The sequence below is a fragment of the Mixophyes fleayi genome, chromosome 3, assembly GCF_038048845.1.
Source record: "Mixophyes fleayi isolate aMixFle1 chromosome 3, aMixFle1.hap1, whole genome shotgun sequence".
NCBI classification, from domain to species: domain Eukaryota; kingdom Metazoa; phylum Chordata; class Amphibia; order Anura; family Limnodynastidae; genus Mixophyes; species Mixophyes fleayi.
In genome coordinates this window covers 72,472,581-72,544,669 of record NC_134404.1, presented here as the reverse complement: position 1 = coordinate 72,544,669, position 72,089 = coordinate 72,472,581, and the positions used below count along the sequence as shown (strand labels likewise).

Sequence of the window (72,089 nt, the reverse complement as noted above, 5' to 3'; positions counted from 1 at the left end):
CCCCTGGGAGCCGCGGCGTACACTTTGGGAACTGCTGCCTTACATTGTAACATGGTTTTGTCCAGGAGACTACTGACAAAATTTTTTACTTAACTTTCCTTAACGAATCAGGACCATAGTTTACAAGTAATTATAGGTGTATTTTTTTAAAGTATTGGATTGTTTTATCTTTATCAGCCACTCTTTTCCCCAAGAAGAGGTACAGAGGGTGTTGGGAGGGAGGAACCTCTTCTTGGGGTCAAGAGTGTGCAAACCACTGTCCTGAACACCATATAGTTTTAGGTGAAGACAGATAGTCGAAATATGTTTATTTTTTTTCTTTTATACTGCTATTTAGATAATATAGAGCCACTGGGAAATGTCAGTGGATTCAACCACAGAAAGAGTAATTGATTTTACTCTGATTAGGCTGTATGCAACAACAAATGAATTCTCAGATTTCATTTGCTGTATTTGCGGGCTCCAAATTCTGTCAGTATTGAGGTAGCGTTCATCGACTCCTGACCTGTACTGTGGTTCCTTGCGCTGCCCTTCTCATGCTGTGATCTGTGTGCCACCTCTTGTCCGTGCAGAGGTTCTTTAGCTGCATTTTGTTTTTGTTAAGGATCTGGGTTGCATCTGCTGTCAATGCAGTGATTCTGTGCACCACATCCTGTCCAGACTTAGAGACCGGTCGCCTCCACTTGTCCATGCTTGCGTTCCGTCAGCCATCTCTTGTCTGTGCTTGGCTTTTGGCTACCGCCATCTGTCCATGCTGAATTTTTGGCTGCTGCCTTCTGCCCATACGGAATCATATACCACTCCATTTGCAGAGTTCTTTGGGAAGGAGTTTGATGGGTACTGGAAGAAGAATGAAGATGGTAAATGATGATGACAGAGGAGGTAGGAGTATATTTCATGTATTCCATCGCAATGTCTCTAAGATCCTCAATTTAATGTATATCTTTGTTTAGTGCAAGTCACATTTCTATTTAATACAGTGAATTGACTGCATTGTCTTACCTCCAATACATTGTACATAGCGCATTCAAGGTAGCATTTTTGTTTAATTGGAACCAAAAACATCTGTTGAACTGTTGCTGATATTGGGCCTGACTCATTAAGGAACTTAGGCAAGAATTTGAATAAGTTTTCTTACTTAAGTTTTCTGGACAAATCCATGTTACAAAGCAAAGGAGTGTAAATTACTTTATTATTTTGCACATTTGCACCATATAGTTTTAGGTAAAGACAGATAGTCGAAATATGTTTATTTTTTTTCTCTTATACTGCTATTTAGAAAATAGAACTCTGGGAAATTGTTAGTGAATGCAACTACAGAAAGAGTAATTGATTTTACTCTGATTAGGCTGTATGCAACAACAAATGAATTCTCAGATTTCATTTGCTCTATTTGTGGGCTCCAAATTCTGTCAGTATTGAGGTAGCGTTCATCGACTCCTGACCTGTACTGTGGTTCCTTGCGCTGCCCTTCTCATGCTGCGGTTCTGTGTGCCACCTCTTTTCCGTGCAGAGGTTCTTTAGCTGCATTTTGTTTTTGTTAAGGTTCTGGGTTGCATCTTCTGTCAATGCAGTGATTCTGTGCACCACATCCTGTCCAGGCTTAGAGACCGGTCGCCTCCACTTGTCCATGCTTGCGTTCCATCAGCCATCTTTTGTCTGTGCTTGGCTTTTGGCTACCGCCATCTGTCTGTGCTGATTTTTTGGCTGCCACCTTCTGCCCATGTGGAATCATATACCACTCCATTTGCAGAGTTCTTTGGGAAGGAGTTTGATGGTTACTGGAAGAAGAATGAAGATTGTAAATGATGATGACAGAGGAGGTAGGAGTATATTTCATGTATTCCATCGCAATGTCTCTAAGATCCTCAATTTAATGTACATCTTTGTTTAGTACAGGTCATTTTTCTATTTAATACAGTACAATGACTGCATTGTCTTACTTTCAAAACATTGTACATAGCGCATTCAAGGTATCATTTTTGTTTATGGAACCAAAAACATGTGTTGAACTGTTGCTGATATTGGGCCCGACTCATTAAGGAACTTAGGCAAGAATTTTAATAAGTTTTCTTACTTAAGTTTCCTGGCTAAAAACATGTTGCAATGCAAGGGGTGTAAATTAGTCTATTATTAAGCACATAGGTAAAATATTGGCAGTTTTGTCAGGTAGCATACAAATATCCAGTCACTCTGCCTCCTCTGCATCTTCTCATTCTGCTCCTTCTGCATCCAGTCACTCTGCCCCCACTTTTTCCAGTCACTCTGTCCCCTCTGCATCCAGTCACTCTGCCCCCTCTGCATCCTCTCACTTTGCCTCCTCTGCATCCAGTCACTCTGCCCCCTCTGCATCCAGTCACTCTGCCCCCTCTGCATCCTGTCACTCTGCCCCCTCTGCATCCAGTCACTCTGCCCCCTCTGTATCCTGTCACTCTGCATTCAGTCACTCTGCCCCCTCTGCATCCAGTTACTCTGCCCCCTCTGCATCCAGTCACTCTGCATCCTCTTACTCTGCCCCCTCTGCATCCAGTCACTCTGCCCCCTCTGCATCCAGTCACTCCGCCCCCTCTGTATCCAGTCACTCTGCCCCCTCTACATCCAGTCACTCTGCCCCCTCTACATCTTCGTGTGCTACCTCTTGTCCTTGTAGAGGTTTTGGTACCTGCCATCTACTTTTATTGAGATTCTGGGTTGGAACTTCCATCGATGCAGAGATTCTGTGCGACACATCCTGTCCTTGCCTATGGCCCAGACGTCTTTTCACCCTGTCTTTTCACCCTGTAAATACATCTTAGTAGCTTCAATGCCCTTTTCGTGGGGGATATTCGTATACAGAGCCTGTACATCCAACGTTGGAAAACTATAATTGGTATCCCATCGGTATTGGTGGTCTTGATTTGGCTTTTGAATTTATTAATTTTCTGAATATTAATTCGTTTAACCTAACATTTACTTATTTGATAAGCAAACAAGAGATTATTTTCTTGGATATTAGTTTATCTATTAATGAAAGGAAAATTGTCACAAATAATTACAATAAACCCGTTGATGTGTGCAGTTTCCTGCATTTCAATAGTGGACACTACAAACCCTGGGTAAATAACATTCCAAAGAGCCAGGTTGGACGTCTTCGGAGAAATTGTTCGGATGACTTAGATTTTAGACATCAATTAGATAAAATGTTGGAATCCTTTAAATTTAGAGGTTATCCTGAAGATCTATTAGAAAATACTAGAAAGTATGCGCTTTCTTTGGATAGAGGAACTTTACTTGCACGCAAGAATAAAAAAAAAATAAAAAAAAATCAAAAGGCAATGATATATATATATATACAAATAATAAGACACCGGCTTTTATATCTAAATATAACTCTAAATCGTTACATATTACCAAGATAATTAAAACAAATTTTGATCTATTAAAACTGGATAATATCCTATGTGACTGTATAGAAGATAAGCCAACTGTTATTTTTAGGAAAAACATGGATCTTAAAAGAATTTTGGCACCTAGCTCTCTAAAAACTATTAAGGGAGTATCACACGCCGGGTGTGCGGGCAGCGCACCCGACACCCGACAGACTTACCTGGCTCCGGCGCTCCGCTCCGTCCTGGGCGCCGCCATCTTGGATTCGGGTCTGCGCATGCGCAGACCTGACGGCTTCTTTAAAACCTCTGTTCTCCTCTCATTGGTGGATTCTAATGGCGCTTAGTTTAAAAGGCACTTCCTCCTTACCTAAAGTGCCTGTTCTTGAGTCACCTCCTGGTGATAGAAGTGGCTTCCTGTTATCTTCCAGCTATTTTCTTCCATCCTAGTCTGCAGAGCTGATGCTCCTCTCCGGACATCGTCTCTACATTTGTCTACAGAGCTGACGCTCATTCTACTGAACTTTATACCACAAAGTGGTCTGCAGAGCTAACACTCATTCTACTGGACTCTCCGCCACATAGTGGTCTGCAGAGCTGACGCTCATCTCCGGACATCGTCTCTACATTTATCTACAGAGCTGACGCTCATTCTACTGAACTTTATACCACATAGTGGTCTACAGAGCTAACGCTCATTCTACTGAACTTTATACCACATAGTGGTCTGCAGAGCTGACGCTCATTCTCCTGAACCTAATCACCACATAGTGGTCTGCAGAGTTACACCAAACTGCAGCATCTTCATTGTCATTACTTATTATATTTACCACTCTTACTACGGTACTACTGCCTGTACTCTCTCAGGGACTTCCGTACAGTGCTCTAGTAGGGACCGCGACCTGCGAGGTAGACGCAGCTAAGCCCATACCGCTTTGCAGCGGTTCCTGGTGAACACTGTCTCCTCGTTAGACTCCGCGCCCTGTTGGAGTAGTGCTAAACTGTTCGAATCCCTTGGGGTCGCTACATCTGCCGAGTCTCATCGTAAGAACCGTGACAGGGAGACTCTAATGACAGCTGGCTTCCAAAACCACCTGAAGGATGCTTTAAATGTGGGAAGACAGTTTGACCTGCAAGCATATCGCTAATAAATCCAAAACTATCACATCTAATCATACCGGTGTTATGTTTCCAATTAAAGGGTTTATTAATTGTGAAAGTACATATGTAGTGTATGTACTCGAGTGCGGGTGTAAGCTTCAATATGTGGGGAGAACTACAAGATCTCTAAAAGCACGATTCAGAGAGCATAAGAGGAACATCTGTAATAAAGTTCAAAATCATAGTGTCTCTAGGCACTTCGCTGAATATCACGAGGGAGATCCAAGTAGTCTCTCAGTAACAGGGGTAGAGTTAGTGGTCAATACAGAAAGGAGAGGTGATCGCTTCTCTAAACTCTGTTTGTGTGAATCCGCTTGGATCTTTAAGTTGGCCACTTTAAATCCAACTGGCCTGAATGAAGCTTTGGACCATCACTGTTTAAACTAAAGTACTGCTGGTTCTCCTTTGAGCTTGGTTACCATTGCAGTGTGATATCTATTATCATTAATATTAAGGCAATAAGAGAGAGATATGTGTGTTTCTATATATATACATGTGTATCTATATCTATGTTACATTTTTTTAATGATGTTTATACATCAATTGGATACATTGCGGGAGATTATAGTATATTATTGCGGGAACCTCTGTTTATATATGTATGATTCCTTATAAGTACTTATTTTTGGTGATGTTTTCAGTACTTGAGTATCGGCATACTTATTTTATCTAGATATTCATGTCCATACTTCTTTATGTGTCTTAGATCTTGAGGGTTCTGTATTAACCCTTTCTTCTCTTTTTTATTATATATAGGTTCCTCTATTTGGTTGTTTGGGTTTATTTTATATTATTAGACCCTTGGTTAGCGGGTTTGCGGATGTCTATGTATCTCTACGTTATTTATATATCTATTTTGGCTTTTATTGTACAGTATCTTCCATTTTGTATTTTTTCATATTTTTTTTATATTTTCTATATTTCTGAATATACTTTTTATTTTATATTTTATTTATTTATTTTTTCATTTATTTTTTATTATTTGTTATTTTGTCTTTTTATTTACATATACTGTTGTTAGTGTTTATTCTTACTTTATTTATGTTGATTAATTATTGGATTTGGTTAATCTATAATTTTGTGCGGGCAGATTTGCCTATTGTATTTATATATATATATATATATATATATATATATGTTTTTTATATATAGTCTGTGTTTGAAGTGAAGCCTATTAATTTAATAACGCCGTGGACTATCAAAGATTATGGTTAAGGTGTGTAACTAATTAATACACCTGTTGACCGGCTCTCTATTTAAGGAAGTTTAACCAACCCCTAGCAGCTTTGAGAAAGTGCCTTGTACAGGCACGAATCATTCTCATACAATACATTATTGTTCCTGTACGCTCCGAGTATTACTGCTGGTTTATGCGAGAAGTGAGAACTTCATCTGGCAAGACTCTGTCTAACAGCTGCGTGGATCACGCCAGAGTCTGGAGTGAAACATCGTTCAACTAGGACCACAAGTATTTATCAGAGTCCGTGCTATGCTGGTCTGGCTATCTCCGGAGGGAGAATTAAGATCTATAAGCCGTGTGAGTACCTCTGTGACGGACTTCGGTGAACCAGGTGATTGAATGACTTATTTTGCTCTGTTCATTACCAATCGACGGAGGAGACTTATATCTCAGGATAATAGCTTTTATTTGCTTCTGAAGAGTCTAGTTTTCATAGACATTAACTAATCTGGATGTGTACACATATCTTATGAACTGGATTAAATGAATGATGGCCACACTTTTTTTCTGGATATAATTGTATACATGATTTTATTATACAACCGCGGTTGTTTTTTTCTGGTATTCTGAAAGGTGCAATATTGTCCATATACTATACACTTTTTATTCTGTTGTGTTATGTGATATATGTTAACTCTTTGTTGAGAAACTCTCATAAATATCTATTTGTACCATTGTGGAGTGCCTCTTTTTATACCTCAGGAGAGTCCCCGTGATATTAGGTCTATATTATATTTTATACCTATTTTTTTTATATTTAGATTATCAGCAGCGCAACCCTTACTCTGTTTTTTATGGCTGTGCCACTATGTTTCATAAACTGTAGACTGAAGAGTTCTTAACTTCTGTTGCTATACCCCTATAAACAAGCTTAACCAAAACTTAACACTAAAAATAACGACACCAGACAACTGTTAAATTTCGCTATAATTTAAGTTGCAATTTATTAGATTTCAATTAGAATTCGGTTCTTAATTTAAATCGGTGGTGGAGAAGGCAAGGATGGTGAGGCGACCTAACCTATGTCAAAATACCAAACAGTGTATGGCCATCCGCCACTAACCACTGATCCCAGGATAAATCCTTTACAATTGGTAGGTGCCAACTCTGGCGTCCGCACTACCAAACAGTGTATGGCCATCCGGAACTTATCACTGGTCCCAGGACAAATCCTTTACGATTGGTCGGTGCTAAATCTGGCATCAGCTTGCATGCCGCCCTCTTGGCTCACAATGCCCTGCCCGTACAGAGCAGGCCAAGGAGTCCTGTTTAAAGAACCAAGAGCCAAGGTGCGTCGAACAGGGTAGTGCCCTTCGGCCAATCAGCGGTAGCACCCTGTGATCGGTTGCCGACTTACCAAATTTTTCTTCCTGCCACAAACCTGTTCCGCAAAGCAAAATGTTAATGACAAATGCAAAATAACCAAACATATAGGGAGCATGCGGTGCGATTTCCAGAAGCGAAAGAAAGCTTCCACATGCTTTGTCCAGACGGATATCCTCTCCAGGAAGTCAACACCCACCCACATCCCATTGGCTGGAAACTGGAGAAGAGTTAACCCTTAAGCTGTAAGTACCATTTGTCATCCCTATCATCTGAGTTTAGGGACGTTTCGCTTATGGCTGCACTGGTAATTTGTACCGGATATTTTTTTAGCTACCATATGCTTGTGCCATTGCTCTGTCACTACTACAGCCTTTGGGCAATATTAAGAATAAGAGAGAGCTGTATACAGATAAGTTATACATTTATAAAAATAAATTACAACCAATTATGATGCTAGACATAACTGACATAAGTAGTATCTACCCAAACATTCAATAAATCACATAAACAGAATAAATGCATATCAAATCAGTAGAACACCTATTGTAAAGGTATTCCTGTGTATAGGTAGTAATCAACCACTGTGGAATCACATTTAGTTAAATTGTTAGTGCACACCTGTTTGAATTCACAAATATCAGTGAAATAGCGGTTAGATGGTGATCAAATTGTAAGGAACAGTTAATAAGCTCTCTAATGTGTTAAATAAGACAATCCTAGAAGGTGCTTTAGCTGTACAGAAGAATTTCCATGCTGAAGGGAGCAGATCCAAAGCAAAATGAACTATTATATAGAATGTATATGCTGCAGTAATGTACTAAACCTTCAATATGTCTCTCTGTTGATCCGGAAAGCAATGTTGGAATATTAGTATTCAGGATAATATAATATAATGTCAGTATTTCAACAATATGCCAACAAATAACTCACTGGAAGTAGTAACAATGGTATGGAGCAAACCCCTGGGATGCTCGGGCAGTATCTTCTCTATCAGTACATGGCATTTTCAGACGTGTTTCTCTGCCTATTTTTTCATACTTTCTGGCCAATATTGGTTAACATATTGACAGTTGTGAGGTGGTCATTAGAACATATACTGTAAATCAGTGGTGCGATTCAGCAGGTTCGCACCGGTTCTATAGAACCGATTCCTAAAATACTTGCTGTTCGGCAGAACCGTTTGCTGGCCTGCTGTGCGGCCGCTTTAAATTTTTACACCTTGTGCACTGCAGCTTGCCCTGCTGGCCTGGACAACGATCCCAAATCAGTTTAATAGCTCACACCGGCCTGGCTCTGCTGTTCTAAGCTGTGCAGGGCTGTCCAGGCTGTCAGTCATCATGTAAGCCCCACCCTGCCTCCCTTGTTCTTTGCAATGATTGGTTGGCTCCCCCTACACGTGTCCTGAACGCACAACAGACTGTGCAGAGGAGAGATGCGAGAAGAAGATCCAGCCCAGGGCGGAGGCCGCGGAGCCACCATCAGCCATCACGCGGCAGCGCAGAAGAGCAGAGCAGACAGGCAGACCGGCCCGAGAGTACGGACATTACTGGGTCACTCACCGTCGCCGACCGTCGGCATCTGGGGTGAGTAACCGTGATGATGATGATGTGCTGAGACTGTCACTGCAGTGTTTAATGTGGCAAGAGAGGGGAAGGGCGGCTGAAGGCTGCTGCTAGCTGCTGCTAGCTTGCTGAGGAGGAGAAGGTTAGCTCAGGGGCTGCCAGGTAGCTGCACAAATTGGGGAGAGACTGAGAGGGAAGCCAGTATGGCTGGGCTGGTTGCTGGGCTGGCTGAGGGCTGGCCAGAGAGGAGAGGAGCCATTTTAATTAGCCTGTAGTGGTGGGGGTGGGAGGGGGGAATCAAAATGGCGCAGTAGTATGATGAAGATTCTTCATGCTGCCATGGGACCATGACTTCTGTACTTAGAGTGAGGCTGAGATGTATGCTTCTGCTTCCATGTCCATAAATAAATGTTATTATATACAATTTTTTTTATGTTTTTTATGTAGCCCTTGAAACAAGGATGAAAAGGCAACATACTTTGAGAGATTTTTTCAATAAGAAAACAAAGTCAGATTCTGCTGTTGTATCAGAATTGCCCTTGGAAGGTTCAACACAGTCACTAGCACAACCAATCCAGTGTGAAGAAAGCAGCACATCAATTGAAATAGAAAATCACAACAACTCCAATATTGCAGACAGTCTTCCGGAATGCTGGTCAGTGCAACAATATAAAAAATTTAAAGAAAAATATGAAGGCCTGGGCATTTGTAACAAAAAGTTAGGTTGTGAGTATTGTGCGAAATATGATTTCATAAAAGAGAAAAGTGTTCATGTGTCAAAAGAGTGGAAAGGTTTTCAGATTGAGGCATCAGGGAAAAACAGAATGGTACAACAAGCTTCTCTAAGGAAAAAAATGAAAGAACATTTTTCATCAAAGGCTCATAACATTTGTAAAGACAACTTCAAAATACGTGAGCAGGATACTATAACAAACGTAGTAGATACAATGAATAAAAAATATTTCAGTACTACTTGTAGAGTATTTAATACAATTTACAGCCTGACAAAAAGATGTAAACCATTTTCAGACATAGAAGATGAGATCGAACTGCAAATGAAAAATGGATTAGATATGGGAATAGGATTGCATTCACGTAAAACTGCTGTGAAAATAGTAGATTTTATTGCCAAGGAAATTAAAAAAGAAATATTTACTAAAATTACTGCAGAAGATAAGAAAATATGTTTGATTATTGATGAAGCTTCAACTATATCTTGCAAACCAGTTATAATACTGTTCTTAAAAGTTGAGGACTCAGTTTCATCTCCAACAATTTTTGTTGAGCTAGTTGAATTGGAAAAACAAGATGCAGAGACAATATGTTCTTCAGTTCTGGAAAGCTTACATAAAATTGGGCTTACCAAAAACTACTTACAAAAAAATGTAATCGGATTTTGCTCTGATGGTGCAAGTGTTATGCTTGGGCGGAAATCTGGAGTGAGCACTAGGATCACAAAAGTCTTCCCAAACATAATAATATGGCACTGTTTAAACCATCACCTCCAACTTGTTTTAGATGACTCAATAAAGGAAATAAAGCAAGTAAATCATTTCAAAATATTCCTTGATAAGATATATACTATTTTTCATCAATCCAATAAGAACCAGATTGAATTTACCAAAATATCCGAACAACTTGGAATTGAAATTATTAAGATTGGTAGAATTTTGGGACCAAGATGGGCTGCCTGTAGTTTAAGGTCAACCCTAGCTGTGTGGCGCGCTTATCCTGCACTACATCACTATTTTTCTTCAAATGCCAAGTACTTGGGTATGGCTACCTGTCTTAAAAATATATTTTTTTTAACTGATTTGATGATTGATATTTTAAACGAAATTTCTCTGCTTTCCAATGCACTGCAAGCAAGAAATACAGACATAATAAAGGCTGAAAAACTTGTGATTCGATCTATTAAAGCATTTGAAATGCTTGAAAAAGAAAAGGGTCCATACGAAAAAAAGGTTAATGAATTAATTACTTCAGAAAGCTACAAAAAAATCGATTTTGTAGAAAATCATCGGTTTGTTGGCCTTCCTCGGAAAACACTCTTACAAGGCATTGTAACGAATTTAAAAAAAAGATTAATGGATTGTGGCCATTTAAAAGAGAGTTGTAGCCAATTTGATGATAGTAATACATTCCAATTTCTCAAGTTTTTGGAGCCAGATTACTGGAATATTGAAGAAGTAATAGTTCCATGGAAAGCAGCTGAAGAGCAATTGCATGTATTTAATACATTTTTCAATTACCAAATTGAGATTAATGAGTATCAAGATTTTGTGGAAAATGTGTTAAAAAGCAACGAGAACTATTCAATTCCTGAAAGTGTTCAAAGAGCTAGAAATATTGTCAGAACAATTGCTGTAAGTTCAGCAGAAGCAGAAAGGGGTTTTTCAAAGATGAACATTATATGTTCTGAGAAGAGTGTCACGATCTGCCCTCAGCTTATGCATTACATGCTGCTTTGCATGGCAGCTCCTGCCCTTTGTGTCCTATTATTGTATTGTATTGCAGCAGTACCTCTGATTACCAGAGGTGCTGCTATTATGCCTTTCTTGTTTGCCTTAGGGGTTAATTTGTTCACCAATTATCCCATGCACCTGGTTGTGGTTTTCACTTTATATACCTGTCACTCCCAGCACACAGGGCTGGTTATTGTTGTCCCATCCTGTGTTGTCCTTTCCTGTTGTCCAATCCTGATGTAATTTCCTGTTGTCCTTACCTGATTGTTTCTGGACATTCATGCTACTTTCTGCATCAGCTGGAACCTGGTATTTATCACTGCTCCTTATTACCTGTTGTTAATACCTCTCTGCAAATAAACACAGAGTGTTTTCACCTATCCATGACTCCTAGCTGTACTTCTGTTTGAGATCCGTGACAAAGAGAAGTCGGCTAACTGTTTCCAATATATCAAACATTATGATTATCGGTCTAATCGGCCTACCGCTGAAGGAATGGAATCCTACTCCTACAGTGCAAAGATGGTTAAGGGTAAATCACACAGCTGATGATGCTCGGATAAAAGCAAAGAAAATTGCAAGTGAGGACGCCAATCAAACAGCAATATGGAAATATCTTCACTAACTGTTTATGAGGTATTTAATATTACAAATCTTCCGTTACACATAATCTAGTTGTCTTTACCTCTTTTACTGTTCTTATTGCAGTATTTAATGCGTGAATTGTTAAACTACCTTTCGGTATATCTTTTGGTATAGTTAAAATGGTCATTAGGACATAGAACCTGTTAATTTTTTTGAATCCCACCACTGCTGTAAATGACTGTAAATTAATATTAATGATAATATAGATACTAATGTAGGATGAAAAATGGCTCAAAGTTATTTGATTTTACCTGTTTTTAATTTTTTTTAATGAAATTCAGATCTAAAACCAAAACACATGACGGCGATTTTACCAAAACACAAAGATGGTTTTAGAATCAAAACACACGGTTCTACGCATAGCTACAATTTATAACTCATGGCAAGTAAGGGTAAGTCTGCTTACCTCGTCATTGTGTAATTAAACAGGATGCTAATCATGTGCGAGTTGTGATAGTGTGTTATAAAGTGCGTGGTTGTAGTGCATTATATAATAAGTAATTTGAAAGGGTATCTTACAGCATAACTTGCAATTATATTATAGTAACTGCCGCTTGCATCCCTCATAGCCTGATGGAGCCTGCCATGCTATATGGTCGCTAAAACAGATCTATGTGATTACTAAACCAGATCTGACTGCATATGCCTTCATAGTAACTTCCAGGTTCAGCTCTGATTCAGTATAGAGCTAGTGAGGCAGTTTTGAGAGAGCCTATACCTGCTAGAAAGTTTAAATACAGCTCCATGCTTGGGCCATTACTAATGTGCAGAGCCATATATGGTAACAAGCCTAATATGCAGATCTATATCTGCTTCCAGAACTAATTTACACAGCCATACCCGATGCAAAGAATAATCTGCAAAGCCATATCTGATGTCAATAATAATCTGCATAGTCATATCAAAAATTAAGGTCCTATTTCTATGGGATGAGTTTTATTTATATATATTTTGACAAAGGGAGGTGTTTGCCACAGGCTTATAAAAGAGGAGATTTAGTTGTCAATCTACAGAAAGAGGCTGCAAACTGAGATACACATTTGTACATCAGTACACCTTACTTGGAAGACATAGCTGTGGCAAAACAATAGTATGAAGTGTGATTTAACTTACATGCTTTAAAAGTGTCTTTTTCCACAGATACAGCAGGATGACAGGGTGTGTCTGCAGTAAGAGCAATCACCAGAGCATCTGATGAGAACTCCTTGTTAAATGGAAGGTGGGCGTGTCACCTGCTCATCCAGTTAGGGCTGTGTGAGGAGTGTCAAGTATAAAAACCTGTCTGTTTTCATTGTTCAGTGTGACCAATGCTAAACAAGTCTGCCAGTGTCTACAGAGTTGGTCTGTTAATTTAGCGTCAGGGTCACAAGAAAGTGAATGGATTCTTTATGTTGTCAAGTACTTTGCTATACTGGTATTAAAGCATAGTTAAAAAGCAAGAAGTTGTTTGCGTGTGTTTCACCAGAAGTGTGCTATTGTCACAATAAATATTTATTCTTTTTTTTTTTGTAGGTTAAGCAGCATTCCTTTATTGTACTTCAACTGATCGGAATGCTTACAGACACATATATCACATATTGTACAGTACCTCATTTAAAACCAGTTAACTTAATCTGTACTTTTTTTTTTTTTTTAAAGTACGCTTTATTAATAGTAACATCTTATCTTTAACAAAATTACAAAATTCTCAAAAGGTACATTAACAAATACTTGTACATATAAAGATAGACACAATGTACAGCTTTTTCTCACCATGCTTTTACAATGTAAATTTGACTGCGTGTTGATCTTGTACCGTGAAGATGTTATTTTTTTCTATTTTGAACAAAACAGAGAGAAAAATAATAGAAATAAAAGAAGAGAAGGGGGGATAAGTAAGGATGATGGGCAAGAAAGGGGGGAAAAGAGAATTAGAGCGTTTAGGGGTAAGGAATTAACGCCTTTAACAAGAAGAAGTCAAATCCATTCATTTCAATAAGGGATCGGTCTCTACTAGAATTGAAGCAGAGGTTGATTATGGTATGAAGACCAGACTTTATTGAAAGACACGGAGGAGCCCCAGCACACTGGTGATATGCTCCATTTGGTAAATATGCCAAAACCGACCACAGACCATTTGGAGAGTGTAACAGATTCTGGATACTATATTACTAATCTTGATTAGCGCTGGCTTACCTGAGGTGCGTAGTCTAACGATCTCCCCGGTGTTCACCAAGAACCGCCGCAAGGCGGGGTGGGCTTCGCTGCCAGGAGTCGCAGGTCGCGGTCCCCAGGTTTGCCTCAAGATGTAGTACAGCGGAGTGAAGCGGTGGTAGCGGAGTCAACAAGCCGGTTCGGTACACAGGACTGGAGTCAGGCAGAATCAGAAGGCAACTCGGAGTCAACAAGCCAGGTTCGGTACACGGGTCACAAGAATAGGAGAATGGTCAGCAAGCCGGGTCGGTACACAGGGATTAGAGAGCCAGGGAAGTCAAACAGGCAGAGATCAGCACACAGGAGACACTGGAAACAGGAAGACACTGCAATCCACGAAGAGCAGGAGCCAGGAACAGGTAAGTGTTGCTCTGACACTCAGCGAGTGTCAGAGTGAGGTTTTTATACAGAAGGGGATTCAAAATCCCCGCCTCTAGGTTGTGGTCATGTGACCGCCTCCGGGTGCGGTCACATGGTCCTGAATGCGGAAGTGCGGCTGGACGGAGCGGCGGGGATAAGGTAAGTCCGTAACAGTACCCCCTGCCATAAAGGTGGACTCCGAACACCTAATAGGGTTTCAAAGGAAATTTTTTATGGAAGGATTTAAGTAGACGGGGAGCATGTAGGTCAATGGCTCCTGTGCCAACAGAAGAGGCATCTACCTCCAGGACAAAGGGACGAGAACAATCTGGCTGTTGAAGAATGGGTGCGGATGAAAAGAGAGACTTTAATAATATAAAGGCTTGGATAGCCTCAGAGGACCAAATACCAGCATCAGCAGATTTGCGGGTCAATGCTGTGATGGGAGCCACGAGAGAGGAGTACCCCTTGATAAATTGGCGATAATAGTTGAAGAATCCTAGGAAGCGTTGAGTGGCTTTAAGGCCTGAAGGTTGGGGCCAGTCAAGTATGGCTTTCAATTTTGTGGGATCCATCTGTAGACCGGTGCCCGAAATAATATATCCCAGGAAGGGAATTTGTCTCTGCTCGAAGGTGCATTTCTCCAATTTGCAAAATAACTGATTTTTTCGGATACGAGAGAGGACCTCCAATACATGAGTACGATGAGATGCTAGATCTTGAGAAAAGATGAGAATGTCGTCCAAGTAGATGACTACAGATTGGTACAAGAGGTCTTGAAACAGCTCATTCATAAAGCTCTGAAATATGGCTGGGGCATTGCATAGCCCGAAAGGCATGACCAGATATTCAAAGTGGCCGTCTCGGGTGTTAAACGCCGTCTTCCATTCATCCCCCTCCTTAATGCGTATAAGGTTATACGCTCCTCTGAGGTCAAGTTTAGAAAAGATGGTGGCACCCTTGATCCGGTCAAATAGTTCAGAAATCAGTGGTAGTGGATACCGATTTTTAACGGTAATGGCATTCAGGCCTCTGTAATCAATGCAAGGGCGGAGGCCCCCATCTTTCTTTTTTACGAAGAAGAAGCCAGCCCCAGCTGGCGAGGCAGACTTGCGGATGAAGCCCCTGTTTAGATTTTCTTGGATGTACTCCTCCATAGCCTTAGATTCCGGGAGGGAAAGGGGGTAAACACGGCCCCTGGGAATGGGTTTACCAGGTATCAGATCAATGCCACAGTCCCAGATTCTGTGAGGAGGAAGTCTAGTGGCCTCTTGTTGACAGAAAACATCAGAGAAGGTTTGGTATGGCTCAGGCAGGAGAGTCACAGGAAATTCTTGGGTACGCCTGGGACTATTCGGGGGAACCACTCTCTGTAGGCAGCGAGAGAAGCAGGACTGTCCCCAGGACAATATGTGACCAGATTTCCAGTCCAAGGTGGGAGAGTGGGCACGAAACCAAGGAAGTCCTAGGATGACTGGGTTGGTAGATCTCTGTATTACTAGAAAAGAAATCTTCTCCCGATGAAGTGCTCCTATCTGAAGTAGAAGAGGAATAGTGCGTACCAAGATGGACCCCTCAGGGATTCTTCCCCCATCAATGGCCATCAGAGAGATGGGTTGTTCCAAGGCTTGTGTGGGAATAGCGAATTGTTTAACTACTGTGGCAGAAATGAAATTTCCTGCGGCTCCGGAATCTAGAAGAGCCGACTGCGGGAAGGTCTTTTGTCCTAACTGAAGGGAAATGGGAATAGACAGGCAATCATTACTATTGGGAACTGACTGACACTGAGAAAAGAGGCCCAACGACACAGCTCCAGAACTCGTTAGGCCCTGTCGTTTCCCGAGCGTTTGGGACAAGAACTCAGAAGATGGCCACTCTCTCCACAATATAAACACAACTTGTTCCGAAATCTCCTCTCCCTCTCTTCGGCTGATAGGCGGGTCCTCCCAAGTTGCATGGGCTCTTCAGGGGGAAGAACAGGGGTTTGGAAGTTGGGGGCCAAGCGAATCATGCTACGCCGCGACTGTTCCTTCTCGGAATTACGTTCCTTGAAATGCAAATCAACTTTGACACAGAAGGAGATAATGTCGTCCAAAGACGTAGGGAGTTCCTGGGATACCAACTCGTCTTTGATTCGGTCTGAAAGGCCCTGCCAGAATGTAGCTACTAGAGCCTCATCGTTCCAGCGAAGTTCAGAGGCCATGGTTCTGAAGTGGACCGCATACTGCCCCACAGACTGGTTTCCCTGGCGGAGACGTAGTAAGCCGGAAGCGGCATTGGACACCCTTCCTGGCTCATCAAATATTTTCTTGAAGGTGGACAAGAAGAGGTTGAAGTTATGTAGAATGGGGTCGTCCCTCTCCCATAAGGGGGAAGCCCATGCTAAAGCTTGACCGGACAATAACGAAATCACATAGGCCACTTTCGTTTTTCCGGAGGGGAAGTTCCCAGGTAGAAGCTCGAATTGTATGGAGCATTGATTTAAAAATCCTCTGCAATTTTTAGGGTCTCCATCGAACTTAGGTGGGTTAGGTAACCGTAGCTGCGAGGAAGAAGCTGCTGCTGCGGCCTGAGGTACAGGGGCCACTGCCGGCCCAGGTGATCCACCAGCCACTAGGGTGTTCTGGACAACATCCAAGCGAGTGGATAGACTATTGAGGAATTTTAAAAGTTGCTCTTGGTTAGCTTCTTGTTTATCCATCCTTCCTACTAAATGCTCCAACAGATCTTTAGCTGTGGTATCCATGGTCAGAGCAAACTGTAACAGATTCTGGATACTATATTACTAATCTTGATTAGCGCTGGCTTACCTGAGGTGCGGAGTCTAATGATCTCCCCGGTGTTCACCAAGAACCGCCGCAAGGCGGGGTGGGCTTCGCTGCCAGGAGTCGCAGGTCCCGGTCCCCAGGTTCGCCTCAAGATGTAGTACAGCGGAGTGAAGCGGTGGTAGCGGAGTCAACAAGCCGGTTCGGTACACAGGACTGGAGTCAGGCAGAATCAGAAGGCAACTCGGAGTCAACAAGCCAGGTTCGGTACACGGGTCACAAGAATAGGAGAATGGTCAGCAAGCCGGGTCGGTACACAGGGATTAGAGAGCCAGGGAAGTCAAACAGGCAGAGATCAGCACACAGGAGACACTGGAAACAGGAAGACACTGCAATCCACGAAGAGCAGGAGCCAGGAACAGGTAAGTGTTGCTCTGACACTCAGCGAGTGTCAGAGTGAGGTTTTTATACAGAAGGGGATTCAAAATCCCCGCCTCTAGGTTGTGGTCATGTGACCGCCTCCGGGTGCGGTCACATGGTCCTGAATGCGGAAGTGCGGCTGGACGGAGCGGCGGGGATAAGGTAAGTCCGTAACAGAGAGTAGGGGGTGTGGGATTTTTCCAGGAAGCAGCTATCTGACAAGCAGCCTCGCTGATTATGTGCCGGAGGAGCTTATGTGCATGTGTAGGGATGTCTGGGAGAGGCAAGGGTAATAGTATATGCTTGGGGTCAGAGGGTATGGGAGTGTCGAGGACCGCTGTAGCTAGTGTGAGAACCGCTGTCCAGTACGAGCGTATTCTGGGACAGTCCTACCAGATATGCATAAAGGTGCCAACTTGGCCACAATTTCTTCAACATGTGGGGTTTGTTTGTGGATATATAACATGGAGCCTAGCAGGTACATAGTACCATCTATGGAGCAATTTATGGGCATTTTCTTTGATACGGACATTTATGGAGCAACGCGCTGTCCACTCATAAATGTCCGACCATTCTTCTGGATCTAGGGACGTTCCCAGGTCTGTTTCCCACTGTGCTTGGAATTGGTCCTTGACCTCTGTGGAGGTGGGGAGTAATGCATTGTATAGCGCGGAAATGAAACCTTTTGAAGATGCTCTAGAAAGGCACAGATTCTCAAATGTCGTGGGAGGCCTAGAAGATAACTGAGCCTTGACCTTTTGGTGATAGTGTCTAATCTGTAAGTATTGGTGGAACTGTCCCATCACAAGCCCGCACCGGTCCGCTAAGTCTGAGAACTGAGGGAATGTTTGTGTCCTAGTGATATGATTTAGTAGCAATATTCCATCTTCCCCTGCCCATTTTGTGTGCATAGGGCGTGCAAGACCAGGTGTAAAGGCTGGGTTTGTCCAGAGGGGTATCATTATCGAGGGTGTGGGAGACAGAGTCACCATGCTATTGCACCGGGTCCAGATTGAGAGGGAGAAGGCTTTTACTGGGTGAGTTTGGGCGGGGGCTGGGCGCTAACCAGTTGGGAAACAAAGTGCAGAGCAAATCGGTGAGCCTCCCAGAAGATCCGATTCTATATCAACCCAGACCCTAGTTCCGGGCGGAGAGTGCCATTGTACACATTGAGCTAATCTAGCCGCATAATAATAATTCCGAAAGTTAGGGATGCCAAGACCACCTGCCATGGGAGGGCGTTGCAGAATACGAGCAGAGATCCTGGGTCTTCTGTTTGACCTGATGAATCGCCTTACAGAGGCTTGCAGCAATTTTAGGACAGAGGGGGGAACTCTAATAGGGAGGGTGTGAAAAAGGTAAAGCAGTCTGGGAAGCAAGTTCATCTTCACTGATGTAATCCGCCCCACCCAAGATATCATGAGTTTGTCCCAGGAGAACATATCTTTTTTAAGAGAAGCTATAAATTGGGGATAGTTTGCCTGGTAGAGATTTTCTACCTTTCTGGTAAGTCTAATACCCAGGTATTTAATACACTCGGATTTCCAGTGAAAGGGGAAGTTTAGCTCCAGGAGCTGCTTTAGCTTAGGGGAGATATTGAGATCCAGGATATCTGTCTTAGCTGTATTGATCTTAAAATTCGATACTATGGAGAAATTGTCAAGTTCTTGGAATAAGTTAGGTAACGATGTTAGGGGATTTGTGATGGTAAGGAGGATATCATCCGCATAAAGTGCAATCTTATAAGTGCTAGATGATAGCTGTATGCCGGAGATGTTAGGGTTCTGACGTATTTTCATGGCTAGAGGTTCTATAATTAATGCAAATAAGAGTGGGGGGAGGGGGCATCCCTGTCGGGTCCCATTTCGAATCTGAAAGGCCGATGAGGAACACCCGTTCACCTGGACAGAAGCAGTCGGATTGGCATACAAGGCAGAGACCCCTTAGAGAAAACGATCTTCGAAACCATAAGCAGCGAGGGCTTTCATCATAAAGGGCCAGCCAACGCGGTCAAATGCCTTTTCGGCATCAAGGGACATGAGGAGGGAGGGCAACTTACATTCGTTAATATGTTGAATGAGGTCTATGGTCCGCCTGGTGTTGTCTGCTGCCTGCCGGCTTGGGACAAATGCTACCTGATCGGGGTGTACTAATTTCGGGAGCACAGCGTTCACCCTATTCGCAAGGACTTTGGCATATATTTTTAGGTCCACATTAAGTAATGAGATGGGGCGGAAGCTACTACAGAGGAAAGGATCTTTGCCCTCTTTCGGAATAACAGTAATCCGGGCTCGGGTCGTGGCGATATCAAAGGGGGTCCCATCAAGGATGGCATTAAACCATGTGGTTAACTTTGGACTGAGAATTCCTGCAAATTTTTTGTAGTACTTGGCAGGGAGTCCATCCGGACCTGGGGCAGAGGCTATCTTCATGCTACGTAGGGCTGAAGTAGTCTCTTCAACTGTTATGTCAGAACTGAGAAACTGGATCTCTGCGTCTGATAGTCGCGGGAGGTGGCAGGATTGCAGATACGCATTTATTTTGTCGTCTAAGTCAGGGGGTGGCGGGTCTGATTCATTTAAATTATATAGTGATGAATAGTATGTCTGGAATTCCTCCAATATAGAGTTTGGATTGTATGTCAACTGCCCTTGGGAATTTTTATTAGAGGAAATCGCATTGCGTGTGCGCCTTTGGCGGAGTTTCCGGGCTAGTAGGGAATCCGCCTTGTCGCCTTTTTCGTAAAAAAGTTGCTGGGTCCATTTAAGAGTACGAGCTGGTTTTTTAAGATAAGACCGCATTGAGCTGGCCCCTGACTATCGTTAGTTCCCTCAGATGCGACTGATCTAATGAACCCTGATGCTAAGTGAGCAGAGAGAGAAGTCGGGCTTCCAGTGCAGATATCTGCTCCCGTTCAATATTTATTCATTTTTAATAAGGTACTTTGCCCCACATTCAATATATAGCCCTCAGCCCTGTGATGCGACTTTCACACGTAACAGTAGTTGTGCACCACTTTTGACCTTACAACAAGAAGGCTCAGTAACATTTTAGATCTTGCAGTAATAGAGAAAGGCGAAGGCCTCATTCTTTCTTTGCCACTGCATGTGTAGAATGGCATGTTAGCAATTTTTTTTTTGTCGGCAGTTAACTTTTCATCAGTTACACCTCTTTTTCTCTTCAACACGGTTAAAAAATTTTTTTCGGGGGCTTGTCCTTCTCCCACACACCCAGACCTGGGGAACGTGAACGGGAAGGTGGTGGCATCGGCATACTTCTCTCCCCCTGCTGTTCTTTTCGGGTTCTTCCCCCTGAACCCTCCCTCTCATTTTCCTCCTTTGAGGTACACTCTGTCCGCCTATTCTACCCAGTCCACCTCCGTGTTGCAGTTATATACCGTCCTCCCGGTCCTGTCTCCCAATTTCTTGATGACTTTGCCACCTGGCTCCCTCACTTTCTCTCCTCTGACCTTCCCTCACTCATCTTGGGGGACTTTAATATCCCTATAGACAATCCCTTAGACCCTGCTGCCTCCAAACTTCTCTCTCTCTCCTCCTCCCTTGGTCTCTCTCAATGGACCTCCTCTCCCTCCCACCGCAGTGGCCACTCCCTAGATCTGTTTTTTTTCACACCTCGGTACTGTCTCTGACCTCATTCACCTTTTCCTCTCTCGGACCACCATCTCCTCTCTTTTAGCATCTTTCCAGCCCTCTCATCGTCCCCGTCCCCCAAGGTTACTCTCACAGGCATAATCTTGACACAGTTGATTCTAACAGTTTCTCCTCCTCCCTGGGCTCACTCCTCCCCTATCACCACTCTTTCTTGCCCCGATAAGGCTGTCTCCTTCTACAATCGCACTCTTACCACTGCACTTGACTTTGTCGCCCCGGCTGTCACCGTCAAGCTTCGTCTGTCCCCGACACAACCGTGGCACACTAAACTTACCCGCTATCTTCAAAAATGCTCCTGCAGTGCAGAACGGCTTTGGACAAAGTCACGCACTCATGCTAATTTCCTTCCTTCACTTCAAGTTCATGCTTGTGTCTTACAGTTCGGCCCTATTCCTCTCTAAACAATCTTTCTTTAAAGCTCTCATTTCTTCCCAATCCTCCAATCCCCGTCGGCTTTTTGCCACCTTCAACTCCCTCCTCTCCCTTCCCCCTCTCCCTCTCCCCCCCCACGCTCTCTGCTGTCGACTTTGCTACCCACTTCACCTCCAAGATTGAGTCTATATGTCATGACATCTCCCTGCAGTTCCTTCTTACCCCACCCTCTCCCCCATCCATGCCCCTTCTCACCCTCCTCTGCTGCTGCTATCTCCTTTCTCCCCTCCCCTCCTGCTAGCTCACCCTCCTTCTCTTCCTTCACTCCAGTATCTGCAGATGAAGTCCATACCCTTCTCTCTTCCTCTCCCCCCTCCACTTGCTCACAGGACCCAATCCCCTCCCACCTCCTCTGCTCCTTCTCTCTTGAAGCCTGCTCCCACCTTGCACACCTCCTCAACCTCTCCCTCTCCTCTGGAATCTTGTCTTCCCCTCCTCTTTTAAATATGCTCTTGTCTCCCCCATACTCAAGAAACCGTCCCTTGATCCCACCTCTCTCTCTAATTACCGCCCTATTTAGCTTCTTCCTTTTGCCTCCAAACTCCTTGAACGGGTTGTCTACAACCGTCTCACCTCCTTTCTCTCTTCTCACTCACTCCTTGACCCGCTCCAATCTGGTTTTCGCCCCTCCACTCCACTGAAACCGTCCTCACTAAGGTCACTAATGACCTTCTCCTCGCTAAATCCAATAGACACTACTCCCTTCTTATCCTTCTTGACCTCTCTGCTGCCTTGATACAGTTGACCACGCACTCCTTTTGCAAACTCTCAAATTTATAGGCCTATGTAACACTGTCCTCTCCTGGTTTTCCTCTTACCTCACCAACCGCTCCTTTGGCCTCCAGTACCACCTCTATGCTGATAATACCCAAATTTATCTTTCATGACTTCTCCCCTTCCCTTCTGTCTCGTGTCTCCTCCTATCTCTCAGCCATCTCATCTTGGATGTCCCAACGCTTCCTTAAACTCAATATTTCCAAGACCGAGCTTATAGTCTTCCCCCCTGCCAGGACTCTCCCACCCCCCGCCCTCTCTATTTCTGTTAATAACACTACCCTCGTTTCTGTCCCCCAAGTCCAATGCCTTGGGGTCATCTTTGATTCCTCCCTCTCATTCAAGCCTCACATTCTGTCCCTCCCAAAATCCCGCTACTTCCACCTTCGGAATATATCTAAGATACGTCCCTTTCTCACCACGGAAGCCACGAAAACCCTTGTTCACTCGCTTGTTATATCTCGCCTTGACTACTGTAACCTCCTTCTCTCTGGCCTACCTGATTCTCGCCTTGCCCTCTTAAGTCTATCCTCAATGCCGCTGCCCACCTCCCGCCGCTCTGTATCTGCAGTCTCCCTCCAATAGTCACTACATTGGCTCCCCATACCCTACAGAATTAAATTTAAACTCCTCACCCTCACCTTTAAAGCTCTTAGTCAATCTTCCCCTCCCTACATCTCCAATCTCATTTCTACCTACACTCCTACCCGCCCCCTCCGCTCTGCCCGTGACCGCCACCTCACTACTTCACTGATCACCTCTTCTCACTCTCGTCTTTAGGACTTTGCCCGGGCTGCTCCCCTGCTGTGGAATGATCACCCACGTTCCATCAGGTTAGCATCTACTCTCAAAGGCTTCAAGCGTGCCCCTAAGACTCATTTCTTTATTCAAGTCTATCAGTCCTCCTCCTAACTTTTTTGTCCTGGCTCACTCCCCCAGTTAGTACCACCCTATTTGTGTCTCCTCCTTCCCTTTAGGATGTAAGCTCTCATGAGCAGGGCCCTCTTTCCTTGTGTGCTCCTTCTACTGTTCCTTCACCCTCTGTACCTCTTGGCCTGCTTCGCTAGCCCTGTTTTCCCTGTCTTTTTAAGCTTTGGCCTTCTTCTCGTTGATTTCTACCATCCCTTTCACTATCTGTCCCAGATATAATCTGATTTGCTTTACCCTGTCACCTGTGTTTGTATACATTTTTGTATCATGTTGTGTCTTGGTTCTGTTTTCTGTATATGTAATGTACGGCGCTGCGGACCCTTTGTGGCACCTTATAAGTCAAAGATAATAATAATAACACCATCCTGGGATGTCGTTACCTGTCTGCACAATGCAAAGCTTATCAAAGCTTCATGCATTGCAGAACATCGCAGTCCCCATATTAATCTATGGGGAATGCGATGCTGCACGGTATTTGCCTAAACGGAGGAGATTTCTTCCATATCTCCTCCGTTAGGCATGTAATATATAGCAACCATACTTAAAAGATGCAGAAACAATCGTTACCGCATCTTTTATCTGTCAAATAAGCTTGATGCATAGACCACTACAACACATACTTGCCTACTTTTGACAAGTGTAGTTCAGGAGAGGGGCGTGACTAGAGGGCGCGTCGAAAATGCTCTTTTGTCGCGGGAGGGTGGGCAAAAATGATGCAAATTGCGTCATTTAGGCTAGGCAGTTGCAGGATGCAGGAGACTTATCTGCTCACCCGGGAGTCTGTGAGACCGACCCGAATTTCGTACGTCTCCCGGACATTCCGGGAGAGTTGGCAAGTATGCTACAACATCTCAGTGTGTTTCCTGAAAACATTGGAGACATAAATCCATTTTGTGTGTAGAAAATGTGAAGGAGGATATCATGAAAAGAACTGGATATCTTTCGAAAGAAAGCTGTTTAATCTGAACAATATTGGACATATATATATATATATATATATATATACATACACAAGTTAACCCGTGCATGATACTCATGCATTCTAATCAAATCAAGCTACTTAAGGTGTTAAAAAGGTTCTTGTCATGCATTTGGGCCATAGCCCAGGCCTCCTCAGGGGAAGAGCGTTACTTCCCGACGCAAGCGCCCTTTTTTAACGTGGTTTTGTCCACATGTCACCACCTCATCATTTTTCTCCATCACCTCATCCTTTATCTTCATCGCCACATCCTTCATCAAGCTACTTAAGGTGTTAAAAACTCCCCACTGTCACCCCCGGCAACCACCAACCATTCCCAACTGTCACTTCTCCTTTAAGAAATATATAGGTCTTTATCGCCACATCTATCCAGATGTCTATCCAGACACAGGGATCTCTCTCAGCGGTCCTGAGTATCACACTCCTCTCGCTCTGTCACCCCCGGCAACCACCAACCACTCCCAACTGTCACCCCCGGCAAACACCAACCACTCCCAACTGTCACCCCGGCAACCACCAACCACTCCCAACTGTCACCTCCGGCAACCACCAACCACTCCCAACTGTCACCCCCGGCAACCACCAACCACTCCCAACTGTCACTTCTCCTTCAAGAAATATATATATATATTTTTTTAAATCTTTATAAACACTTTTAACAATTAACAAATTAAAAACATCTTAGTATACCAAATTTCAGCCCTTTCTGAGTTTTTTCCCCCACACACACTAAGAATTTAGTAGGTCAGTGTATAACTCCGCCCAGCAGGTGGCGCTGCAGCTTGTTTTTTTTTTCACACACACACACAGACTAACACACGCCACTAGGCTTATATATATTAGATATATAATTGTCACTTACAACTGATAGTTCAATCCAAAGGATCTAAAATAATAGGAAGCTAGAGAATTGTTTTATCTTTGAGTACAAACTTGATTTTTCTTAGTTTGGTTATCTGGAAGTGCCAGACTCACCTGAAGCTTTTTTGATACATTTTGGTATTGTGGTTAGGTGTGACCATTTCAGGTTAAGGGGCTTCTTTAAGAAGTACTGCATTTTTAACACGATCCCTTTCAATCCTTATCGCAAAGATAAGAATTTATTAAAAAACTTCAACAGGAACAGCAGTCACAAAGGCTTTGGGATAGTGACTGGAGAGGAGAGCAGTAAGATGCGGTGAATGATCCGAAGACTCCTCTGCCACAATGCTCTCCCACTAGGAGCAGAGCAGAAGAAGTACACATACAGTAATGTACGCCAGCCCAAGCTGATGTACTTGTATGTGTAAATGCCTTTTCATTACTTGTTACATAGCAGTCCCCATAGACATGTATGGGGACTGCTATGGACTTCGATTAAAAAAAGCAATGCAGCAGATATCTGATGCTCTATTAATAAATGTTAACTACAGTTAATAATGTGGCTAGGAGATTTGTATGAAAAAAATGATTATTAAATAGGCACCAAAGTGTGGGTGGCATACATCTGTGTGCCTAGTGATTGTGCTATTGTTTTATTCTCTGTATTTACCCTACTGATGCATATAACGGCCACTGTTATTCCTCCTTTATTTCAGTTCGGAGATGGCGGTGTGTGCTGCTGATATAACATTCTCCAGGTTTCCGCAACCTCTTTTAATGTGCTGAAGTTGAGAAATGGAGTATGCTTAATATATAAAAAAAATATAATAAAATAAAAGTGTATGTTTACTTGTGTATGGAGAGTTGCTCTCGTTTGCTTTGAATCATTTTGATTTCAGATTTTATTATCTGTGATTGAAACACAGATCTTAATTTTGTCAACATAGAATTTTTCCCTTAATTTAATTTGGTCTATAATTCTGAATGACAAATAAGTTATTTTCTGTCCATGTTTCTTCAACTTATTAAACACAGTTTCATTATAGAAGGATATTTTTGACTGTGAAACGTTAACTGTTTATTATTTTTGTTTGCAATTTACAGTATCACACAAGTTTTCATATCTCATAAATTCTACAATCAATGTTTCTATGCATATGGGGTTCTCATTGATGTGTGTATAACTTCAATATGTGTTTAGAGCAATTTTTTCCTCTTCAAACTAACTCGCAAAAATGAAAATGCACTCTGAAATTGCATCATAAGGATTCAAAATATTATCTGGGTAAATGCAAACAGACATAGGACTCCACCCAGTATTACATTTTCAGGTTTCTCCCACAAATAGAAAATCACATTAGGTAGTACACTATAACGTGAGAATAATCATAGTTTAGAAAAAGGAGCAGTTAAAATAATATGTGGAATCCAGTCAACTTTGAGAAGTTATAAGATGTGTTTGACTAAGGTCTAAGCACCTTGCGCTTATCAGTATTAATCTCCTGCTCACCTGGATGTTCACAGTTTTAAAGTGGGCTGAGCCAGAACATCCTATAGCCAATCAGATAATTAGAATGCTCACAGCAAGACAGGATGTATATTGAGACATGTGCTTATCTTGTGGGAGACAGTGGTCTGTCCACTGGTGTGACTATCTTAGTGGGGATAGGTTTGCATGGGAGGGGTAGGTGAGGATGGAAATGGAGGCAAGCAGGAAGCCAAAATGCACAGAATAGTGATATGAGAGGCCTGTCAAACTGATGCAAGGAGTTTATGGAGTCAAACACACTTATATGAAATAGAGTTCATACATCTTTTGTAATTTAGATTTCATGAAGATATTATTTGAAGTGCATCTATTTATTATCCATCAATGTTCCCCATTATTATTATAACACCCAAAGTGGGATTGCGTTGTGCAAAGTATTATCTTGGAACAATTTTAATGAAACTATTTTTCATTTTTCGTCTTCCTCCTCTTCCTCCTTGTCTTCCAGTTGCAATTCATCTTTAAGCTGGTCACGTGCAAATTCTTCAAACACCATATCCTCATCCTGTTCACTGTGTAACAAAGGAGATGAGAGAAGAGGCTGTTAACATTCACTTAATTCATCATCATCATCATCAGTTATTTATATAGCGCCAACATATTCCGTAGCGCTTTACAATTGGGGACAAACGTAATAAACTAATAAACAAACTGGGTAAAACAGACAAAGAGGTGAGAAGGCCCTGCTCGCAAGCTTACAATCTATGGGAATTGTTTATTTCACTACACATTTTAGTACACAAACGCTTTCTGGCAAATGTAGTGAGCTACACTGAATAATCATGTCCTCTGTAACAAGGAAGTCATAAATAAATTTCCAGATCCTTACAGTCCAGGTGTCATTGGTCGAGCATGATATTTTCTTATTTGTATAAGATTTGTTCGAACACTTATAAGAAGACATTTGCCTGGAGGAGGATATCAAAGGTAAAGCAAAAATAATGGCAATAGTGACCAAGGCTACAGTCTGAACCTTTCCAGGAAGTCCCTTCTGCAAAATGTCATGCACATATAATGTCAATGTAAGAGCTAGCATGCATAAATGAAATTCAGGGTTCCAGAGTCCTATTGTAATGAAGCTTGGTGGCCTGGGAGAGAGGAGAGTACACATTGTCTACACACATTGGAGATAATTTATGGAGTACAATATAAAATCCTCCTCGGGTATGTCATGTGACTTATTTTGGACTGCTTTGCCTAACTTTCCTCAAAAGTGTATGGATTTGAGGAGCACAGTGCTCCAGCATTTGCAGAGCAGCAGAAGTTTGTACCGACAGGGCAAGATTATTACATTTAGATAATGGGGTGGAAAGGGTACATATTGTAGGGATGTTCACTGATCTGAAGAAGGGTGCACAGTTATTTCCACTTTGCAAAAACACTTTAATTGTTCACCTCTGAGTTAATGAAGACTCCCGATGAGATGTATTTTGGCAGATAAGTGCATTTCTAGATGTACTTTGTCCAAAGTAAACAAAAAGCTTCACGTCCTATTATTAATTTAAGCTATAGATGATACTAAACTGAGCAGTATTTTAGGAAGAAAACTGCACATTTTGCTATAGAGTAAAGGGATGGTTCTAAAGTAGTTGGAGGTAAAATTTACACTATTCATCAAGAAATCTCCCCTCACCATTCAACAACACTGCACTCCAACCTTCTCCTCCACTCTCCTATCCACCCTCAGTTTCACATTTTCTCTCCAGTTACTGAGGATGAGGACTTTGCACTCCTTTCTTCCTCTTTCGCCTCAACCTCTCCTCTTGGGCCCATAACCCCCAAACCCATCATTTCCCTTTGCACAATACTTACACACACCTAGTTCACCTTTGAAACCCATCCCTCTCCACTGTCATATTACATAGCAAATTCAAACATATGATACTCTCCTATCCTCATGATACCATCTCTTGACCATATTTCTCTCTCCATTTAATATCCTATTTCTCTCATTTGCTTCCAAACTACTTCAGAGGCTTGTGTACAACCACCTAACCCACTTTATCTCCTCTCTCTTTCTCTTTGACCATATGCAATCAGGCTTCTTCCCTCTATACTCCACCAAGACTGCTCTTACCAAAGTCACCATTGAACTACTCACAACAAAATTAAATGGTTACTTTTTCCATGGTTATTTACCTTGACCCCTTTTCCACTTTTGATACAGTCAACCACCCTCTTCTCTTTCCCACCCTCCACTCTCCTGGCCTTTTCGGTACAGTGCACTCCTGGTTCACCTCTTACCTATGACACCCAAATCTGACTTCCCTCCTTTTCTTTTATTCTGTGTGTCCAACTGCCTCTCTGCCAACCTCATTTGGATATCCCAACATTACTTAAAATGCAACATGCCCAAACTAAGATCATCGTCTTCCCTCCTCCCAATTTACTATCCCCCCCCTCTAATATCCCCACCTATGAAAATATCAAACTCTCCAAGAACCCCATGCCCACTGTCTTGGTACTATCTTTGACTCCTCCCTGAGTTTCACACAACCCAGTCCCTTGTTCTGTCTTCTCATCTCCTTTCTCACTTAGGATGTTACCAAAACTATTATCCATTTCCTTATGATCTTGTACCTTGATGAATGCAACCTCCTCCTATCTGGCATTCCCCTTACCAGTCTGTCATGGCTCCAATCATTCCTAAATGCCAAAATGGGACTGATCTTCCTCTCTTGCCTTTCTACATCTGCACATCTCTACACTGGCTCCTCATAACATCAGAATCCAATTCAGGCTACGCACCCACACCTTCAAAGTCCTCACTAATACTTCACCACATACCTCTCTTGCCTCATCTCAAGATACTCTCCCTCTCATCCTCTTAGATCAGCATCTGACCTGCACCTCACCTCCTCTCTCTTATAACTACTTCTCACTCCCACCTCCAAGACTTCTCCCGTGCTGCTTTCCTCTTATGGTACTCCCTTACAGGGGCTGGCCCAGGGGGCAGGGGGGCAACGGCCCCCCGGGCCGCTGGGTCAGACGGCTATTAGGGCCGGGGGATAGGCCGGCCGCCCCGGATGCAAAAAACATAGTCCCCCCCCCCCCCGCGCAGCCGCATCTGATGACATCAGATGCGGCCGTGTCAGCGCACAGGGGGCCGCATCCCCTGTCATATGATGCGGCCGCCTGTGTGCCCCCCAGCCATCCCTCTCCCAGCCCGCGCCTGCTCCCTACCTCGTCTGACCAAACTCTCTCCCAACCCTCAATCTTTCAAGTGCTCTATCAGAACACACCTCTTCTCTATAGCTTATCCTAACCCCACCTTATAATAAGCCCTCTGGGCACAATCAGCAGTCATCCCATCCCTCTAGCTCAGGGGTCAGGGAACTTTTTTACCCCCAAATATATTTAGATACCCCAACGTTACCCCCTTGATTTTAAAGGAAGGAAATCATATATTAATTATTGGAATTCAACATTTTATTGAATCTATTCAAAATTTCTTTGAAAGCTTCAACTTCAAGTTTTGGAGAAATGATGTTGCTACATTTTTGATACGCGAGCATCAATATTGGGGCATTTTGATGTCTGAGCAATTTGGATACAGTCTTCAGCGTCTAATCGATTTCTCTGCTTTGTTTTTATGTTCGTTAGAGTGGAAAATCCTAGTTCGCAAAGGTAGGTTGTTGCAAAAGGCAGCAACTTTTTGACTGCCTCCTCATGTGCAATTTTGAATGCATTTGCAGCTGTTGACATCCAAAAATATGACAGATCTGCTTTGTTTTCAAATGCAATATGTGCTTCATTATTGCATCGAAGCTTAAGAAGTCTCTGCCAACCCTTGAGGCTCTTCTGGTACAACAACAATTTCACATTTAAAGGGATTTACAATCCAACTGACGGCATGTGAATCTGCAGCACTACCCCAGGAATTTCATTTTTTACCCCATTTGGGGTAATTTACCCCTGTTCCCTGACCACTGCTCTAGCTCCTATTATGTCAGAATTGCACTCTCCCTCTAGAAGCTACCATGAGTATGTCCTTGTTTCTATGTATGATTTATTTTGTTGCACTGACAGTCCTGTGAAAAACTCTGTGGGGCAAGCTTTCCCTGCAGGAGAGACTTTGAGGGTTCTAGGATTTCTTTAGCTTGGTGTAGAGTCCTTTCTCTCACCAGCTATCTTATGATTCCTGCCTCAAGTCCTTTGATCTAGGCATCTCTGAGGTATGCATCCTCTCTACCTGCCTGACTGCCATGAACCTCTGCTCAATCCGGAGTTGCTTTTGTTTCTGTTCACCTGGTGAGCCTGCTGGAACAGGGAGTCTGGGGTTCAAATCCCTACCAAGTCGACAGAGAATTGGGGTTCAGATCCCTACCAATTCATTAAAATCAAGCAAGAAGAGGACCACTACAACTGTTGGACAGGAGGGTGTTATTGAAGGAGCAGAGTGATCTAAAACAAATTGTTGCTCTGGCTCATCTGTAATACAGATACAGTTGTATCCTTCCTACCTCTCTTTGTCTGTGTGTGCTCTGGTTGCCTACCCTAACGTCCTGGAGTCATCACATACAACACTTTTTTTTAATAATGCACTAAAAAAGATACAAAGTATACAATTCAAATTTTGAACCATTAAACTAAAGATGTCACTGACCAGCGGGGTTAAGCGATGAAGGCTAAGTAACTGGAGTCTCCAAGCATTTCCCGAAGCCTCAGCCAAGTGTTTGGGGACTCAACTCATTCCAGACATGGTTTTATTTCCATTTATCAGTGCTTGCCACACATTATGCTCAGCAGTGTCCCCACACACAGTTATAACAGCATTACAGGAATTCTATAATAATTTACTATAATACTATTGTTGTATATGCTTTCTAACAGAATATGTGAATCCAAATATGCAATTATCATTATTTGTTCATGTTCTTTATTATACAGTATGGGGCTCATGTTTTGACTACTACACAGAGTTTAAGGCCTTAATCCACCACTGCTACAACTGCAAATAGACTACTTCTCAAACTATAGCCTGTCACAATAATTTCTTCAGTCTGCGTAAACTTTATTTTAATCTTACCTTTCTTTAGCTGCCATGGCACAGAATAGCATAAAAGGATGAAAAAAAACTATTATATGTCTGTGATCTGCAATTGCTTCAACATATTTCGTATTTGTCAGCATTTCTCCCCTTACAGTAGGTTGTAAGTGTGTCGTGAACAGCAGTGCACTGAGGACTGGCCTAAAACACAGTGGGCCAGACCCATTAAGGAAAGTAAGGCAATAAAATGAGAAAGTGGACAAAACCATTTTACAATGCAAGGGGTGCAAATTTGTTTTTTTATTTTGCACATAACTTAAATACTGTCTGATAGCTTATTTGTACACTGAAATTTAAAGTTGATCTAGGACATGCTTTACCCCAACTATAAATCTTTCTCCACATTTTAAATTTACCTCCCCCTCCCATCCAACATGCCACTGTGCAAAGTTACTCCTTTTTTTTCCTTTCCTTTCCTTAATGAATCAGGCCGAGAGTCCTCCATATATGAAGCTCGTCAAACTTTTATGTTGACTTTGGGACAGTCTTAAAAACTTTTGGGTGTAACTATCCTTTAATTGTTGATGTGTCACTTGTTTAATTATATTGCCAATATTTCTTAACTACAATAAATTAAACCACTGTTTAAAACCTTAACTTATCAACATGATTAACCCAACATCAATAATTCTGCTTTCAGTTGTATTATTTCAGGCATTGTGTATTCAATAACAGAACACTGCACCCGTACAGTTCAAGAATAAAGATAAGGGTATAATGTTTACATTTCTCTGTCCCTAGACCCCCCAATCTTTATATACAGCTGTGTCAAACAGAATTTCTCAGTGACATTTTCTGGTGACATCCGTGAAGAAACATTACAACATAAGAATATAGATAATGTATCATGGCTCTCACCAGAAATGTTAAAAACATCACTTACCTCCACTGTCTGGTTTAGGATGCATGAGAATGAAAGGGAGCTCTGTAGACACCTCACTGTATGTAGAAGAGATAACACAGAATGAGAACCTATCTCAGATTGTGACACAGAATACCTCCGTTCCCAGCTTAGTGTTGTAGTCTGTTGCTATTGATGCCTTGTGATGCTATCTTTCATTGGGTCAAAACTCAGAGGTGTTACAAGCGTTTTACTAATTGCCAAGGTGGCTTCCATAACCAGGAATATCCCTAATGTAACATCAGTTCCAAGCTAGTACTTTTAATTAACTTGATAATATCTCCCATCTATATTTAAGTCTGCTCAATTTGCCCCAAACTGTATTGATAGCTTTGTCCTTTTGTAATTATTACCCATTGTTTTTACTGATTGTCATTTTGACAACACACAACCTTTGGGAATGCCCAATGTCAACATGGCCCTGGTTATGTCTAAATCTGTGTAATTACATTTACATTAGTTGGCTAGGGGATAGTCAGATCCATTTTTTCATAGATGGAATAAATAAAGCTTTGAAAGATCTCCTCATTAAACCACATCTATCATCTTCTATTCATCACACAATACTGAGTTTGAAGCGTTGTAACAATTTACAAGGAAAAGGCCTACATGACATGCATTTTATGTGTTCAGAAAGGAGATTTAAATGCACCCTAACCACAAACATGATTTGCTAGTTTATTTTACTAGTTTATTTTATCTCTTTGTTCTGGCTTTAAACCTACATAGAAAGGCTACATAGTCTTTCTGATATTCTATTTCTGATATGTCATGAATATACTTTATGTCATCGAGATATGTCATGAAGCTATATCATGCTACACCACAATGATTCCATGCTCATCCTCTATCACTATGCTCACACAATACATGCTTACACAGGGTAATTAAAATAAAAAACTGCTCAGAATTGGTCAGAATTATCCTATTCCAGCTTATATTAGGGCCTGTCAATATGCCTGTTAATTATCCAATCTCATTTTAGTGCCACCCACATCGCCTTCATTATTGCAGCATATGTGGCCGCCTTAAGTCTCATTTGTGAAAGCTTCTTTTAAAATAAATTTTAAAAGGACAAATGCAAACTTCAGCAAAAGGGACCCCAACCAATATGTTGCTATTTGGGGTTTTGTTTCTAAGGGGCCCATTTATGAATCCCTAAATCAGACGGAAGCTGCTTTTTCTGCATGGTTTAGGCATTTTTAGATAACATTGTGATTTAAGAAAAGCCTAACGCAGGAGATATCTTCCATATCTCCTGCATTAGGAAAATTACCACATTAACCGCAAACCCCATAATAATTAATGGGGACTGCAGTCTAGTTAATTTTATCAGGTTCTGAAAAGCTTAATTTTTTGGAACTTGTCTGCAATGGCTGACACCATCCGAAGATGGCATTACCCACTGCATCGTATGGGGAGAGCATTACAATGATAGATGATAATTAATGGGGCAAAGCCACGTTAATTAATAAATGGGCCCCTAACTATACTCATTTGGCAAACGCCTTACATGATGAAAATGGTGTTAGATATATATGTGGTATATGCTGCAATATTTTACCTGGAAGTCATGTCTCCCAACAAGCTGTAAAGGAAAGAAAATTAATTATATGAGAAATGCAAGAAGTAATGTAATTGTTGTTCAACAGGAATAATGCTGGGAAGTGGAACTTATTGTTCTCTAGTGAATGCTGGCACTAGTAGTGCCACAAGAGCGTGCACTATATTTTCAATCAGGGGTACCAGGAGGCCAAGTGCTACTCAGCATTGGGGTTGTACTCTCTAGATGTGGGGAACCAATGCTGAGCAGACTGGGCTCTTCAGAATGGAAGGGAACTGACATTTTTTTCTTTATTTAAATATTTATTTATTTGTCATTTCTGATAGAGAACATAGCTAGTTTTTTTGCCATGTGATTTGGCAAACCCCTGCTTGGTACATGGTACAGTGTGTACACCTACCATGGTTTTGAATAGTTTGCTTTGATGTGGGGTTTAGTCTTTAGTAAGTCGCACGGTTTACAAACTGAACATCAAAGCACCACAAATAATGTGGTTTGGTAAAACCGCACTTTAGTGAATTTCCCAAATGAGCTCTGAGACTACTCAAGATAAATCATGAAAATGATGAAGGTTTAAAGTTTAATCTGGTCTTTCAAGCACATCAGTTGAGAAAAATTATTCAAAGTGGTTTTAAAAAAAAAATGTAATTCACATGCAGGAACTTTACATAATATCACAGGGCATATAGACCCAACAATTGTTATTTACCCAGAGACAGTGAGTGTCACTTTGATCTTGTAATCCACCAGGATTCCCATGACAGTGCGATCAATACCTTCCTTCAGGCTGCAAACAGAAATACTTTAATACATAATACATTGGTACTGTCTATTTGTTATAATTAATAGTGATATTCTACTGTTAGAGTTGCAGTTTAGTTGATGGGAAATAATACAGTATTGTTATAAGTTGTATCCATTTAAGGGAAAGGAATGGAAGCATTGTCTCTGATCTGTATCAAGCTACTACTGACTCCACCCCAGCCAAACATTTCATTTTGGGTAAAGGTGCAATAAGATGCTAGAACCCTTATTACCAGGGGACCATCCTTCTATCTAATGTAGGCATCCCCCTGAGGACTTTAAGGGAACAGCCCTTTCCTACTATTACTTACCTGTTTCCAAACCTGTTATCAATAACCCCCCCATGAATTTCACAGTACTTCCAAGAAAGATAAAGAGCCCCTCAAAGAGCCTGCTATAAATATTAGTTAGAGTTAGAGTCATTTGGGGCAGAACATTTCAGCTTTCTCAAAGAGAAATGTGAATATTCAAATGTGAATCCTTGGTTAAAGACTCAACTGGGTTTTCCTTGTAGAGTATTAATCCTTGCTAAGAGCTGACATGATGATGGTACTGTGCTGTATATATCAACACCATAAAAAAAAATTAAAAATGCTTTGGTCTTATATTTTTTGTGATAATATGTGATAATTAAATATTTGGGACAAAACTGCCTTTTAATCCTCCAAATCGATAAGCTACATGAAAACCTGACTGTACTTTGTACCTCATCGAGAGTTAGTATTTGGGAGAGGCTTTCATTTAAATATGTCAGCAACTTCTGAATTATTTGTATTATAACAAAAGCTGTTCTGACATGCCAGAGAAGGCAAGGTCCACTCTCCTCTACAACATATCAAACTATTTTATTTTCTTCTCATTCCATGTAAGAGACAAGTATTAATAAAAGCCTTGCTTTAGTTTTGCATTATGTATTAAAAACAATTCCAGGTGGCACAGTGGTTAGCACTGCTGCTTGAGTGCTGGACCTTATCCGTGTGGAGTTTGTATGTTCTCCCTGTGTTTCTGTGGGTCTCCTCCAGGTGACACAGTTTCTTCCCACAGTCAAAAACATACTGGTATGGACAGAAAGGGTGGGTTGCGCTACCTCTAAATGTGTGGAGCAGCCAAAAAACGAACCTGAAGGTGTACAGGAGGGAATCCCTACCCTCCCAAGAGGAAACTGGGTTTGGATAAATAAATAACAGGTTCTGGGCGCTAATCAGTATGAAATATATGGCAGGATGGATGAGTGAAGTAAGGTAAAATATTGTAGGTATTTATTGTAACATGGTTTACATGAAACACATTCCGGCACGCACACTATTTTCCGGCCGGAACGTGTTTCATGTAAACCATGTTACAATAAATACCTACAATATTTTACTTTACTTCACTCATCCATCCTGCCATATATTTCATACTGATTAGCGCCCAGAACCTGTTATTTATTTATCCAAAAACATACTGGTATGTAACTGGCTTCTGACAAAAAAGGGTCAGGCACTCATGTGAATGATTTCAATTTTCAAAATTATATTTAAAATCCGATAGGTGGCTATATAAGCTGAGTGGTTGCTATAGGCAACATCTCCACTTTTCAAACCCACCGGAAATTCTCAGCTTCATACATTTATTCCCTGGGGGGTAAAGAGGAAATTTAACACGGCAATCGCTTTCAGGGCAAGTTTTGCCTTAAAAGCCATTATCGTTTTAATTTTCCCCTGCAAAGTCGCCGATATCTGGCAACTTGCAGAAACCGATGCTTAGTGCAATTTCCCCCTGGTCTCATATTTCATCTCTGAATCAGCTTTACAATGCACTTTTATTGACTGTTGTCTACAAAGTATGTTACAGAAAATATATTGAATAATAAATTGGAGACTTGTAGTAAAAATATTAAAGCGTGTATAATAGTTATGCTGGCTACACACACTGCAATATTGGACAATTGCCCTCATATTGCAGTGTGTGACTCCCCATGTCCACAATGCCCAATAATGATCCAATCAAAATCAATAGGATCATTATCAGGCATGTTGGAAAATATGGCTGATAAATAACCACTATAAGACTGATGCAGTTATCTCCTGAACACACTAACAGCCTGAAGTGATGCCAGTACTGATCCAGCAACCTAGTCCAATACAGCGGGTACTTAGCTAGATGGGGATTGTGCCACTCAGGCTTAGCTTAGCCATCCACACTGGGTGCATATGTTATTATGTCATTAATACAGACAAAGATATGGATTGGTAGTCCATTCAGACTCACTCACAGGGTACTAGATGCCAGATTGGTGTCCTCGTGCTTCAGTTTTCCATCTAGAGCAATTTCCCGTTTTTCTCGATTATATGCCAGGATAGGCAGCAGCGTGAAGGTGTGATTGCAAGTGCCCTTTGCTGGAACCTTATGGCTGGTAAAAGAAAGGTTACCACAGTACATTAAGGGCTAGTTCATATAATCATGTTGAAGTGCACTGATTATACCGGTGGCAGTCGTTGGTGCAACAAAGGAAATTCCGACAACACTGACAGCTACAGTACAATGTCGAATGCTGTCATTGCTTCTCCTGTCACGCATTATAGCAGGCTTGATGGAATTATTTTATGTCACTTTTGCATGAAGTCTGCAGCACGGTGGCTAAGTGGTTAGCACTTCTGCCTCACAGCACTGGGGTCATGAGTTCAATTCCCGACCATGGCCTTATCTGTGAGGAGTTTGTATGTTCTCCCTGTGTTTGCGTGGGTTTCCTCCGGGTGCTCCGGTTTCCTCCCACACTCCAAAAACATACTAGTAGGTTAATTGGCAGCTATCAAAAATTGACCCTAGTCTCTCTCTTTCTGTCTGTGTGTGTGTTAGGGAATTTAGACTGTAAGCTACAATGAGGCAGGGACTGATGTGAATGAGTTCTCTTTACAGCGCTGCGGAATCAGTGGCGCTATATAAATATATGGTGATGATGATGATTTCCTAGATGTCGCAATGACTGCAATCAACATTGTACTGTCACTGTTGAAGGAATTCCCATCCTTGGCAAATCGTACCCCACCCAGTTATACAATGTTGCAGCATCAGGATTGATAACAATATTGGCATTGCTCCCTATGACAGTGCAACAGCATGTAGGCAGCATTCCGAGGACATTGGACTTTCACAAGAATACATGATTGGATAGAGGAGGTAAACTACAACATGGGTGAATGATCCAGATGCCAGCTACTATTGTAGTCCACTGTACACTTCATCAGTGTGTTTTAACTGTACTTCATACATAGCACACTTCAACACAGCTGTATTGAGCCATAATAACAATTTTACTGATCCCAATCCAACACAAAAAGGAGTTCTTATGCAGGACTCCTCCTGCCTTCAATTTAATCTAATAGATCCAATATATTAGCAGCAGAGATGGCTAAACTTACTCAGATTCATCCAAAGCCACAGTCTTGGTGTAATAATCACTAGAATACAGCACCACGTTAGCAACTTGATCCACTGCATGAAAAAAGCAGACAAATACTGATAATTAGAGAAAGTGCTTATATAGACACCAGATGCACCTTTCTCACATTTTTAAGCAATTGACAAACAAGAGTAGCAGAGGGTAAACTATATAATGTTGACATTTATTTTATATATACAGCAGCATCATTTTATTTATAGCCACGATCAACCTTCCCCTAGTTTCCAAAACTGTGGAGATAGCATGACTTATGGGCAGAAGACTCCTGTGAAGAAACAGAAAATGGATCATGAACAAAGAAGAAAGTAGAACTTGCATTACTTTCTTCTGCCTGTCTTCATAATCTGTCATGTTGAAAGCATCATGTGATCAATGATTCATGAAAGTTTCCATAAGGACATTATTAAGACCACAGAAACAGAAAAAAATGTGTAATTTGTGGGAACACATTGGAACCCAGCTCACAGTGTAAGTAAGCTGAGAAGTAAAGAGGCTCCATCCCTAAGCCTCCATTATATCAGATGGTAGTATGGGCTGCTATACCAGTGGTTATGCCCACTGAGTGAGGGTCCTGTGCCAGGGATCCCAGGAGTTTGAAAGAACACATCCCTGCCCTCACTACATCTTGTCCCAGCATTAACAACTGTGGTAGTTTCTCATACAGGGACTGATGGCTCTACAACATCAGTGTCAGTGTTAGAAACGGACACACTGTTTTACGAATCTCTGATTCTCATTTTTCAGGGTGGAGTTAGCTGGCTTAATGAGAGAGAAATAATAAAAAAAACATTCATTTAGGGTTGGACGCATTTGAGGTTTTAAGATATGTAGGAAAAGAGACAGGTAAAAAAGCCTATTAATGTGAATTCGTTCAGTCGGATGCATCTGGCTAACAGCCAGTAGCATTACGCCAGTCGCATGTAAGAAGTGTGTACATTTACTCCCCACAGCAGCATACAGATAGCATAGGAATGTTGCTTGACAGTGTTAATAGTAAATGCTAATGTTGCATTACCCTATTTGTAGACAAGTGTCTAATACAAGCACCTTGATAGATATTAAAAAAAAAAGTTGCATTCCCATAATACAAAACAATTTAATTAGATAGATGTACAAATGAAATTAAATGTAAATAACTTAGATGAAACTCAGTTTAATTAAGTTACCCTTTAAAAATCCAACGGCCTTGGGAGCCAGCTCTGTGGGAGCTGTGCTGCTGTTGGTGCACCCCCAATATTTATGCTTCCACAACCACTAAACATGTCACTGCATGGCATTTTTCAGTCATATGGGAGGGTAACATGAACACCCCCAATCATTTTAAAAAGTTGGCTCCTATGCCAATGGCAATCTTCTTGCCTGCGTTAGACCAAATAGAGATGTCAATTAAATAATGAGAATAGGAAGCCTCAACTTCATATAATTCAACGCTAATAAATGAAGTACTATTAGCTGGAGGGATTGGTATAAGCCAATTGGAAGCTGCTTAGAGGCTCCTCTTGCGCTAGATCCCCCCACTGACTCCCCTTGTGCCTGTTTCTTTAAGTATATAAGCTTTTATGTGCAGGCCCCTCCTCCCTTTTGTCTCTATAGTATTTCTTCTCCATCTTTACTGTACTAGCTATGGTTGGAGCTATTGGAGTCTTGGGGGTAAATTTATCAAGCTGCGGGTTTCAAAAAGTGCAGATGTTGCCTATAGCAACCAATCAGATTCTTGCTGTCATTTTGTAGAATGTACTAAATAAATGACTAGAATCTGATTGGTTGCTGTAGGCAACATCTCCACTTTTTCAAACCTGCAGTTTAGTAAATATACCCCCTGGTCTTTCTCGTTTATTGTTCTGCATTGTTTTACCCTGTATAGTCAACTGTTTGCATTCTGTACCGCGCTGTGGAAATCTTAATAATAATAATAGATGTGTATCATAAATGCGTATCTAAGACAAAAAAAAGATGTACGTTCACTACTTACTCCCTATTTGTTATGGGGCTCAGCTGCTCTGTTTGTAGGTGTAATTTATCATTTTCAACCAAAAGTCTATTAAGGTGTGTGTGTCATGTACTACAATCTTTTTGTTATAAATTTAATAAGTACTATAGATACAGGCAATAGAGATGTTTGCAGTTCTGGGCAAGATGAAAAATGCTACAACCGATTAATGTGCCTTAAATTAATGTAGATTATTATTACGCCTTACCAGATGCAGATATTTTCTTGACTGTTTTCTCTGAATTATTGGTCACAGTAACAGCCACAGTAATCGGTTCTCCATGATAAAAAACCTGTAGGTGATCATTCAGGGGATTATAATAATTTTCACTACATAAAAAAATAACTATAGGTTACATTATAAAACTATGCTTTGAGAACATGATAAGGGTAAATTACTAAGAGTGAAAAATACATATTCTCAGTGCATTTAGTTGTTGCAAATGCACTATTTTACCATTGAGCACATACATAGGCGCATATTCATGTGGTCCATCTGCAGGATTGCAGTCCCAGATCATACTATCACCTTGTACACCTGGCAGGATTTAGACCTCATGGGGCCCTAGGCAAGATACTGGTTTGGGGCCCCCTCCCTGAAAAAATCCATAGCACTATAGTTTTTTAGCATAACATATACCCCTACTCAGGGGCTGGCTGGCAGACTTTAGCCCGGGGGAGCAAGCACATAGCACTGGCCCATAAGTAGCGGCCCATTTTTAAATGGTGGTCTCACCGCCGGCCCTGGGAGGGCCCTCTGGGGACCGCCGGGCCCTAGGCAATTGCCTAGGTTGCCTAGTGGTAAATCCGGCCCAGAGACCTGCCTTTATTCATTTCAAGATTTCCTTAGTTCTTCCAAGATACTGCTCATTCAAGCTTCATTACTATCTTAAATGAGTCTTGAGAATAGAGGAGTATCAGGATTATCTTTATCCCCTGGGTAACTTTTGTACACTTTAATGTTTTATTATTACATTGGTGTTCTCCTATAATTGTGTTTTCCCATCTAAAGCACACTTGGGGCTAGATTTACTAAGCTGCGGGTTTGAAAAAGTGGGATGTTGCCTATAGCAACCAATCAGATTCTAGCTTTCATTTATTTAGTACTTTCTACAAAATGACAGCTAGAATCTGATTGGTTGCTATAGGCAACATCCCCACTTTTTCAAACCCGCAGCTTAGTAAATCTAGCCCTTGGATGTTGTAAAAGGCATCCCAGAAAAGGTGTTGGCTGAAGCCAAATCTCCACCACCGCTCAGGACATGTAATAATTATTAGGAATCAGTGTGCTCTATTATCTATGTGTAGGTCTGGTTCCTATGATGTTTATTACTGTCTGACTACTGATATCTTGTGAGCATGTGTGAGGTTCCCGTCTTCCTCTGTGTAATAAATCAGCCTCACGGTTAAGCCACTTGTATGCTGAGCTCCTGTATTTCACACTGTACCACTCACCAATGGTCACATTATTACCATCAGCATCCCAGCCATAGATCCTCTGCTAACAATAATGTCATTGTTTTGTAGAGGTATAAAAACTATGTGGCCACTCCCTAAACATAGAACACCTTCTGTTTTTGCATTTGACCACAATACAAGGCACATGACTGCATCTAGCCCATATTCAACAACAACACCATAATAATAATATTCTCCCATTAGAACAAGAAAAATGTTGCACACCCGCTGTAAATGCTATATTGCCATTTGCCATGCTAAACCAGACATACTTAGCCAAGTACAATCACGTAAAAATAGGTAGATGGTGCAGCTTCTTATTAACCCTTAATGTTTCTATTAAGCTACAACACTACAGTTCTTCTTCTTACCTCCTTGGTCAGGGAGGCTGTCAGGTGCAGAGGTTTATCTGACATAAAGAACTGCCAAGATGTCTCTGCCCGGGGTTTAGGCCCTGGCTGGTCGGGCGCATATTGGATTTTGCGGATCAAAAGACGCACAGAGTTTCTGAAGATAGGAAAAGCGAGTTAAGAAATTCAGATGAGACAATTATTAAATGGCAGCATTAAATTTTTGCCAATTTTTTTTTTACAGAATATGCTGTTTGGATTAAAAGTCAAAATATGGCCTAGTGTAGTATTAAAGGAAAAGTTAAGGAAATTAGTAGAAGCTGTTGCTTTAAGATTTAATAGCACAAGAGTATTAAATATTTACCAATTAGATATTTATTAAGTCTGAGAATGAGTTCCAGAATCTTTGCTGAACTTCACAAGTCTCTTATGATTTCATGGAACTTGCATGTTTACTACATATATCTATTAACAATTGCCACAGATAAAAGGCCCCATGATTTTAAGAAGAATCAAAATCCATTAATCTGTGTGCAAATTCTATGCATAGCATAAAGAAATTCTGAAAAAGATCAGCAGCGAACTCACTTCTTGTGAATTCTGTCTTCTAGGTTGGTTGTAGAAAACGCTTTAATCTCAAAATCCACACCACATGCCTTAAAGGAAGCAGATACGCAGAAAAAGATTAATTAGGTGTCAGGAAATACAGTGCAAAAAATGTGTCAGTTAATACTATTTTCACAAATATATGTAGGCCATAAACATAGTCACCAATATTTTACGATAGTTTCCAGGGACTGAGCTGGTGAATCTAAACACATCACATGTGGTAATGTCTTGGCAGATCTTGGAGTACTACAATGCTCAATGTGTCATATTTATTGAATATTATTATAACATACTTTTTGCATTTTATATATTCCTCTTCCATATTAATGTGACCGCTGTAGCCGTAGGGCTACAACAAGATGGCGGCACCACGAATGCATGTCTGCCTACATTTCCGTGCAGTTTAGGTTGCTGTGTGGAGGAGGAAACAATGGAGGAGTTCAGGGGCAGATGGAGGAGACCGTCGGTGCTAATCAAAGAAGGGGCTAGCATAAATAGGCAGGACAGAGAGAGAAAAGGAGCCATTTTGGAGGAGAGTGGAGCAGGTGAATCTGAGAGAGAGGGAGAATGTTAAGCAGAGTATAGGAGCCAGTCTAAGTCCGGCCAGTGAGAAGGGCTGGAGAGCCATAAAGAGACAGAAGTTACCCAGAGCTGCTGAGAGTGTCCAGTGTTAGGGACACGTTTTAGAAGGAACCTGTGCCAATGAACCTCTTGGTGAGACTGTGAGGAGTTGCTATATTGGGAATACAAAGCTAGTCCCTGGTCAGAGGGGCTACTGGCCTTCCACTTCACAATTCTTCCTGAATTCTGAACTGCAGTATTACCTATCTGCATCATTTAAAGACACAGACAATTTAAAGTTTGTTACATGAGAAGGGGAATTTTATAGGTCAGCATTTACTGACTGAGCTGCTATGGCCACCCAGCCGATTGTGTTCTTCAAGTGATCCATTATACTCATCTTTAAGGGTTGTGCTAAATCAATGTGTTTAATTCAATTCTATTTGTTCATTGCTCTTTGTATAATCTGGTTATATCAAAGATGATCAGTCCTGACAGGCAACTAGCTTTAGTGATGGTCCCTTAACAATAAGAGTGCATACACACTGCAGAATTGGAACGAGATCGTCCATCATTGAACGAGATTTTTAGTTCACTTTAAAAATCTCGATCAACGATACAATGGGCTTTGGAATGATAATCCTTCATTGTTGCAGGGTACATACTACTGTGATATCGGGCCAAACAGTCATTTGTCGTCTGATTGGCCCAATAATCGGCTGAAAACACTGTAATGTGTACCCAGCCTAATGCCCATCCTACATATTATAACCCCCCCCCACCACCACCACCAACATAACATTACAGAGAGAAGGGGTGGGGCTAGAAAGGAAGGCAGCTCATTAGTTTGTAGTACCGGGGGAGGAGCCAGCCACCAGGAAGTACAGTAATGACGGACCTACCCTCTTTAGGAGTGCGCTGGCCCAGATCATACCACACAACAACAGCTACAACAAAAAACGCTGGGCTCGGACGGAAGGCTACCTAGTCTTTCCAATCCCCACACACTGCTACCTCCCATACTTCCCTGATGGTGACCCTTCCCCTTGGGTCGGGTGATGTGAAAAACTTCTACTGTCTGTACCGCTGTCTTTATTTCTGCACCATGTCTCCTGTACCTTGACAGATTCCTAGCTTCTCTCTGCTTGTTTAGCCAAGGCTGCTAATTTATATCTGGATTGCACAGAGTCTGTGTCCTCACCTTCCCCACATCCGATGGAGCGGGCTGCAGACTTACTGAGCATGGCAGGTAATCAGGGAACTGTATGAGAGACAACAAAAGAGAAAGAAGATTTCTTAATGCGTATCCATCACCTATAAACCAATATTGTGCCCATCAATTCACTATAAGTAACATCAAAGAGACATATTGTGCCTTATGCCTCAGTGGTGTCATTGATTCCAAGTGAATCAATTTTGATGTCTTTGTGGTAAATTTTCTTTTCATAGAAAAAAGATATTGAGCAAACGTGTTATTACCGTCATCAGGAAAGGATATGCATTGTTCCCCAACTTCTTCATCAGCCGCTCCTGGACTTTGGTGAGGCATTTCACATCTTCCACTGGAGGATAAACCTGAGTCCGTGCAAAATAGAGGTCCTTGCGAAAAGTCAGGCCAATAACATCAATATCCTCGTTACCATAGCGGAACGCACAGGTCAGAGTGACGTACACTGCACGGATGAAAGGCAAAAGAAACAGAAGAGCGTATACATCAGATAGGAACTGCACCGAATAAAATATGTCCCAATTGTCTTTCAATTATGTGTAAGCTCTCCTGTCCTATTGAAAGATTTATTCATAAACCACAAAACTCACAGCAGCAAGCCATAAAGCCATATACGTAACATACAAGCAAGAACATGAATCCCGATACACCACGAGGCAGCACTGTAAATCAAAACTGCCAGAACAACATGAGAACCATGAAAATCAAAAACAATTGAAAAGACAGTGATGGGGATCTGTTCTGCTTCCAGTTACAATAATGGGAGACAGAATTGATTTTAAAGGCTCAATAACAAGGAAATAGTGAAGAGGGGCCCCTACTTTTCACCTTGTCTCCTGTCTGTCCCTTCAGACATGCGTGTCCCCTTTGCCTCTTGTCACTCTTGTGCACCATCCTCCTTCCATGTCTGCCTTTCATAGTTGCCCACATTTAGAGCATTTTCCAGGGCCACTTTTCTGCTGCGCCAATGCATCAATGCACTTTGTTCTGGGTACTGTCTAGATCAGTGTTGGCTAACCTGTGACACTCCAGGTGTTGTGAAACTACAACACCTGGAGTGTTAGCCAACACTGGTCTAGATAGACCTTTTTTTTTGCATTTGAAATACTCCACATCAGTCAGTATTAACTAATACATTTAAGACTAATTTTAATTAATATTTTAATTTGAATTTTAATATTTAAGTATAGGTAGTAAGGCTTAAATGTAATGTGCAGAATAAGAGATATCATACTGGGCATTTGGTTAATATTGAAAAACGGGCATTTCTAGGGACAAAAATTTCTATGGATAAATGTTTAAAACTTGGTACTGTCCCTATAAATTAAGGACAGTTGACAACTATCGTCTTTCCTGTCTTGTTCCACATCCAGTTACTCCTTCCCTGTGATTGCGCAATCATCAGCGGTGACTGTTTAGTTAACATAGGAGACCTTCTAGTTCAGAATTAGCAGAGTATTGCTGTAATAGTCCAGTGCTCCCAATGTAGCAAGCTTCCTATTGCTGTTTAACATGCCATACAGTTGCTTACATAGTTGGGAAGATTAGAAAGAATGATCTTAATTGATCTGATCTTAATTAATATAATGCAGAGAAATGAGTCACAAACAGAACTGTTATGTTTGTGTCATTTTTATCCTGTGACTACTCACCTTTCTTTCCTTTAAGGAGATCAGGATCTACAAACACAACTCCATCTGAGGGAAAAAAGTAACAATGATCCAATAAGCAAGCATGTCATAAATACTACAGACCATAAAACCAGCAATAGAAATAAAAAATTGTGAAAAACAAAACATTTTCATACAAAATGTAAAAAAATAGAAATCTGCTTATTGGCTCCTTTGCTCAAAGTGATGTGAATGTGTCCTACATCAGTACAGCTTTGTTGACTGCTATTCTTATGGGTTTGAAAACCAAATACACTTTTCTATGCAATTTTGTTTTTCTTGTTATTTGATTTACAAAAAGTAAAAAATACGGAGTAGAACGTGGCTAGGTATTATACTGTAAGAACACTGAGAAATTAGTGTTTTGATTTTGCGATGGCCATCATCTAGATAAAGATAATGGGAGTTTTCATTCAACAACAGTTGGTTAGACAAGTATTAGTGGAGAAAAGAACTAGGAGAAGTCAAATACAAATAGTATAACGTTTGGCCAAATCATTCTCAATCTTGAAGTTGACAGAGGTGAACCAAATGCATTCATAATTTGTGTAAACTGTACAGGTAAATGTATAGTAAATACGACTGTCCCATAATTTGGGCTCCTTTAAGCGGGCACTCAAAACCCATCTTTTCCTCAAAACCTACCAGCCATCCACCTAACCTTATATCCATGCTTGATTACCTCCGCCTCTCTCATCCCCCACTCCTGGGATTCAGGGGTGCACGCAGGATTTTTGAGGGGGAGTTTCTCCCCCACCCAAAAAAAAAAAATAGCGAGAGAGCTGCAGCTCCATTTCGGCAGCATTGTACTATACAGCAGCCGCGGAGCTGTCAAAGAAGCGTCCGCGGCTGTGCTGTATACAATACAGCACCGCCACGGATGCTTTTTTTACAGTGCCGCAGCTGCTGTATAGTACAGTGCTGTATGTAGGGGCACTTCTTTAGCGGAGGGGAAGGGTTTCTGGAGACCCAGAAACCCCCCCTGCATGCGCCCTTGGGATTGATCCCCTTTTCTGACTCCCTTTGTGCCTCCTGTCTGTTTTCCCTGCCTTTAGGATGTAAGCTCTTATGAGCAGGGCCCTCTTCCCTCTTGTTTCGCTACCTATTCTTCTGCTCCTACATCACTATGGAAGCTATGTTTGGAGTATTTTAAGTCCTGGCATTTTTTGTTGTTCAATACTGTTTTACCCTCTATAGTCTAATGTCTGTTTCTGTGCAGTGCTGTAGAAATTTTGTGGCGCCCTATAAATAAAGGCTAATAATGATATTAATAGTAAATACACGGCACGGGTATTACAGTCCGCATGACTCCTGCCTGCATGTGCTGTGCAGTATATACATGGTAGTGGTTCCCCCATATCTGCTATTTGTTATTAGATTGATTGATAAACTTACCTACTGGATCCACAGATTCCACGTGATCAACATAATCTCTTTTACCCAGATACACACTCACCTGTGCATACAAAGATAAAAATCATTAGATTCTACTCAGAAGAACAGAATGGGAACTATATTAAAAGATAATAGGCATTGTATAAAATAGTTGTCTTAATACAAAACAAGCCTTCAGTTTAAAATATAAAGAAATTCCGTTGCACAGCTATTTCTAACACTACACAATGGCTGGTCCCTCTTTGCAGGGCAGAGCGATGTTTTTTTTCTCCCAGATCAGAACATAAATATTATGTTTGCTACATATTCTGTAGGTAGTATTTGCACAGACTGTATAGAGGCATGGAATCTATAATCTGTAATGTTTGGGACTTTGAACATTCCATGATTGGAATCACTATACTTAAAATATACTAAATTACATTTAAAAAAAATCTTCCATATTGCTTTGTTTATCAGTGCTCCTCACAGTTTCAAACCACACTGTGTAGGAAGAAAAGTTAGTTGATCATATATGTGTGTTTAACATAGTCACCAAAAAATAATTTCTTTTTTTTGTCTTTGGCTTTCAGAACCTTCTAAATGACAGGATTCCAGATAAAGGGTCCCATGCCTGTACATACTGGGTTACATTTATAAGACGTTCTAAAAAGGTAGGGGGAAAAGTGATGGTGTTGCCCATAGCAACCAATCAGGTTCTAGCCATCATTTAAGAACATTTCTAGAAAATGATAGCAAGATTCTGATTGTTTGTTACGCACAACATCTCCACTTTTTCTACCCCAGTGTATGAGTATTGTGGTGAAAGACAAAGTTGGTATCTTTCCTGTACAAATCATGTGCTTGAACTAGAAATACTGTTATGAAACTCAGTTCGGTCACTAGCAATTATTTTTTCCCGGCTTCTGAGAGAAGAGTTGCCAACCCTGACTAAGAGAGGCGAAACCCACAATCAGGACCACAAGAAACTAGACTCTTTTCAAGGGATGAGGCTTATTAGGATATATAAGGAAAGAGATTTGATAAAGGGGAAATAATATACAATGATAACCGATACTGATTGTGACAAATTCTATAATATATATATATATATATATATATATATATATATATATATATATATATATATATATAAAACGTTAGTCATTATTATCTATATTATATCCCTTACTAAATAAAGCTGGGTACACACTACAGAAATTTCGACCAACTTTTTATGCCGAGCGATTTTACATGCGATCGATGGTCCGATCGCTCGGTCCATGGACTGAATACACACTAGCCTTGTTTAGGACGATAAAGGGAAGAGCGGACGTCCCTTTAGCGACTTTTTACAGCCATGTTGTCGTGAGCAATGACTGTAATTTCGTACTCACTGTTGTGGATCGGTCGGAAGTTTATACACACTACACAGCGGAAACGAGATTGGAACAAAAATATTAAACGGTATGACCAACCAAATGAGGCGACAATCGTCCATTTGGCCAGACTTTCGACCATCGTGTCACTGCACACACTGACCCGACTTTTGAACGAGTGGTCGTATGTCGGCTGTTTGAGCCGATTATTGGACGAAAACAGTGTAGTGTGTACCCAGCTTAAGCCCTGCAGGGCCATAAACCCTTGTGTAGTCCTATTAATGAATGCTATTTAGATCTTAGTTGATTGTTACAGTGAGACTTTGTGATTCTTACTGGATTGTAACTTTGCTATTGTCTTTTTGCAGTTTCTGTAATCTAATAGTCTTGTTGAGGATAAGTTGTTGGTACTTATTCACCTGGTAAGGGCTTGGAATGTGGTAGTAGCATCAAGGGTGAAATGTATTTGAAGTTTAAGTTTACAGAGTGCTACTATTTAGCCGTTAACTTGGAATGGGCGGAATATATAGGTCGCCCTGAAGTTTTCTGGCCCAGATGTGTGGTTCCACATAGATGGGTCTTATAGTGATTTATGGCAGTGTTTCCCAACCCTAGTCCTCAAGTACCCCTAACAGTATCTGTCTTCGTTTAACTGAGCAGTTCCCATAAAAGTGTATGGGGATTGCTCAGTAACACTATTTGACAATAGCCAAAATAATTTTTTTTTTTCATGTTAATGTACGCCAGCTGAAGCTGGTGCACATTAACATAATTTAAAACTTTCACTGCTGTCTGTTCTGCCCTGAAGAGCAGAGCTGGACAGCTCATGTGTGGAGGGATCATGTGATCCCTCCCTGTCACATGACTCACGTTCTTGCAGTCTGGGATCGCTGTGCGCATGCCTGAGGTTTGAGGCAAGTGAAAGGTGAGTTTTGCACTTCATAGGAACAGCAGTTTTTCGGAACTGCTGTTCGTGTGAAGGTTTTTTAATAAATATGAACGATAGTTCAATCCTTATCTGTGCTATGAGGATTGAAAAATATCTTTCATATTATGTGGTGCATCTTAAATATGCCCCATAGAGAGAGATTTGACTGGTAGTTTACACCTCAGCATGTCAGGGAACAATGTAACAGTGCGTGAGGTACTCATATGCTGCTCTGGCAGACTGATCAGATACGATTGTGCCAACATGTTTTGTAATAGTTAAACTTTTTAAACAAAGTCAGGTATGTTCCTATGAAGGGAATATTGGAAGGATGTGTTAGTAGGCCACTAAACAAGTTGGAGGACAGAGGCATGAATTTATTTACATTATCTGCGACTGGTTTATGTATTTTTATAACACAGGACTGGCAGCTTTTTCACAGCATTCCTTTAGAGTTGACCCACTGTGTAGTTAAAATATGACCCACTCATATAGTTAATCTGGGATCCAGTCAATTAGTGCTAAAAGGTCCCACATATGGGACGATGACAAAGAACAATAAGAACATTTTCATTCTTGAGTCCCACAAAGAGATGCAGACACCAGCCTTGGTTTATAGTAAATCTGGGATAAAGAGTCCATTTGGACAGCAGCGCTTTCAAAATAATTATGTGCCCCAGGTCTGTGTTCTTTTTGTCTTTATATTCATTTGATTTATGCTCCATTAGTGGTACATGTTCATCAGCCTCGTCCATAGGAATCTAATAACCATAATCTTATTACCTTGTAGAAAACATAATTAGAAGAAGTGTATCTAGACAGTACGAAGCAGATTAAAGGAACAACGACTGAAGATTAAGATTTAAGAAACTTGTCAGTCATCACATCTAGGGTTTCCTAAATATTACTACAACTAAATTCCACCTACTTGTGTGTTAGCTCCACCTACAGTTGTTTTGGTCCCACCCACATGAGGCCACTTCAATACTTTTTACCAGGGCCACTTTGTGTTCCAAATCCACCCCTGTCCATGTCTACGTTACACTTGGAATGTGGTGATTGGTTATGATGTCACAGTTAAGCTCCTCTGAGAAGCCAAGGGCATTGCCCCCACTTGCCAGGGTAAGAAGCAGCAGACGTGGGGACACTGCCTCCAGTAGGGGGGACCTCTGCTCATTCTTTACCTTCTGTCTCTACCCTCTGTCCTAACGCCATTTTTATTTATCTCTTTTCCAGAACTCCATAAACTTAAGTTCAGCTTTCAATCCCATTCCGTAGAGCAGCTGAGCGCTAGCTCCCCTCTTATTGGTGTCCGACGGCTGAATGACCTGCTCAAGCAATACGCAGCTGCTGTCTCTTACTCAAACAGCTGAACTCAGGCAGCAGGGGGCTCAAGCTCATATTTAATTGGTTCTCAGCATGGGAGTGGGCGCTGTCACATTGGGGTCTGTGCCTGTACAATGGCACTAGCGGCAGTATCTCTCCTATCTAATAATGCAATGTTTATATGAATATCATATATAATATATTACTTCTATTATACTCATTTGGTAAGATGGTCAACATGAGTTAATGTAACGGAGGTTCATATTAAAGTGGGATTTTTTTACATAAATGTACATCTTATTTTATACCTCATTTTGTTTTCTTTTTTTAAATTAAAATGTTATTAAACTTATATTCACTGTACTTCTCTAATTCTATTATTACTGTAATTTTGTTTTGTTTTGCTGTGTTCTAGAATGAAGCATCTGGAAACCCCTGTCTAGAAATCCTGCTTTAGCCCCTGCACTTAACATCGCAGTTAGGACATTTGCTCACCGCCTTGTCACGGGAGGTTTTCTTGTAGATGACATGTCTGGATTTCTTCTCTGAACTCATGGTGACAGAAAGCCTGAGCTCTGTTGGCACAGAAGACAGATAAATATATGTCAAGGTTTTTTGAATGTTATGCAAATCCATTCTTTCTTTGTTTATGTATTTCTTTGCTGCATAAAAAAGGACCTGCGCATGTGCTGAATGTACGTCTCAGGACAAATACAAATTTACATTATTAAGGTTATCAACAAACATTTTAACGCTAACAGAATAATTGTCAGAGGAGATATAACTAAAGATAGTTCAGCAGAGCTACATGATGATATGTTATTTACCCTTATACCGGCTGGTGTATACAGTGGTATACCATACCGCCACTTCTCCTACTGCCTTCATTGTAAAACTACTACATTCCATTCACTTACACTTTCCTTACCGCCACTTCTAAATTAACACTTTCACCGCTGCTTACACTGTATTAAAATTCTGAAGTACTTTTAAAAGTAGAAGCCAACTATAAGCACATTGAATTATTTAGCCACTTTTGTAAATGATAAGAAACACTATCATCGTTTATTTATAAGACGCCACAGACTGCAGCATCGGACGGTCAGGATATTATAAATCACCAAGACCATGGCCATGCAAACCCAAGGGAACTTCAAATATCCTCATAACTCAAAGCAGAGACTTGTTATTCCTTATAATGCGCAAAATTAGCACTGAACCGATGACATCACTGCTCCCATAGTTTTGAAATAGAATTTGGGATACAAGTATGACTTGTAAAATTGTTCAGTCTACATGTGCTACTCCGTGTTCCCCTCTAGGTGCTGAATGCTGTTAAGGCTGGTGGGTCCTACTCTAACTCATGTTCATGGATACATTGGTTGTCTTAATTCCGGAAAAATAAATAGTCTGGGTTAAAGATTTCTATTGGCCAAATCCTTGTCTGACCTATGAGGACATCCAAATCAGTATTCACCACTTATACGGATATTATATATATTTTTTTAGATAAAATATAGATGCAGGCACAGCTGGATGAAGATTGTATAAAGCCTGTATGCATGGCACGGTTTCTGAGCCCCAATGTTTACTTCCCCTGTTTCACAAATTCAGACCATAGGCAAGTGGTGGGGAGATGGAAGAGTTAGACCTACCTTCTAATAAATTAATAAAAACCGTTTTACTGCCATTCCTAGCATTACAGAGCACTTGTACTCTGTATGATATATAATGTTTGCTATATATACTGCACCATGTGATATTTGTAGACTACATATACATAGAATCTGAATATTCTGATGAAAGACAAGGGGATTGTGCCCTTAGACATACCCTCATTTATAATAACATCCAAAATCTAAAATCATTTTGCATAACTTTAGCTCTGCGGTTACAAATCCAGTCAATTAGTGCTAAAAGGTCCCACATAAGACCAGGGGAGGGCTGGCAAATTTTAGCCCGGGGAGCAAGACTCGACTCAGCAGTCTATTAGGAACATTATAAAGGAAAGAAAATGCAGGTGGTCCAGTGACCCAGCCCAAGGGAGCCAACTATGGGACCAGCCTGGCAGATGCCCCTCTGCCCCCCAGCCCAGCCTGCTCCTGCATGAATATGGGACAATGACAAAGAAAAATAAGAACATTTTAATTCTTGAGTCCCACAAGGAGATGCAGGCAGCAGCCTTGGTTTATAGTAAATCTGGGATAGAGTCCATTTGGACAGCAGTGCTTTCATAATCATCAGGTGCCCAGGTCTGTTTTCTTTTTTCTTCATATTCATTTGATTTATGCTGATTTATGCTACATTAGCGGCACATGTTCATCAGCCTCGTCCATAGGAATCTAATAACCATAATCCTATTACCTTGTAGAAAACATAATTAGCAGTGTATCTAGACAGTACTAAGCAGATTAAGGGAACAATGACTGAAGATTTAGGTTTAAGAAACGTGTCAGCTAGTACATAAACAAATTATTATGGAAAAGAAGATAATGACAGTGCTTAGAAAACAACCTGACCTAATTCCAGTCCCACATGTACTGTATCAATAACAATGCAGTATAAATACATGCAAGGTATTAATGGTGCACTCGGCTAAAGATTATTAAGGAAATCTTATATGTGTGTGTGTGTGTGCCCTGTGCCCTCTGTTCCTGGTTCCTACACCCCTGGCTGTATATAATACTCCCGGCAATCCAAGGATGTTTTGGTACACCAATTATCAACTTTATAATAACACTATAATAAATACAGAACTTTAAACAATATAAAAACATTGCTTTGCCCTTATACGTTAACACAGTGGTTCCCAAACTTTTACAGTTCGCGCGCACCCTTAGAGTCTCCGTAAATTTTTCAAGGCACCCCTCCAAAATAATTGCCAAGCAGTCCTGTTTTATAAGTAGTTGAGTAAAAAAAACGTAATAAGTATTTAGGTCAGGACAGAAATACTTATTTAGTTGAATGCAAAAATAACACACATAAATCCAAGGGAAAAGAATATTTTTCTATATTTTTTTCAATTATATAACTGTCAAAGAATAATTTACAGCTCACTCACACTGTGACCTCCTTCATCTCCGCACTCTCTGTGCACTCCTTCATCGCCACACACTCTGTGCCCTCCTTTATCTACACACACTTGTGCCTTCCTTCATCTCCACACACTCTGTGGCCCTGCATCCACTCACTCTGCCCCCTCTGCATCCCCGCACTCTGCCCCTCTCTGCATCCCCTCACTCTGCCCCTCTCTGCATCCCCTCACTCTGCCCCCTCTGCATCCTGGGGGCCAGGAAGAGACAAAAAAAACAAAAATAAAAAGTTGCCAATCCGGTGGCACCCGGGACCCAGCATCCTCCTCTCTCCTGCCGCTTGTCTCTGAAGGTCGGGCGTGATGGTGTCACGCCCGACATTCACTGAGAAGCGAGGAGGGAGGATGCTGAGTCCCGAGCGCCGCTGGATTGGTAATTTTTTTCTTGGTTTGTTTTCTCTTCCTGGCCGCGGCACCCCTGGGAGCCGTGGCGCACAGTTTGGGAACCGCAGCGTTAACAAATAAATTGAGAAGGACGGTTCCCTTATAACCTGGAATAATCTATATAGATGTTTTAATTTGTAGCTATACTGAATTAACTGCATGATTTTTATTGTTATTTATAATGGATAATAGTGGCTATGTTAGCAATAGCCTGTGCTGTGTGAAGCGCTCCACGTCGCCCATGTAGCGCCAGATTATATCTCTCAGCATATGAAACTATTGACAATTGTTCAAAGCGCAAATTCCCGATAAAGCAGCAGTTATAAGTGCTTCCCAGTATTCAGAGGAATAATTTAGAAGAAGTTGGGTCATTAAACATGTTGTTTTCATGTCATTTATATTTTTGAGGTTGATATATAAAAAATAGATTAAAACCGAAGAAATAAAAATTGGCTGAACATTAAAATATACTAATATAATATTAGTTTTGCATTTTGTATAAATTTTTTTCCCCAAATCCAACTTTTTAAGACTTCCCTCCTTGGAATCTGTGTTGTATCTACTGGCTGGGTTATTGAACCTTAGTCTAATTTATCAAATGTATACAAACATTCCCAATAAAAAGAATTGTGCATGAGCCCAGGTGGTGCCCACCAACCCAACAAACACCAGCTGGACTATCGCCAGTTATGTCCTCTGATGATTATTCTGTGAGCGTGAAACTAATCACTGTGAATAATGTGCAGGAGTTTGTATTTGTCTTGAGACATCCATCGGTACAGATATTAATAATTATTAATATTATTATTATAAAACAAGCTCAAATCATTAGTCAATATAAACAAAACTAAGTATACAAAAATGATTCAAAAGAAACAGAAGCACAGATAATAATACTAATAATAATAACTACAATTCTAGTACTGATATTGTCTAGACTAAACACACAAATCTGTGAGGCTGCAGAGATGCCTGTTATTGTAATCTCAATAAGGTATTGGTAGTCTCTTACTATGTAGACAGGTGCAAGTTCAGATGAGAAAGCTCCAGGGTCCCGACAAAATCAATGATACACTCTGACCTACAAGTGTCTGCAGCGCAATTTGTAGGAGCAGCAGGAGGGTGGGGAGGTGGAAACTTGCCATTAATCCTCCAGTTGTGGGTGTGAAGGAAGCAGGATTAGGAGATGAGCCAGAAGTACCTGATTCAGCACCAAGGAGCATTAACAAGAGGTTGTAGGACATAGGATCCTGGGGGAGAAATACCATGGATATTACTGCCCATTAGATGTTCCTACTACACCCATCAAGGGTGAGCAAGGGGTCAGACTGCAAGACTTGATGTTTAAATGGCTTAACATTGGAGACCTTTTGAGAAGTCAGCGAACCGTACACTGCATCTGGTGGTAAAAGGTATACAGTAGTTACCTGCTAAGTTCCAAAGTGTAATATACCTATGGCCAAGGGAGCAGGGGCAAACGCAGGATTTGCAGAGGGGGGTTTCCACACCACACCGCCAGTCGGCGTGGCCAGCATGCATGGGGGCGTATCTATAATTTTAGAGAGTGCTTGACTGCTCTCCAACACTCCCTATCCCCATAATATACATGGGCAATGATGCGTGCACTACTGTTAGGTGCATGCAGCCCTCTTTTTTCAAGCAGAGCCATGCGAAGCGGGGGCATGGTCCAGCCACCTCAATTATACAGTGCCCCAGGCTTGGAGGGGGTTTTTCAGGCACTAGGACCCCCCCCCCCCCCCCTCCTCTCGGTTTGCCTATGGGGAGGGCTGGCAAGTTTTAGACCAGAGGGCAGTCTCTTAGGAACATATTAAAGAAAAAAAAAATGCAGGTGACCTAGTCCAAGGTAGTCCACTATGGGACCGGCCCAGGGGTACAAATGCCCCCCCAGCTGCAGTCCTAAGTAGTGAATAACAGATCAAAAAACATGACATTCCCTGCATGTATAACTATGAAATAACTGCAATAATAAATGTTTGTTTCACCATTGGCATAGCTGGAAGTATGTTAAACAAGTTGACCTCAAGATGTTAGGCCTAATTCATTAAGGCACGTAAATGCTGATACATGGCGTATTTTGCGTGAAATTGCACTGCACCTGCGCAGACACTAACCGCACACCAAGGAAGGCAGTAACGTCCAAATCATCTTCGAGTGCAAATGACCCTTACTACAACCTACATTTTCAGGGGTGGAATGGAGTATGAATTGGGTATATGCACATAGTAAATTTACAGTAAGGGCGTGCCAAGCTCGAGCGCACGCAGCTACGCCCCATTCAAGTTTTGGGCATCTTCAAGATACCTGTTTTTCTGTCGAATCACTTGCACCAGCTGCAGGTCTGGTGTAAGTGCCGTTTACTAGTGATAAGGGTCACATATGTACACTAGGTTACAATCAGGAGCAACTGTAAAAGTGCATTTTATGTCCAGTAGACATTCATAACATCCTCATAAATGTATTTTATGGAAGAAAAAGGAAATACATTTTTTTATGTTTAAATGTTTTGTCGGTAATTACTATATTATTAACAGGTGACATTAATTGAAAAGAGTTTTTCTTTTCTGCGTGTTCTTTCGGGACTTTATATTCCACATATGTATTAGACGTATCCTACAGTGTATTGTCTGTTAGAGCAGAACGGACCTAAACCCGTATTCATCAACAGAACTATATTTACATCCACCTCATGTAGAATACGGACATTAGTATTAAACCTAAAAATATATGCAAACAGATATGGCGCTTATACTCTATTAGATCTCAAAAAGAACACAAAAAAGGTAGTCCAGAATATATACGTATTATTAGAGTCCCAAAACAATGTTCTCAAGGTTCATATGGTCTCAACAAAATTTGATCCCAAAGGGAAGGTGTTGTATATCCGGATATTGTTTTCCACCAATGTTCATACATATAAATAAGCAGAAAAAGATCGTGTTACTCTGTATTCACTTATATTCTACTACGATCAAGAAAACCTTATAATGCCCGTGTAGTATAAAAGGTATTTTAATTATCACCATGTGTGACCAGAAGTTCCCCACTGAAAAAAATATACACTTACACAGGAGGATATCTGTGATTCCAAAGATGGTAATGGATTACACTTGTAGATCTTCAATTAAATCCACGTAATTCTTTGAGTATAAGCTCAAAAGAAAAATAAAAGTGCTCCAAATGGTGCATTACCATAATAAAAATGAATTTATTCTAAGCACAATATAAAAACAAGTAAAAGGTATGATCTGAGTGAAATCGCTGCTGAACCTGATACGGTTGGACTCTTACCCCATGTGGGATGATCTTGCGCATGTAGGAAAACCTTTATATCCCTCTCCAGAGATCGGGTTGCCGGCTGGTTACCACTGCATACTTCCCAACACTTGGGTTTGAAATCCTCTCCTCTCAGGGAATCAGCGTGTTTCCTCTCAGTCCTCCTCGTCACCGCCTCTGAATTAGTTTTTCTATGTAGTGTTGGTTTAATATTTAATAAATAAACCCATTAATGTATCTGAACATACTGTTGTCACATACTGTACTGTAACCACACACTTAAGTCTTAAGTGTGAGGTTACAGTACAGTATGTGACAACAGTATGTTCAGATACATTAATGGGTTTGTTCATTAAATATTGAACCAACACTACATAGAAAAACTAATTCAGAGGCGGTGACGAGGAGGACTGAGAGGAAACACGCTGATTCCCTGAGAGGAGAGGATTTCAAACCCAAGTGTTGGGAAGTATGCAGTGGTAACCAGCCGGCAACCCGATCTCTGGAGAGGGATATAAAGGTTTTCCTACATGCGCAAGATCATCCCACATGGGGTAAGAGTCCAACCGTATCAGGTTCAGCAGCGATTTCACTCAGATCATACCTTTTACTTGTTTTTATATTGTGCTTAGAATAAATTCATTTTTATTATGGTAATGCACCATTTGGAGCACTTTTATTTTTCTTTTGAGCTTATACTCAAGGAATTACGTGGATTTAATTGAAGATCTACAAGTGTAATCCATTACCATCTTTGGAATCACAGATATCCTCCTGTGTAAGTGTATATTTTTTTCAGTGGGGAACTTCTGGTCACACATGGTGATAATTAAAATACCTTTTATACTACACGGGCATTATAAGGTTTTCTTGATCGTAGTAGAATATAAGTGAATACAGAGTAACACAATCTTTTTCTGCTTATTTATATGTATGAACATTGGTGGAAAACAATATCCGGATATACAACACCTTCCCTTTGGGATCAAATTTTGTTGAGACCATATGAACATTGAGAACATTGTTTTGGGACTCTAATAATACGTATATATTCTGGACTACCTTTTTTGTGTTCTTTTTGAGATCTAATAGAGTATAAGCGCCATATCTGTTTGCATATATTTTTAGGTTTAGTTCATTTGTACATACGTAGATAGGTTGTATGTTAGCAGACAGAGGCAGCTAAGATACTAGTCAGCGCAGACAGATCCATTTTTGCAATCATTTTTACGGACATTAGTATACCCGATTTATGTGCGTTCTTAAAAAAATGCATAATACGTTTTTTTTGCGTGCCTTAATGAATCAGGCCCAGTACGTCTATCCTAAGAGAAGGGGCAATGGTTTCTTGAACCTGCAATTTTTTAAATAAAAATGTACAATATGCTTGAATTACAGTTATTTATATAGCACCTTCATATTGTACAGGGATTATTTAATAATTCACATCAGTCCCTGCCCCAGTGTAGCTTACACTCTATATTCCCTACCACTTACACACAAACACACGAGGACTAATTTTGTCAGAAGCCTTTGGGGTGCGGAAGGAAACCGGAGCACACGTAGGAAACCCACACAAACACAGTGAGAACATATAAACTGCACACAGCAATGCTAAACATTGTGCCATAAGTGGATGAAAGAGGTGTTTTATTTTTGCCTTATAATTTGAAAAAAACACTCTATGCTAACTCTCCCCCACCAATAGATATGATTTGATCTGATTCACAGCATCCAAATAAAATGAATCTTAGTGATTAGGAAACGTGAACTTGGTAAGTTGCATTAGCAATAGCTTGTCTGAATATTTGCAGCACTGCCAGTAAAACGTTACACTGGGGGGTATATTTACTAAACTGCTGGTTTTAAATGTGCAGATGTTGCCTACCGGAACCAATCAGATGCTAGCTGTCATTTTATATAATGCACTAAATAGATGACAGCTAGAATCTGATTGGTTGCTATAGGCAACATCTCCACTTTTTCAGACCCACAGTTTAGTAAATATATTCTTGGTCTGATACTTTTGTGCTCCCGAGGGATTTAACATACTGTTTTTTAAAAGTTATTGTGAAGGGGTGTGCAAAGAAAAGGTGAGGTTTACTGCAGTAAGAGGCATTTGATTGATTGTGTACCACCCTCAGCTTTTTAAAAACCCTCCTACACCTAAGTGAACATACCGACTGGCATTTGGAATAAGTAGCATTTAGGGAAAAAAAGCTACCACAATGTAATGCAGTGTAACACAAGTAAAACATTCCAATTATTTCTACTGTCAGACCTGTTTGCATGTATTTTACAAATATTAAAAACTTATGTGAAACACATTTAAAAATGTACCCCAACACCTGGTCCTGACCATCTTTATTTGAGCTCTTATTTTGGACCATAAGAACATCACAAATTTACACCAGTTTATAAAAAGTGTGCCACTTTAAACCTATGTCCTATTGTCATTTACCTCTAGGACTGAAAGCTAACAAAAAATATTGACTTTTTTGCTCTGCTTATGTTACACATAGGTCTATGGCTGCAAATACAGCTGTAATATGTGTATTTTAAGTGAAATTACATCTAAATTTGCCACCATTTGATGTGTGTCCACCCACCTAAAGTGAGTAACAAACCGCAGTGCTATAACTTGGGCTGGATACAGCTAAAGCAGGGGGGCGAGCATAAGGTCCCCCTGGAAAATGGCTACCAGCACCAGGCTTTTTATCAGGCTGTATCACAGTACAGGAGCATTTCTTATTGGATAAATTTGTGTCACAGTTAAGGGACCAATGGAGGCTGACAGCTGGGGTGACAGAGTGAAGGGCAAGGGTTAAGGGTGTTATTGTAGAGTGAGACAGCCTGATCTGGGCAAGAAATAGTGGAGAGAAGTGAGACAAGGGAGCAGGGCCGGACTGGGACTAAAAATCAGCCCTGGCATTTAAAGCACACAGGCCCACGTGTTGTGGGCTCCATGCACTATATTGTTGCACACTGATGCTGGCGCAGTACAGCATGATGTAGTATGAGTGTGTGTGTGTGGGGGGGGGGGTATTTATTTCTCCTAATGACCCTCAACATTACATTATTAGCACCCCAATTACGTCAATAAATACCATGACAATACATTATTAGTACCCAAATTACAGCAATAAATAACCCCCACACACACTCATACTACATCAATCACCCCCACATTACAGCAACCGGAATCACCCCCCACATTACAGTAACCGGCATCACCCCCCACATTACAGCGTCCAGCATCACCCCCACATTACAGCAACCAGCATCACCCCCCACATTACAGCGTCCAGCATCACCCCCCACATTACAGCGTCCAGCATCACCCCCCACATTACAGCGTCCAGCATCACCCCCCACATTACAGCGTCCAGCATCACCCCCCACATTACAGCGTCCAGCATCACCCCCCCACATTACAGCAACCGGCATCACCCCCCACATTACAGCATCCAGCATCACCCCCCACATTACAGCAACTGGCATCACTCCCCACATTACAGCGTCCAGCGTCACCCCCCACATTATAGCAATACCCTCTCCTACTTATTAGCAATACTAAGCACCAAACACACTACAACATTGCCACCAGCACGCCACCCCATACTACAGCAATACCACCAATTATACAGATGCCACTGTAGGAAACAATGTTTTGCTTTTTTCAAATCTCCCACAAAGTAGCAACAACGAACAGAGTACTTACACACACATATAGGTAACAGGTACCATTTTCCCTCAATTAAATAGTAATGGCATGAATCATTCCACATGAAATAAAACTAACATATATCTACAAAAAACATAACTATTGAATGATCAGTTGAACCCACACGGCCGCATTAAAAGTATTTCCATCTACAGCAAAATGTCAGAGAAAAATATTTTTGTTTTACTACAGTAATTGGATATGCGTCTTCTCTATTCATTTTAAATAACACAGTATATAAATTAAGGGGGATAGAGGAGGTGGGTGAGAAATAATTGGATGTGATCCATCAGTTTGATTAGATAGGAAACATTTAGATTATTTACCTGGAGACGTCTACCCCCTTGACTCACAGGCAGGGCCGACAAGAGGAATTTTGGGCCCCGATACAGCAACTTCTTTGGGCTCCCATCATATTCAACAATGAAAGACTTGCCTTTGGCAGAAGTTCATATGATGCCACACCGTAGTGTGCCCAGTTCATATTATGCCACATCGTAGTGCCCCAAGGTCATATTATGCCACATAGTATTACCCTCAATTCATATTTGGTCATGCAGAAGTGCCCACAAATCATATTATGGCATAGTAGTGCCCCCAAAACATATACCATACAGTAGTGCCCACAAATCATATTATGTCACAACAGTGCCTCCAAATCATATTATGCCACAATAGTGACTCCAAATAACATTATGCCATAGTAGTGCCCCCAAATCATTAGTAAAGCTCAGACATAAACTCATTCACAAATAAAAATTGGTACAGCATATCAGATACTGAGTGTGAGTCCCAAGAGCAGCTTAATACATCATTTACAATGCAAACAAAAATAGATATATTGACACAATTACAGATAAAATTTATGACAAGCAATGTTTTTTCCTCTTAATTAAAAATCTCTGTACAGATAAATGTGCAAAAAACATTACAGCGCAATAATGAGCAATACATAGTGTTAAACATTATTGGATACGCTGTAGTGTCCCCAGTTCAAGAAAGGATGGTTAAAAACATATTGCACACGAGAAAATATATGAACTTACCTGATTATGGCATCCTGTGTTCTGTTCTCCTACTGGGCGCGCTGGGCGAGATGGGATCAGCAGCTGTCAGCTCACACAGGCAGTCGGGAGCAGGAATAGATGGCAGTGGTCGAAGCAGAAATTCAGGAGTGGAGGTATAGAAAATATAAGTGAATGGAGTATGAAGGCTTGATTTTTTATTTTTTTTTAACACTTGTCCCCTCTGTGCATTTCCATTCTTCATTACTACTTGTGTTTTATGATAGCTGCATCCCTGACATTCAAATTCTTAAGATGTCTCTCCCTTTACACTTTCTTTTACCTATGCCCCTGCACCATCTTCTGCTTTGTCCCTCTCACTTAAGCCCCTGCACCACCTTCTCCACTGGCTCTCACACATCTTCCTGTACCACCTACTCCACTGGCTCTCTCACACGTCTTCCTGTACCCTCTACCCCCCGGCTCTCTCACTCCTCTTCCTGCACCCCCTACCACCCTGGCTCTCTCACCCCCTCTCCCAGCGCCCCCTTCCCCCTGGCTCTCTCACCCCCTCTCCCAGCACCCCCTTCCCCTTTGACTCTCTCACCCCCTCTCCCAGTGCCCCCTTCTCCTTTGGCTCTCTCACCCCCTCTCCCAGCACCCCCTTCCACTTTGGCTCTCTCACCCCCTTTCCCAGCACCCCCTTTGGCTCTCTCACCCCCTCTCCCAGCACCCCCTGGCTCTCACCCCCTCTCCCAGCACCCCCTTGCCCTTTGGCTCTCTCACCCCCTTTCCCAGCACCCCCTTCGGCTCTCTCACCCCCTCTCCCAGAACCCCCTTCACCTTTGGCTCTCTCACCCCCTCTCCCAGCATCCCCTTCCCCTTTGGCTCTCTCACCCCCTCTCCCAGCACCCCCTTCCCCTTTGGCTCTCTAACCCCCTCTCCCAGAACCCCCTTCCCCTTTGGCTCTCTCACCCCCTTTCCCAGCACCCCCTGGCTCTCACCCCCTCTCCCAGCACCCCCTGGCTCTCACCCCCTCTCCCAGCACCTCTTCCCCTTTGGCTCTCTCACCCCCTTCGGCTCTCTCACCCCCTTTCCCAGCACCCCCTTCGGCTCTCTCACCCCCTCTCCCAGCACCCCCTGGCTCTCACCCCCTCTCCCAGCGCCCCCTGGCTATCTCACCCCCTTTCCCAGCACCCCATGGCTCTTCCACATTCTTGACCCCCCCGCACGAGAATGAGGGCATCCACGCGACCCCCCCCCCCGAAAATCTCGGCCGCCCCCCCCCTCTTCAGTAAAAAACAAACAAAAAATAAACCAGGAAACTCACCAGTGTAACTGCACAGCATAACGGGGGAGGGAGCTGAGGGGCGCGCAGCAGAGGTGGCTGGTTCCTGGGGAGGAACCAGCCACCAAGAAGACGGGAGGAGTCGGTCCAGCCCATCCAGCCATCGGCCCTTCTGGCATTTGCCAGATGTGCCAGATGGCCAGTCCGGCCCTGCAAGGGAGGATAGAAAGTAGTAAGCTGAATGGCATCCAGATTGTGTCTGGTGAGAGAAGCTTTAGGGGAGGTGCTAAGAGAGGAGATGTTGGTCAGAGAGAGGGAAATGTGAATTGTTGAAGTCAGAGACATACAGAGATGCGAAAAGACCAGATTAAGGGATTGGCCACTGCTGTGAGAGAGAGAGGGTCCATTTAGAGAGTCTAGGGGTCAGAGGAGAGAAACGGCCTGATCAACCAATATGCTAGAACTTTTGGATCTACAAATTTATTTGGGACATTTGTGACAGCCATTTTTGATTGAAAGCTGCTGACAAAAGAAAGAAGACTTCATTGGTGAGTATCAGGGAATTTATTATTTTTAATAAAAATATATGGTGTAAATGAGGGTGCTTATTGTGTTTATTGTGGGTTTTTTATTTTTATTAATGTTAGTGGTTTTTACGAGGGTGTGGTGGTTTTTTAAACATTTTTTTTTGTGGAACTATAGGTCCCAGCCAGCCATGGATGTCAGGGCATGTTGGCACTAGTGGCTCTCCAAGTGCCAACATGCCCTGGCTGCCATGGGTATGTTGGTGCTTGTATTTATACAAGCAGCAGCATGGCCACAATATTTTGGGCAACCTGGCTGGCTGGGACTTGTAGTTCCACAAAACAAAATGGCAACCGTGTTTTTTTAAACCTTTTTTCGCTGTTATTACCCTACACCCACCGCCCAGGGGTGTAGGAAGAGCCCTAGTGCTATCAGCACTGGGCTGGGTGTCTCTAGGGGAGGGGGCGCTCATTTTTTCCAGCGGACCCCACTCCCTAGGGAATCCAGCCCAGCGCTGAACAGCCTGGGGTTGGTTAGTCATTATGGCAGGGGGACCCCTGCTGCTGGTTTGCCTAGTGCTGGTTAAGTGAAAATGGGGGGGACCACACGCAAAATTTTTCCCCGATTTTCACGGAACCAGCGGTAGTCAGGCAGCACTAGGGTTAAGCATGAATAGAGGGGGGACCCGACGCTTTTTTATTTTTTTTTTAACTTTCATCTATTCTTTACAATTTTTACACTGACAGGCAGTGTAACAGTAATGTGTTTATACAGCACGCTGCTAGAATGCAGCGTGTTGTATCTGGCGTGTTTACAAGCAAACTCTCCTGAGTTTGCTTACTCGCAGCTTCATACATTTGAGACTTGTATAGTTGCAGTGGCAAACAGTCGTGAGTTTGATCTCTGGTGATTTTGCAAACAGCGATTTTGACAGAAGAACAACTCTGGCGATTTTGCATGAAATCTCAGCTTCATACATCTGCGAGTTTCAACTCTCCCGGGAAAATCGCTGATTTTGCAAAATCGCACCTTCATACATTTACCCCCAGGAGTTCTAAGGAGCTAGTATTGTGTCATTGAGGGTTTTTATTTTGCCAAGCCAAGGATCCTTGGATTTATTACAGATGAAGACCCTGGATCTAGGTGAGAAATGAAGAGGGTGAATGAGGTTTGTTTGAGGGATGTCTTTATTTCAATTAAAATAATTTTTATATACTGTCTGTTTTATTTACATTTTTCCTTGGTGCACTACAGGTCCCAGTGGGTCATGGGTGCTAAGGTAAGCTGGCACTTGTGGTTCCCAAGTGTCAGCATGACCTGACCTGGCAGCAATGGGCATACTTGTGCTTGAAAACACATGTGAAGGAGGAAAGCATGCTTAACAAGGGCACTCTGTAATAATTATTTTATTTAAAATATACCTTTTATTAGTTAATTTTAAAATATGGTGTTCCCATCATGAACCTAAGTATCGTAGGCAGCGAAATAATAAAAGGATGAAAAGTGATGAAAATCAACATTAAAATAAAGATGTTAATAAAGTGGCAAATAAATGCCAAGCCTCGCTATGTTGTTAAATTCCTTATATATTTGGAGGATATATTCATTAATATTCTCACGCTGTGTGAATCCAGAGTTAGCCAGATAAAATTACTGACCAACTAGGTTGGTGTTTATAATTTTTACCAAAAATAAAGCTTATTCCTTTATTTACGTCAGAAGTAATGACTTTATTCGTATGCCTATATATCTATTACAAGGGGTTAATCAAGTAGGACTTATCTAGGATAATGAGCACCAAAGCTGACTCCCTTTAAAGATAACTATGATTTGTTATCATTACTCAATATAAGCTGTTGCTGTATATCTATTGTTACTTCATACTTGATAACGTTATAATTAAGGGAAAACTAGATTTCTCTTATATCATTGGTCCTATACTAGGGATTACTGAATGATTGCCATATTTATTTGGCACTTAAAACACCAGGTGGTCTAAATCCCTTTTATAACTATCCCTGAGCTCTGTTGCAAAGGATAGATCAATAGGACTTGTGAACTTGTGCTTGTAGTACTAAGAGTGCCAGCATGCCCAAACACTTAATGGCAGCACGGGCATGCTGGGGCCTGTAGTGCACCATGGACTAATGCATTTTTACTATCAAATAATTATTATTACCACACATTCACCGCACAGGGGTGTGGGAAGAGCCCTAGTGCTATCAGCATGGGTCTGGGTAAACCTAGGTGGGGGGTGGCATTTAGTTTTGTGGATCTGAACTCCCTAGGGGGTTCAGCCTGTGCTGACTGGCCTGGGGCTGGTTTGGCATTATGGGAGGGGTATCCCATGCTGTGGGTTTCCCTGCTATAGGGCCACCAGCCCAGGCTGGCAAAGCCTAGTGCTGGTAATAGTAAAATCGGGGGAACCCCATGCTTTTTGAGCCCCCCGGATTTTGCTAGTACCAGTCTTGGCTGGCAGCACTGACATTGGTTAATTACTATATGGGTGAGCCACTGTCATAAGGGGTCATTTGATCTCCATGGCTGCTAGATCTAAAAGAGAGAGATTGACTAAAACTACTGAACTGATGGACATCCTTCAAACATTAGAATCTCAACACAAATGCTCCCTGGTCCCTGATATCCTCTAGCAAATTAAAACCAATATAGGTGAACTCAACCCCATCTTGTCTAACCAAGTGGCCAACAAATTACGGTGGTTGAGACAAACCTTCTACGAGAAGGGAGATGAGGCAGATAAATTGATAGTCTTCAAACTCTGTCCTAAGGTATCGGATTGCCATCTCTTACCTATTAGAGACCCCTGCGGGACCCTGAGGTTAGATCACAATTCATGACTTATTTAATCACCCACAACCTTAGCCTGCCTCAGCACAGGAGTCTCAAACACATTTAATCAATCAGTTCCTGTTTCAGGTGCATCCCCCCAAACTCTCTGCTGCGGATGCTAAGCAGCTTAAGTATGAGATCTCCCTTGAGAAAATTGCTTAAGTAACTAAAGCACCAGGTCCAGACAGCTTCCCAGCTGCTTATTATAAAACGTTTACAAAAGCTCTTGTAGCGCACAAGGATGTCTCTTGGCTATCAGGGATAGTATTAGGGGAGTCACTTGGAATTGGAAAATTGGATGCCGGACTAAGTTCTAATAATGAGGAGGTTGCCGATGAAGGTGTTGATGGTGAGGATTACATGAGGTGTCTATCCATTCGGCTGTTAGCTGATGCTGGGCTGCTTCCTACTATACACAATTTTACACTTTTTTAAAAACTACTTGAATGAACTTGTTGCAAATGACATAACAGGGACGAAGTGCCAAGATGATCAATGTAACTACATCTACTTGTTTTGGCATCACAAAAGCTACAGATGCCTTTTGAAATGTTGTCTGGGTTGGGATAAAAATATTTCCCAACAAAAGAGGTGCTTTTTTTCATCATATGTCTTGGACGGACAATGCATTTATCCTGGGCATGAGGTGGTAACACTGGTGGCTGCCGTAGTTCAATACAATCATCGTCATCCTCCTCATTATTAAGTTTTGCCTCGTTTTCAGATCCAATATTGGTGTAAGAAATGGAGTTGTGTTTTGGTTCCAAACCCCAAAACTCATATCTGTCAGATTTCACATAATCCAAACCCGCTTATATTTATTTTTTCTTTATTTGTATTAGAGATATGTGGTATTAAACAAGTGGAATACTGAAAGTGTCTAAATGAGTAACTTACCATTTATGTTAAATAGTGCATATTGATTATCACATTCTAAAGATCGTTATATGTTTGTATTATGTGTGGCTTTCTAGAATGTAGCAAGATTTGACCATGTTTTTAGTCACTGATTAGATGCACCTCATCAGTGCTGTGGTCAGGACTTAAATGACTAGCTGAACACAGCATGTTTCAACCTTATATTGTCTCATTTTGAATACACAAAGCACAGTATATAACTGGATGTATTATTTGTTCTTAAATGGTTATCCACTAAATATTTCAATATGTAGATCTATCTTTACTAAAGTTTACCATTAGATATTATTGCCATGAACATACATGACGGGCGTACGCGAAACGTTTTAGGTTAGAAATTATATTTATGGAAACATATTATCTTGATCTATACACAAAGTTCAAACTGAAGCGTCAAATGAATGTATAGTATATTTTTCCCCTCAATGAGGTACTAATTGTATGTATTATTGCCATTTTTTAGATATTGCTGTATTAACAAATTACTTTTGTAAATGTGACATCTACCATGTATGGTTTTTTGAATAATGTCATGTGTTTACACATTTTACTGTGTTTTAGTTCATTTTGTATAATGATTACTCATTGTATAAATTCTTGGTTTGAAGCTCCTCTACTACAGCTTGAGAAAGATTCTTTTGAATCAAAACACGTTGGTGCCAGCTGCAAAGCTCCGTGCTCTTTGTTGATCTAGTCGTGCTTCTCCTCCTGCTGTGCATAATATCCTGGGTTTTCTTGAATTTCCTGTGGATGAAGAAGTGCGAACAACCAGGAGTTGAGTAGCATGGGCTGAAGAGATGCGATTTCCACAAGTTGTGCTATATGCTTAATCCAAATAAGCCTAACGTCAGTGCAATCACAGAGGGGAGCCGTGTGTTGGGGTGGTACACCTTCAGTATTCCACTTGTTTATTACCACATATATTTTTAAGACTTTATTAGACTATATATCTTTTTTATTTATTTGCACACGTTGTAGTGGAAGCCAACAAGAAGGAATTTCCATGCATTTTGAAGAAAACTTCTAAGGACTTTGAGAGGTTTACTCCACATGATTTGTGTGTTTTTTTTTATTATATATTGTTTCAAATTTTCATTTATTTACTTATGTTTATAAGGGGAAAGCGCTCGTTTATCCTTTTGATTTAATAAGAGCAGAGATTGTGTATTGAAAGTATGACTGCGAAAGAAGCGAGAGGTTAGAGGAGAGGGGAGGTGATGGTAATAAAGGAAAAGGAGATTGGAGGGAGAGATGGGAGAAGTTACAAAAAAGAAAAGTGGTGGAAAGATATAACAGATTCCGCAAGGATGTGGAAATCATTAAGTGCTGTAGTGATGAGGGACAGGTAAGTAAAACACAATAAGCTGCGACAGTGACAGAGCAGGACTATGTTAATCAATGTTAGAGCAGAACGGTGACAATGCAATAATAAGGCAAAAGCAATCATAGGTTACAAATGCTGTGGAATAGAAAAACAATGGTGAAGAAACAGTACAATGAGATAAGCAAAACAAACCTATGGCACACTAATTCTATGGTAGAGCAATGCAGTAAGAGACAAAGCAGGGCAGTAATAGAAGAGTAGAGAGCAGTAAATACTTAATTGGAGCTTAAATGGAGTTCTGAAGCATGGAGGTCCGTGGAGGTTGGAGGCACACAGGACAGAAGCAGAGGGTCTGTGTGAAATGAATTGATGGATGGGATCCAGAGAGAATACTGGGCAGCAGCTGAACCGGGGGGACCGGCAGTAGAGTACTGGGCAGAGTTACAGTCCAGGTGGTGTAAGAACCAAGTTACAATACAGGTGAGCAGAAGCAAATCCTGAGGGCCTATAGAAGTTTAGGCAGACTGGAAGGTGCAGCCAAGGTGACTAAAGGATAGAGGTGCCAGAGATGTAGTAGGAGAATCCAGGTAAATGGAAGCAGCAAGTGTGGATGGAAGGTGAGAACACAAACATCAGCTAATATAAAAGAAACAAATCATAGTAAAAAAAAAGCAGCTGTAAGAAGCATGGTTTACAAATAGTTTAGCAGGAAGTGTCCAGGACGTGCACAAAGCAGTTGCATAAGGTGGAGGGTAACAGAAGCTCACAGGATGTTGTCCTTCTTTAGCTCTTTTTCCAGGTGAAATCTGCATATACCATACTTGCCAACTCTACCGGAATGTCCGTGAGACTCCCGAAATCCGTGTCGGTCTCCCGGACTCCCGGAAGAGCAGGCAATTCTCCCGATTCCCGGCCGGTTCTGCAAATTAAATGGAGGGGACGGGGCTTAGTGGTGCCGTGTACGCGGCATTGTGACCCCACCCCCTATTTTTATTGGCCAAAGAAAGTGATGATGGCTTTGGGGGAGGGGCTAATGGCATGATTCTTCGAGACTCGCCCCCACCCACCCACCTGCTTCCCAGACCTCCCAGGACACAAGTTGCCAACTATGGCATCTACATTCGTAACAAATCACACTTAGCCAGGTTGTTTTGCAAGTGTGGATTTGTTCAAACAGATATGGTTTGATTAAGTAGGGTCACAGAGTCATGTGGTCAATGTCTGGAGATAGCCTCCACTAATCTCACACTACAAAGAGAGCAATAAAAGTCTTAAGCATACAAATAACTAAATATAAACCACACATCTGATCCCATTACAGATAACTGGTGCACCTTTTCCAGACACATAATCATACCCCATTGCCATTTGCATTGCACACAATGTGATAGGTGATAATATCTGTGCAATGTTCCATCAACAGTGTGAACCCCTCGGTACTGCGTAGTCCTTGACCTCTCTGCAGCCTTTGACACCGTGGACCACCCCCTCCTGCTGCAAACCCTTCTCTCTTTCGGCCTCTCTGGATCTGTCCACGCATGGTTCACCTCATACCTTGCTAACCGCTCCATCTCTGTATCCACATCCGGCTCTTCCTCCTCCCCCTGCCCTCCCCCTGTAGGAGTCCCGCAGGGCTCTCTCCTTGGCCCTCTTCTTTCTCGCTCTACACTTCCTCCCTTGGTGCTCTCATCTCCTCCTTCGGTCTTCAATATCACCTGTATGCTGACGACATTCAACTCTACACCTCTTCTCCTGATCTTTCTTCTACCCTCCTCTCTCGTATATCGGACTGCCTCTCCACTATCTCCTCCTGGATGTCCGAGCGTTTTCTCAAAATTAATATCTCTAAGACGGAACTCATTGTCTTTCCTCCGTCCAGACTCCCATCCCACCACGACCTCTCTATTGTCGTCAACACCACCATCTCCTCTGTCACCCAAACTCCGCTGCCTGGGTGTCACCCTCGACTCCTCTCTCTCTTTTGCCCCCCATATTCATGCCCTTGCCCAAGCCTGTCGTTTCCAACTACGCAACATCGCCCGCATCCGTCCCTTTCTCTCTCAGGATGCCACTAAGACTATCATCCACGCACTCATCATCTCCCGCCTGGATTACTGCAACCTCCTCCTCCTCACCAGCCTCACCAGCCTCCCCCACTCCCATCTCTCCCCCCTCCGCTCTATACTCAATGCGGCCGCGAGACTCATCTTCCTCTCACGCCGCTCCTCCTCGGCCACCACCTACAAGGCTCTCTCCAACTCTACTGCCCCTTATATCTCTAGCCTCCTCTCCATTCACACTCCTGCCCGCTCCCTGCGCTCGGCCAACGATCGACGCCTCCCCTCAACTCTT

At 41.7% G+C, this 72,089-nt stretch overlaps 1 protein-coding gene across 1 annotated transcript; it reads right to left on the bottom strand.

Annotated features, from left to right (window-relative positions):
- Positions 1-26,214: 26,214 nt before the first annotated feature.
- SAG (S-antigen visual arrestin) lies at positions 26,215-55,935 on the bottom strand. The gene is made up of 15 exons (XM_075201725.1): positions 55,823-55,935; positions 51,831-51,910; positions 47,724-47,784; positions 46,311-46,355; positions 44,910-45,103; positions 44,632-44,691; positions 42,849-42,916; positions 42,282-42,417; positions 40,661-40,745; positions 38,422-38,494; positions 37,275-37,412; positions 34,923-35,000; positions 34,214-34,237; positions 31,728-32,687; positions 26,215-27,210 (listed from the first exon to the last, which is right to left on the bottom strand). The coding sequence occupies exons 2-14, from the start codon at positions 51,888-51,890 to the stop codon at positions 32,624-32,626; spliced, it is 1,086 nt and encodes a 361-aa protein (XP_075057826.1). The 5' UTR covers positions 51,891-51,910; positions 55,823-55,935; the 3' UTR covers positions 26,215-27,210; positions 31,728-32,623.
- Positions 55,936-72,089: the final 16,154 nt, after the last annotated feature.

Coding starts and splice junctions, on each gene's coding strand:
- SAG (XM_075201725.1), bottom strand. CDS start 51,890: ATGAGTTCAGAGAAGAAATCCAGACATGTCATCTACAAGAAAACCTCC. Junction 40,746..42,281: donor CAGCCTCCCTGACCAAGGAG/GTAAGAAGAAGA, acceptor GATCACCTACAG/GTTTTTTATCATGGAGAACC. Junction 34,238..34,922: donor GTGACACTCACTGTCTCTGG/GTAAATAACAAT, acceptor TTTCCTTTACAG/CTTGTTGGGAGACATGACTT.